Below are 72,089 nucleotides of genomic sequence, written 5' to 3' on the forward strand. Positions count from 1 at the left end.
TTCATTTAAGCCCGATTCGGGAAATGCCAATATTAGTTATGTGGAACAGACACTTCAACTCCTCCAATCACGGACAAAGATGCACAGCTTTCTTAGCTAATTCCACTAGTCAACCACAAGTTTAGTGACAGATTACGACGTTATCATTACTACATTAATGGTTTACGAATGACCAATCTCGATATCATTCATTACTTAATTGTTTTAGTACCATTACAATGATTTGTTGATTTTGCACTTTTCACTTAGATTCTTAGGTGTATGTCAGCACCATTTAATTTTGCAAATGACATTTCTTTGGTTCATTTTAACGTAATTTTTATTAAAAGATGAATGATTTTAAATGGTCATCACTTGTTTGCCTAGGATGTTAATTTAGACATTTTCTATGTTATTCACTTATTATGTTGTATGCTGAGTGGCCTCACTTTTTGCTCCGCTTGCATTAGTGAGTTTAGCATCATTGCACTTGTTAGTTTATATCAATTAAGTTTTAGACATGTGTGTCACTCTCACATTACTTATTAATTAGTTGTTGATTTTGCACTTTTCACTTAGATTTTTAGGTGTATGTCAGCACCATTTGATTTTGCAAATCACATTTCTTTGGTTCATGTTAACATAAATTCTTTCGTTAATTATTTTAGCATAATTGGATTTGTTTGTTGATCTTGCAGTTTTACAAATGACATTTCTGTGGTTCATTTTCACTTAAATTTTCATCACGAGTTGGATGATTTTTAATGGTCATCATTTGTTTGCCTAGGACGTAAATTTAGACATTTGGTACGTTATTCACTTGCTATGTCCTTTAAATGCCATCGCCTTATGCCAAGTGGGTGCATATTTGATCCGCTCGTAGCGGGAATATTCGTTCATGCCAAAGATCAGAACGTTGCAATTTATTTTATCTTTTCTATAGCACAAACTATTGTTTGCAATTGTTTCTACTTTGCTTTTTACGTAAGCATAGAACATAGCATTGGTAAAAGAAATGAACCAGAATTGTCTTCCCATGAGAAGAACATTCCGGATCATTTCTTTCCATCCACGAATGGGGTGGTGAAACGGTACAATAGTTTCCGCTCTGTAAGCAGCAGGTTTCGCTGCTCGCTCGCACGGAAAAATACAAACAGAGGAGGCTCCACCGCCAATTTTATTGCAAGACGCGGCCGGCCGCAGGTGCAACTGAACCCATGTGGGCTGGTGGAAAGAAATGTGTCAGGCTTCATAATACGTATTTATATCTGTCGTGTTAGCGTGTCCAGGCTAAGCGCCTGCAACTCTCGCTTCCCGCGAAGCAGACCGGTACAGGGGGCCCCGGACCGAGTAGGGGTGAGACTGGCCCGTCGTCCCGGAAACACAGACGCTTCCCAGAGACCACCAGTAGGCGTCCACGGCGCCGCAAGAGGTCGCTACAGTCGCGGACCTCTTTCCTTCCGCTCGACACGTGACTGCAAATAGAGCCAGCCATATCCATGCACCAATCGGAATTTAGGTTGGCGCAGGAGCCTGGTGAGCCCCGCCCGCCCCCCACCAAATTCTATAAGTCTGTCCAGATCCTTGAGCGTCATGCACTCCGCCTCGCCTTCCGTATACGCCTCCCATCCCCCACGCGGATCCTCTATGACTTCATTCCCTTCCCCCATCTGCTCCTATTACTCGAACATATCCGCATTCTCTACACCTCCCGCCACCTTGATCCCCCTCAGCCGGCCGGAGTGTCCGTGCGGTTCTAGGCGCTACAGACTGGAGCCGAGCAACCGCTACGGTCGCAGGTTCGAATCTTGCCTAGGGCATGGATGTGTGTGATGTCCTTAGGTTAGTTAGGTTTAATTAGTTCTAAGTTCTAGGCGACTGATGACCTCAGAAGTTATGTCGAATAGTGCTCAGAGCCATTTGAACCATTTGATCCCCCTCACCCCCTGTTTGCTCCTCTCCTCTCCCATCCGCGCCCCCTGCTACGTCTTCACTGTTGTGTCCCCCCTACACCTCATCTCTACACCCTTCATCTCCTTTCCCAAGGTGTCTTCCATCAACCCCCCCCCCCCCTCCCGGATGATGCCCACTCTCCCTCCATTTATCCCTCCTATCAATTCTGATCCTCACTCACCCTCCTTCCCTCTGTCCTTTTGCCGGGCTCCCTCTCTCCCCCCTTCCAACCTCTTTTTTCCCTACCTCCCCTCTCCCTGCCCCCCTTCTATACCCCGAGTCCATTTGCATTTCCCTCCTCTGCCTTTTCCCATTCCCTCTCGTGTCTGCCCGGCCCCTCTCCCCCCTTATGAGTCCCTTCCCTCCTTTGGTCACCCCCCTTTTCGTTTTTTCCTCTCCTCCCTCCTTGTTTTCCCCCTCCTCCAGGTCCCCTCCCCCCATCTGCCCTTGGCTAGGGAGTGTCATTTTTGTGCCGACATTTTCGTGCAGTGTTTTACAGTGAGTGTTCCGTGTTGTGTGTGTGTCTTTTTGAGAAGTGTTGCGAACGGCCATCATAATGTCACTGGATGTGATTTTTTATCTCTTGCGAACAGATACCAGACTGTCGCCATGTTTTTTTAAATTGTGTGTCTACTGTATTACTTCTCTGATTCCTGTGTATTTTATTAACATTGCCAATCCCTTTGCTTTCTGTTTTAACTTTCCACAATTTTCCGCCATTTTACACTTTAAGTCACCGTTTTATCGCCTGTTTTTCTTGTTTCTTTTATTATTCCATTTTTAAAAAAGTCTGTAGGCTGTAGAGCAGCGTACTATCCTGCTGCCATCCCGCCCCCTCCAGGGGGGAGTTGAAATTTCATAGAGGAAAGAAAAACCTGGAGAGGCAGTTCACGCCGAGCGAGCCCACTGGTGTCATCGTAGCCGCCGCGTCATCGTCCACCGCCGCCAGCGTACCGGAGCCATCCTCGCAAGGCCTCTACTCGTCCTCGGACTCAGGTGACGGCAACATGGACTCCGCGCCGCCCTTCACGAGACGCCCGGGGCTTGGTTTGGTGAAGTTGTATGGTTACTACAGACAGTTTATGTTTGGAAAAATCTCTGATCTAGTTATTGGTAGGCTTGAAGGATCAGTCCTACCTCACGAACATTGCTTTGTAAATTTTGAAGAAAGACTTTAGTTTAAATAAAAACGCTTCATCTCACACTCAGAGATTTTCTTATCCGCGGACGGCGGATATATTACGTGTATTATTCATTTCTTGTACGTGAATGTGAATCTGCATATGAACTTTCCTAATCCTCCTCACACCTTTCCGTAAAGCGTGGCCAAATCATAGTTGGGAAGTAGTTCTGTAGTGTAGTAGTGCCAACCTCACTCCTGGGTAGGGGATCAGAGAGACAGCACAGGCCAGTACAAGTCGAAGATGTTCCAGTGTCAGAAGACTTGGTTTTGAGAGGTTGGTCACGGCAATGTGGTTCGACCATCCCCTCCAGTGGGGCCCAGGAAGACCTCTCGGTGCCCGCCATGTTCGGGGAGTGTTACAGGAGACGGGTAAGTGAGCAGACGTGCCCACAGTGCGTCTGTCTCAATGTTCACGCATCGAAGAGAGGTATTTGAATATTTGTACTCATTCTTTCATTTCCTGCTTCGGATTGTGTAAGGAAATGAATGTTCTCGTTTAATTTCGGAAATTTGACCCCCTGTGTCAATGTATCTGGTCCCCAGTTTGCCCGTTATCTTCCTCACATAGTGGATGTCCCATGTAAAATATTGGGAGACTTTGGTGGTATACATTTCACAGTTCGGTCTTGCCCGTAGAAACGTGCGTGCAGATTAGTATATAATATACCCGAGCTATAAGTTGTAAAGTTGTAATATCTGTAAACTAAAACAATTGCTGCAATCGCTGTAAAGTCGAGTGATAATGTTTAAAATAAATAGGTAGTCAATTGTCATCAATCTTCAACATTCCTTAAAAATGACAAAGAAGTCAAGTTAAAGGAATTCATTTAAAATAAAATATATATATAATGCAGGGATCCACACATCAGCGTGTGAGCCCTACAGCCTCTTGCCTAGTATCGTACAAAATGGTAGGTAGGATCTCTCAAGCTCCCCTCCCCAGTTATCCGTTGCGCAATTTTCATTCTGGGCTTGACGACATCAACTTTCATCTGGTGCCCCTAGGCAAGGAGGTTAGACGGGAATCTTTCAAGCCCTCTGTACGAAGCTGACTTCCACTTGCAGTATTCTCGGCAGTGACGAAGGTGGCCGCAGACGCTTATACGTGCGCCCACTTCTGGGACGGTGGCTGCGCTGGTATAGGTCGAATGCCACTCCCTCAGCAGCCTTATTACTGAAAAGCGCTTACGTTTAACTACTAACTTAATCGCACTAATCATTCGACGCTCTACAATACCTTTTACAACAATAAATGAACAATTTGGCAGTTGCAGTAACTGAAAAACTTTATGCTGTCAATACTGTGGTCAATACAAATGAGAGCAGTTCTCATTAATAATTAATTATACAAATGAAATAAATTTCCTATGTCACACATTAAATTTAACACATTGGGGTACCAGTATTACAATGGAATGCAACGACATAGAGAGCATAATTTAACTATACAAAAGAAATCAGGCATATTTATACCTTAATTGGAGTCATCTGACCAGGACCATTGGAGGACCGAAGAGAACACAATCCTAAGCTTTAATTTAATCAGTTACAGTTAATTATTAAGGGGAAACTATGAATACCAATTTGCTTGATTGTGACAAAGAGGACTGCTTACCTTAAGCTCCAACTAAAATATTAATTACCTCGAAAGTGTATCTCAGAATGTTTCTTACAAATATAATTTGACACGGAATGTACGTTCCTGTACGCAAAAGTACAATAAATGACTGCCTCAGTGAAGCACAATTGGAACTAAATGTACTGTTAATAGCCGGGAGGTACCCCAAACGATATGCAAGACAGCAACTGAATCGCGATTGGCTTTAGAATTATGTGAATCTAGGAAACGTAAGTTAAAGAACGAATCGATAATCGAAATAAGTAGAATGACTCCAGAAGCAACTCAACTATGAGAACATAATTGTCAAATTGTTAGCTGCTCAGAGCAAAGGCAGTGGTAATTGTAAAAGAGATTTATTTATTTATTTATTTATTTATCGTGTCAGAAGCAAACTAAAAACAATATTGGATACAACACTAGATACATACATGCATTATGGTTTATAAATTAAACTAGTCAAGAATGAAATAAATGATTAGATACAGATTGTGTTGTCAAATATAAGATAATTTTAATCTATACAGTGGATGCCCAAAAATTTGCAATGTCCAGTGCACTTTGTGTAGCGTTTACGAGGTCCTCCATGGTGCACACAGTTGGAGGTAATGTGCATTGTAGTAGATGTGTTGATGTCTGCACGGCAGCTCCGCAGTCACACTGGAGAGAGTCCGCCTGAAAGCCCCACCTCTCCAGATTACTCTTGGATCTTGTGACAGAAGAACGCAGGCGGTAGAGTGATTTCCATGTGGACCATTTCTCTGTGTGACCTGGGGGAAGAACTTCTTGCGGGATCAGCCACTCCTCCAGATGCTGGCATCTGACCTGCTATCTCTTCTCCCGGTGTTGATGTGGAGTGTCAGCGAGTGGTTCTGTACTGTGAAGGAAGCTCTTTCTAGACACAAGTCTTTGCTGTGCCAGTTGGTGGCCATGTAGTGGGTGGGCTTCGGATGTTAATGCCTTCTTCATTTCACTCCGTGCTGCTGTATCTCTTCGGATGTCCGGGGGGACTATGCCGGATAAGCAGTACAGCAGCAGAGATACTGAACCATCAGCGAAGTACCCCAGGTGTGACTGGGCACCTCTCTCTAGATATGACCCCGTGAACACGTGACATCCACTTGCCTTATCTATTCTCCTCCCCATCCACAAAAACCGAATACTTGGAGGGGGGATTCACGACTTTCATCACAGTGATGAGCAAGAATTTGGCTGAATACCCCAAAAGGTAGGTAAGCCTGCTAAAGCTTCTGAAACGTCGCTTGCTGAATGTCAGTTGACTAACCAGAGGCTAATAAACTGAATATTCTGTATCGTCACCAAATGGCTCAGACGTTAATGTGAAAGTGACAGAGCCATTTATCCATCTGAGTGGCTGACAGTATGTTTAATGTAAACTTCATAAATCTTGCCACAGCGGAGACGGCAAAATGGCAGTTCGGTGTATTTGCATTAGGGTCACGCCAGCAATACTCAGAGGACCTGCTGTCACTGTGCTCAAATTTGAGAGGATCATGTCCACAAAGGGACACTAGAACGACAGCTTTTGTGCTAGTAACTCTGTGTACCTACAGTTCAACAGGTTGTTGTAAAAAAACCTGTATTCAAAGTGCCAAGTCCACCTAGGCTTCTCGCAACACTGCTACTCTGTCCAGCCCCTGGGAGGAGAAATTTAACGATCGTAGGCCAGAACCCACTGTCTATTTTCCTACAGCAATGTTACATGTAAGCAGTTGCAAAATTTAACTAGAATCACAAATAATATATGACCTTTCTGTCATGTTGAAACTGGTCAACTGAGCGCTATGAGCACCAAGAGGTCCTACAGTAAATTGTCGGTTATTCAGAGAACCATATATTGACATTGTTAGTAGTTTGTTGTAATTAAGATGGCAATTCGTAACTGGGATCACAACGCAACAAATAACTCCACCATGCCACTTCTGAGGTAATCTGTGACGTTTCGTTGCCATTCGCATTCATTAATGTCTCTATTTGTCGCCCTCAACCAGGTTCTTTATTTCTTCATTTTGTATCCATTGATTACTTGTAGGACTAGTGTTCTTTGAGGGTTGTGTAGCGGTCCAGAGATACTCCTCTTATAGGCAGCCGGCCGATGTGGCGGAGCGGTTCTAGGTGCTTCAGTCTGAAACTGCGCGACCGCTACGGTCGCAGGTTCGAATCCTGCGTCGGGTATGGATGTGCGTGATGTCCTTAGGTTAGTTAGGTTTAAGTAGTTCTAAGTTCTAGGGGACTGACGATCTCAGATGTTAAGTCCCATAGTGCTCAGAGCCATTTGAACCATTTTTTCTTATAGGCAGGCAGTTTGCCACCCATCTCTATGCATTTTTACCCGGTTCTATTTGTGAGCTTCTTTTTAATAATTTTTGACCTTTATAAAGATACACATATAATCTAATATGGGGTCGACTATTATTCAGGTAGGGTAGGACTATCCACTTGCGTCCTTAATTTATCAGCTGTGATTGCGAAGACAGAATTGAATAAAGCACTTAATAGGAAATGAAATCGATGCTTTAGGTACGGCTAGGGTAGGAAATTGGCAAATGGGTACTCGATTCCAGTCATCACAGCTGTGAACGCGGTTTCGTATTATCAGAAGCTTAATTCGGAAATAAATACTACAAAGTGTGCTTGTATACCTAAGACCTTTCCTAGACGTTTCTCACACTCGAGGAGATGCCTCGGTGACCCTTTCGTCCAGTCCCTACAAATAGAGAGTACCAAATTATTCAGTTAATGTAAAATCCAACCGCAGGCAGGGGCTATATATTCAGTAGAGGAAATTACGAACCCTCTGATCACAATCACGGGTCTATTGCGAGCACGTGTAAGGAGTTCGAAGCCTCAATACGTTAATTTCCATCCATTGTGTGTGTGTTTATAGTTCAGTGTACAGTAAAACTAGCTAACTCTCTGTTAACTGTTGTCGGCGTTCACTTATCCTTTATTCTGCCACATTTTATGGTTGAAAAATCTGCTGTGGGTTTCGATCTCCGATACAGCCACAGTCAAGGAGACATGATGATATCTGAGGTAAGCTGCTATTTATGAGGAGATAGTGAAAAGAAGTCACAGTTAGGGCATCAGATCTGATAGTCACCATCAACAGAATTCCATCACTGTAGCCTCCTTGACGTGATTCGATGGAAGCTAATGCACCTATGCTACCTGTGCTTCATTAGTCAACAGCTGCATACTGAATTCGTATATAAGGAAAATCGTTAGCAGAGTTTTGATTCCGGATATTCGTTGTATGCTTCGAATATGTTAGCAATCAAGAACATTAGGGGCACACAGAGTGAGGGGTTTTCTAGTTATCGGGAGCTCCCACGTCAGGTGCGTTATGGATTCTCATAGACACCTAGCGTTCATGGCCGGAAAGAAAGCCAATGTGCACTCGGTATGTCTGCTGTGGGGATGGTGAGGGGGGGGGGGGGGGGGAGGGTGCCATCTACGATGAGAAGGAGGCGTTGCCTTTCGCCATTGAGCGTGCAGGCTGCAGTCATCCGCAATTTGTGGCCCGCGTTGACCCAATGATGCCAGTCCCCGAGACCATTTCATACAGGCAGCTGACGGAGGTGTTGAAGGTTGCAGGCCTCGCGCACGGCGTGCAAACGAAGCTTGCAAATTGAGCATTATTTTCAGAGTTGATCAGGGTACTTTGTTTTGGGGCCATGTAGAGGGTTTTAACCAAAGCCTTCATCCACTCCATGATGGACTTGGCAAAAAATTTATGGATCTGTGTCATCGGGTGGGGAATTATAAGACTCCCCTTGAAAAGTCAGGGTTGTAGTTCACATAGGAAGTAACTACTCGAATAACAGAGCACTTGTGGAGTAGCAAGGGTATTTTCTTTTTTGGGTAGGCGGTATGTTGACGTTCTCTGGTGAACACCTGCCAGGTGACTCGCAGGTAGGGAAACAAGATCGCGTTCAGAGTAAAGACACTTCGATTGTCAAATTTTATCAGAGATTTCTCGAAAGTTCCCGAAACTACTGCCCTCAAGGAAATATCTCACTGTCAGCAGTGAGAGCTGGCTGAAACCCGAAGTAAGAAGGTCAGAGATATTTAGCAATTCATGGAGCGTATATCGAAAGTATAGATTAAACGCCATAGGAAGGCAAAAATATTGTCTCTACTGACGTCGAATCTGAGGGTGACAGTAAAGTTTCACGGTCACGCACAACATTTCTAGATGAAATCAAGTTAATTGTAATATGTTTTTACCACATACAGGATTCCACCGTGACGGTTTTTGAATCATTCCGAGAAAGTTTACGATCAGTAGTGCGAAATACCCAGATCATGTAGTACTAGTTGGAGGGTATACAGCCTACCGCAGGGATGTCCATGGAATCACTGCACCGCGTACAGACAGACAGTCTTGTGAAGTTCTTATGAATACCTTTCCCGATAACTGTCTTTATCAGCTATTTTAGACCTCGTGGCTACAAACAGGCCCGACCTACTCCACAGTGTCATTACAGTGAAAGGGACGAATGACCATCATGTCATTATTGCGATTTCGGTTAGTAAATTTATTAAATCAGTCAAGGATGTTTGGAGAGTATTTCAACTAGAAAGGGAACATAGACAGCTATTAGCATTTCAGGAAGACAATTAATTGACATAATTTAGTTTTAGTACAATGGACGAAGGGGAATTACGGGGAAAGTTTAAACTGATTGCAAATCGCACTCTGGAGTATAATTTGCCGTGTAAGTGGATTAAAGATGGAAAGAACCTATCGTGGCATAACAACAAAATTCGAAACATTCTGAGAATACAAAAGCCGTTGCACTTCCGATTCAAGAGAGAACACTCATTTGACAACAGGCAAAAGTTAACAGAAATTTACGTGTATGTTAAAAGTTGGATACGTGAAGCTTGACCAGTCTGGAGTGGCAGTAGAAGACTGCAAAAGTAAAACCGATGTTTTATATTTCGCATTTAAGATACCGTTCACGCAGGAGAATCGCACAAACCTAATGTTATTTGACCATAGCACATACTCCATTATGGAGGACATAGTAATAAACATCTCTGGTGTAGAGAAACAACTAAAAGAACTGGAAGCAATTAAGTCACCAGGTCCTGATGGAATCCCTATTTGATTTCACAAAGGGTACCTGCTGCTTTGTCCTTTTACTTAGCCAACATTTATGGCGTATCTCTCGCTCGGTAAGAAGTTCAAAGCGACTGGAAAAAATCGCAGGTCACTCCTGCGTATAAGAAGGGAAAACGAATAGGCCCCCAAAATGACAAACCAATATCTTTAACATCGACTTGCTGCAGAAACCATGAACATATTTTACTTTCGAACCTAACTAATGTACCTGAGAGGGAAAGCTTCTATCCACAGATTAGCAGGCTTTTAGAAAGCAATGGTCTTGTGAAACTCAGCTTGCCCTTCTCCCACACGAGGCTCTGTGAACCATGGGTTATAAGCAACAGGCAAATTCCATATTCGTCGATTTCCGAAAAGCATTTTTACGTGGTGACACTGCTAGCTGTTAGAAAGGTACAAGCACGCGGAATACGTTCCCAGGAATCAGAGTAGCTCGAAGACTTCTTAAGTAACAGAACTCAATATAATGTCTACGATGGCGAGTGTTCGTTGGAGACAAAGGTGTCTTGAGTGGTGCCCTCGGGAAGTGTGATAGGACCGCTATTATTTTCTGTGTATTTAAATGTTCTGGCGAACAGGCTAATCAACAGTGTGTGGCTGTTTGCTGATGATACTGCGGTGTATGGGAAGGCGTCGTCGTTGCGTGACTGTAGGGGAACACAGTGCGACTCAAACGAAAATTCCAGTTGGCGTAAAGGATGGCAACAAGTTCTAAATTAGGAAAATATAAGTTAATGCAGATGAGTGGGAGAAACAAATCCATAATGATCGAGTACAGTATTAGTAGTGTGCTGAATGATACAGTCACAACTATGAAATATGCAGGTGTAATGTCGCAAAGCAGTATGATATGTAATGAACATGAAAGGACTGCAGTAAGGAAGACGAATGATCGACTTCAGTTAACTGGGAGAATTTTAGAGAAGTGTGTTTCGTTTATAAAGGAGACCGCATAGAGGACCTGTTGTTGAATATTGTTCGAGTGTTTGGGATCCGCTCAATGTCGTATTCAAGGAATACACCGAAGCAGTTCAGAGGAGTGCTGCTAAATTTGCTATCGGCAGGTTCGAACAACATGCAGGTATTATGGAGATGCTTCAGCATCTCAATTGGGGATCACTGGTGAGCAGGAGACGTTCGTTTCAAAGAGCACTATTGAGAAAATTTTGAGAAACGGCATTGGAGGCTGTCTGCAGAACGATTCTTCTGCTGCCAACGTACACTTCGCGAAAGGAGCATAAAGATAAGATTAGAAAGACTAAGGCTAGTACGGAAGCACATAGACGGTCATTTTTCCTAGATGTATTTCCGAATGGAAGAGAAAAGGAAATGACTAGTAATGGGACGTAGTTGACACATATTTGACTTATTTGGAAAAACGTAGTGTTGGTGTAAAATGCCTGTAGCAGCGTTTGGTGTTGGGTTTTGTTCTGAAGAGTGTGAGCTGTGAACATAATTGAAAACTAACTATATTATGGTCGAACAGATAGTTTTCGGTGTTCCTAGGCAAATAATTGCTTTTCCCAATGATATTTAAGCGCTGAGAGTGTGAACACAAGAGGAAATGGAATGACATGTAAATTAACCAGTTTGTTTGTTCCACTATAGACAGATTCAATTGCTACCCTCCACAAATGGTTGGAGTATAGCACAAAGATTGAATAAAGCCATTTAGTGATTGCAGTCAGTTAGCGCTTTCAATCCTTGAGAACATTTCAGTGTTTCCTATAACTCAAAGTAACTATCAAGGCAAAATAAATCACATCAGAAATCACGTAACTCTCGAAACACTGACATCTCTAGTAGCATCTCCTGGCGGGTATGCAAGACGGATGACACTTAGCATCGCCAAGCGCCTCGGATCCAGCTAGGTGTTAGGAAAGCATGACACCTGAGAAGGTCCACAACTGTAAACTCCGCCCAGACCACGCCCTGTCCCGCCCACTACATATAGTGGGGTATATGGACGTCTCATTGGTTGAGACACTCGTCTCCTTCCGTCTTCCCGCTCGATGTCAGGGCAGCAGGGGGCAGTAGGAGGTATACGATTAAAGGGGCTACCTTATCGACACTGTCACGCGGACTTCACCTATATTTAGTGATGTAAACAGACTGAGCATCTTATTCTTTGATAGGATTCTCCAGTCAGTCTTAAATATCTCTAGTTTGTCACTGATTGATCTGAATAAAGTTGAGCAATAATTGCAACCAGTAAAGGATAAAATCTTCTAGTGGAAATTTAAGAATAGATTATTACTAATTCACTAGTTTTTGGAGACGCATTATATCCACAAGGAATGTTTGATGTGTAAAATTAACAATAACATATAGCATGATACAAGTGATGCAACTACTAGACGTGAGACCTCATGTGGCAACAACGCATATAAAAGTCTTCTCTATATGTTGTCAAAATATTGAGAGTGGAGTTGAAACCATTAACTCTGTCTGATATGGAAAACATATCGTACAGTAATGCACAACTTGCATTGCGATGTTGTGTTACTTCATTTGTTTCTCATTGGTCATGTAACTGAAAGGGCTGACAGATCACGTTCTTAACTACAAAAGATTGGTTTTATTACTCATTATACTTAAGCTAAAAGCATAATATGGAAATTCATGACGTTTCTATAATTCTCACTAACGCATTGTGAAATTACATCAGACATAAGTGCTATGTTATAACGCTTACTGCACTACAGAAGGATTGCGATTAACAATAAAATAAGTGAAAGATGACTGATCGTTTTATCTGGCACAATGAAAAGGTGTTATTAGCATGTAGTTGCTAAGCTGTACCCGACTTTTAAATTTACGATCTCGATGCCCTATGAACGCGATGATTATACAGGTTGCTTCATCAGAATGAAAACTAAATATGACAATCTTGTAAGTGAGCGAACGATCAAGAGGTGTCAGAAGTAGTCATCAGAAGTGCCAATTCTCAAATCCACTAGCAATAAGAAAAACTTCATGGACGGCTTTCAATGTCCTCAGTGCTATTCGCAGTCTGCTCCAACCAGCCCTCTGTGGAGTTGCGCCACTAGACGCCAATCGAAGTGACGACCTTTAACCTAGAGCAGATTACACCACTGAAAATTACAAATGTATATCACAATCAACCTGTTCGGCTTGCGGCGACATCCTATTTTAACAAAATGGTTCAAATGGCTCTGAGCACTATGGGACTTAACAGCTATGGTCATCAGTCCCCTAGAACATAGAACTATTTAAACCTAACTAACCTAAGGACATCACACAACACCCAGTCATCACGAGGCAGAGAAAATCCCTGACCCCGCCGAGAATCGAACCCCGAAACCCGGGCGCGGGAAGCGAGAACGCTACCGCACGACCACGAGCTGTGGACTTAACAAAGCTAAGAGTGTTCTAAACGACTTTGTTCAAAATGTCAAGAACTAGTAAAATACTACACACTCTTCACCTTAAACGGACTGTATTACATCCGTTCTTGTGTCATTCGCATCCAGATTATCAGGAATGCCGCCAAAATGTGGAGATATTATGGAGGGTGGGCTAATACGTCGATGTCACAGAGTAATAAATCAAATTGCAGACTCAGAACGAAAAATTTAACATATGGCAACTGAAGCAGAAAGAAAACAGAAGAAGTACCAAAATCTGCAGTTATTCACTTTCATTCGGTTTTCAACTCCAGATCTATCAAATTGTTCTGAGCACTATGAGACTTAACATCTATGGTCATCAGTCCCCCAGAACTTCGAACTACTTAAACCTAACTAATCTAAGGACATCACACAACACCCAGTCATCACGAGGCAGAGAAAATCCCTGACCCCGCCGGGAATCGAACCCGGGAACCTGGGCGCGGGAAGAGAGAACGCTACCACACGACCACGAGCTGCGGACCCAGATCTATCATATACAGTGCATGTGAAAGAGGTTGTTCATTGCTTCCATAATTTTCCCTGTCTGGTTTGATACTGAGATGACGAACAAAATTCAAATTCGTGTGACTGACAGATGCTGCCAATTTGCTCAGATTCTTTCCCTTCTCTTGCTTGCTAAACTTATTATTCTTGAGCAGTCGACTACGCCAACACCTTCGATGGTGCCAGGAGATATATGACACGGAAGGTTAAGATTCGTTATTTGCTTGTCACTGTTAATGGCTCAGCGAAAAAGGCAATGGAAGAAATTGATAAGATACAATGTTTGTAGCCAAACTAGAACTTATTTCGAGTTTTGGGAAGTGAGCACTTTCCAACAATTTGGTCAAGGCACTGCTGCAGAAAACACATTCTCATTGCCAAACAAAGCCTACCACGTTGCAGAGTCTTCCCTACGCTAGTGCCAAGAAGAAAGTGAATTCTTAGCCGGAATGCTACACACAATCTATCACGAGAAGGTGTGCACCCCACATTGCAGATACACTGTGTGCTACGTGGCTAGAACAGTAGAAAACGTGTAGTGTGTTACTCCCATTCCTATGAGATGAATCCTGGGTAAAATATAGCTTTGTCTAACTTTTATGTGTACTGACAGCAACCTACACCACTAAATAATGGCTGTAAGGCTGACAAATACTTTCAGCAAAGACTTTGTAACACTGAAATTCATATTTGAATTTAGCATGTTTCCCTTTTTCAGAAAACCTCTTGTTGCTATTGCCATTTTACATTTTAAATCCTTCTTCATTCGTCGCCATCATCTTGTTTCCCGCTCACGTAGTGAAATACTTCTACTACGATCAGCGTCATTGTTCCTTACATAACTCCCCCAGTGTCAACTGACTTAACGGGTTTAGTGTTTATTAAACATTTACTTTTATCTATACATCAACAGAATGAAGAGAAACGTCTACACAAAATGTTTACTGCGCAGAAATTCTGGATTATTTGCTCATAAAAGTACAGAGCGTTGGATGAACGATCGTTTCAATCTGCAGTACACTCTAGACTGAGAAAAAACATAATACTAGGACCAGCAGGGTTACTACCGTGAGCGGTTGCATGGTTTGAAGCACGACGCTGTTTTTCGTTTAGTTCAAAACGGTTCAAATGGCTTGAGCACTATGGGACTTAACTTCCGAGTTCATCAGTTCCATAGAACTTAGAACTACTTAAACGTAACTAACCTAAGGGCATCACACACATCCATGCCCGTGGCAGGATTCGAACCTGCGACCGTAGCTGTCGTGCGGTTCCAGACTATTGCGCCTAGAACCGCTCGGCCACTCAAGCCGGCTTTGGTTTAGTCTCCTCCAAATTAACTTCCTCGTACCTCAAAAGGTACAGTTAGTACAAATATATCCATGTATTCATGTGGGAATTACTATCGAGGTATCGCTGTTAGAGCACTTTGCTACGTTAGGTGGCGTTAAATTTGTGGCCAGCACTGTTTCAGTCCCACTGCTGATGACGTACTGAATGGATTCCTAAATTATCTCATTGTTGCATGCCTTGTTGCTTTCATAAATACGTCGTCTGAAAGTCAGAACACAATGCAGGCATGCACAAACTTTTTCATTGTTGTAGAGTATCGAATCGATTTAGCTGATAGTTGTTCCGTACAGCGATTCGAAAATAACAGGGGACACTTCTGATCTAGGGCTTGATGGCAGCAGGTCCTAGAATGAAATACTAGGGGTACTAACAACGAATGCGTAGAAATAGACTATTTTGTGGAAACATGCATAGATCCCAGCTTGTCATAATGATTAAGATGTTTCCTGGCATCGAGTTTGTGTAGATTCTCCACGAGGGCAACACATGTTTTATGACGTAAGAGGAAGAAGTAATTGATATCGTTTTGGAAAATCTCAGTTAGCTATGGAGACCTCCGAGTGTCAAGCGTCTCAGAAGGTTTCCTTTTTCTGACGAAATATATTTGAGTAACGCAGGTTTCAGTTATTCCTCTGGATATGTGAACTGGGGGCCAGTCTTTGTGCAGTCTAATAATGTTATCAGAGCTAAGAAGCGACTGCTATCTTTCAGATCACATTGGCTGGTCGAGCGTTCCTTTCTCCTCCATCACAAACACACCACCTGTGGAAGTCTGCCAGTAATTCAACAGCCTCTTCGTACACATAGTTTGTTGCTAACAGTTAATTTAATGCTCATCGGTCTTTCGCGGAACAATTCAATATACTCTTAATCTATAGCCTCTCTTGTAAGGTAAGAATAGTTCAAACGACTCTGAGCACTATGGGATTTAATATATAAGGTCATCAGTCCCGTAGAATTCAGAACTGCTTAAACCTAACTAACCTAAGGATATCACACACATCCATGCCCGAGGCAGGATTCGAACCAGTGACCGCAACAGTATCGGGGTTCCAGACTGAAGAGCCTAGAGCCGCTCGGTCACATTGGCCGACTGTAAGGTAAGACCCTACTCCAACGCAGGCAACTGGCATATCTTAGAATATTTCCGGCCGTTGTGTCCGAGCGGTTCTAGGCGCATCAGTCTGGAACCGCGCGACCCCTACGGTCGCAGGTTCGAATCCTGCCTCGGGCATGGATGTGTGTGATGTCCTCAGGTTAGTTAGGTTCAATTAGTTCTAAGTTCTAGGGGACGGATGACCTCAGATGTTAAGTCCCATAGTGCTCAGAGCCATTTGAACCATTTTTTTTTTCTTAGAATGTAACTGCTCTGTATTATTGAGGTGTCTAACTGAAATGTGTCCCACGTTTCATAAATGCATTTACCATTCTTCTGGTACGGCTGAATGCATGAATGATAGTGCTTTTGCCAGTCAGGGGTGGCAAGATCCGTCCCAGCGGATTCCATGTCGTCCGTCCTCACATTTGCAAGCCAACCTGACAAGGCACGTGCACAAGGGACGTGTGTGAGGTCGGGGTTAGCGATCGGAGAGCGGACGGAATGGTTACGAAGTCTGAGGCGTTAGCAATCTCACCCTAAATCCATTCTCAATGGTGAGCCTTCGATTAGGTATATCGTCCTCCGTAAGTAGGCAAGACGATTTTATCATCCATTAAAATCGAGAGATAATCGTATCTGTAAGGTCCCAGGTTAGTCGTTATGTTGTTTGAGTTCCATTCGGATCAGATTCGAACACTGATCACCGTTTTTCTGTTTCTTTGTCCCTTTCTAATTTCACGTGTTGCTAACAACTGACAACTGCCTCCATTACGTTGATTACAAAACGCATTACAAAGAGACAAAATACAAATTGTTTGGTATTAATTAAGCCGTTGACACATGTAAATGTATTCGTTATGATACTTTTGCACGTAACAAGGTGTTGGTCGTCATAGCAATATTAGAAACATAAATTACTCTTGCATTGTGAGATATGCATGGAAATATGTCCTCACAGTGGCGTTTAGTTGTTACTAAATTGAAGAAGAAACTTATATCATTAACGTTCTGATATCAGTTATGTATATCAATGTAGGCGTTTTTCCCCAGGCAACGTGCCGTGACTGACCACAGTGACACGTAATTTGCAAGGGCGACGCTGGCGGTCACGGTCGCCTTCGGCAAACGCAGCCCATTGAGCGAGCGAGTGTGTGTGAAGTCCTTACAGAACATCTCGCTGCAATTACATATCTGTATCTTTCCTGAACCTATGCGATTGGTGCGAGAGAAAGCCAAAATAGTAAAGGGTAAGTGACATTTTTTATAGACTATATTCAGTTAGTACAGTAACGCATTTCGATGCTAATAATGATGAAAAAAATATAAATATTCCGCGACTTGTTCGAATCCAAGACCGCAAACAGGTCAACCTACATTTAGTCATACTGGGCTATCTCACCGTTACGAAAACTGATGTCACTTTAATGGAGGAAGGTATACCACAAACGAAGGCCAACCGGAGTTATATACTTGACACTTTAAACTATATCGCCATTGATTTTGTACTTTGATTTCCATCCCCGCGCTCTTCCCTTGTGAGTGTGGTGTGGTTTTCGGTCCACTGCACTCAACGAAGTATCATGGAATCTGAAAGCATTTCACCTAATATGACGGTTAAACCTGTAGCTTACGCATTGCTGGGGTCGAATTTGTTCACAGTATGGAAGATTAAAATCTATAGAATTAATCAGGATATTTTATTTCCAACGTAACTGATGACAATTTCCTTACAGGTTCGCAGCCGCATTCGTAACAGCATAGGCGTTCTGAATTGACTCCAACGGCAGCAAAGAATTGGTTGGTTCAAATGGCTCGGAGCACTATGGGACTTAACTTCTGTGGTCATCAGTCCCCTAGAACTTAGAACTACTTAAACCTAACTAACCTAAGGACATCACACACATCCATGCCCGAGGCAGGATTCGAACCTGCGACCGTAGCAGTCGCGCGGTTCCGGACTGAGCGCCTTAACCGCGAGACCACCGCGGCCGGCGGCAAAGAATTAAACTTCTTCCTATTGCGCGGAGGTCACCAGACTTCAACCACATAGAAAATGTGTGGCGGAGGTTACGAGGCCGCTACCACCTGCAGCAAGGGATTCCGATACTCTGTGGTCAGAGATAGATAATACATGGTGGAAGGTATATGATTAGGAAAATCTCTCTAGGCATTGAGCATTGCCAGTGCCGCTATATCTTCGTGCAGTCATAAAACGGATAATGTGTAGGGTACTGATCTGATGCAGGTGATCCACGGTCGAACTTCTAGTCAGTCAAAGACTGCCCTGTAGCAGCTCTCTGACTATAAAGTCTGACATCCTTCAGTCATCCTTGCAACATTTTTTTTAAGTTTTCAAGATACCGAAAGAACTCTGTCAGTGAGCGATAGCTGATGATTGCAATGACGGATATGTTGTCCAAGAGTCGTACAACATTTGTTTCACTGGAAATACCGGGATGGCCACCTCCGCCTATTCGTGTGATATAGCATGTTTCCTGAGAGTCTTTCCAGTAGCCTCCAGGTATTTATTTGGTATTCCACACATTTCTCCGTCTTTGTTGTATATTAATTCCTGTAAGCCATCAGCGTTTTCGTAGATCAAAGAAAGAGTCAAATTATTTGCACAGTCTGCTGTTAATAAATAAAATATTTAAAAAAAATTATTTTTTCTTTTCAATTTGTGTTATGTGCCAATAATGATGTTAGAAAAATGTTTAATTTATTGTCGGTAGGAACGCCAGCGTGAGGGCGCTTTCCGCTGCTGCTGCAGATAAGGCAAGTACCCGCACTTTTATTGTCGCTTGTTTCGACCCTCATATCATACAAGTTTTTTATTTTTATTTTTTTCCCCAACTCTTATGATGCAGTTGCTGAACAGTTAAAAGAAAACTTGACTCTAATTTCAGATAGATGCCACATTCATACATTTACAGCTGTTGATGACTTCAATCTATCTTCGATAACCCGTCGAAAATACATGTTTTGAGTCATAGGTAGGCATAAAACGTCACCCGAAATCGTTCTAAACACGTTCTTAGAAAATTAGTTTCAACCGTTAGTACAGTAGCCCACTCGAAATGTAAATGTTTGCGAGAACATTGACCTCTTAGCAACAAATAGTCCAGAGTAAATAGGCGGCATCATGACGAATACAGTGATTAATGACCACAAGATTTTAATGCGAGACTGAATACCGTAACATCCATATACACCAAAAATTAACGCAAATATATCCATTTAAAAAGTAGCTAAAAATCGTTGAGGCCTTCCTACGAGACCGTTTCCACTCCTTCCAATGGGAATATGTAATCGCAGACCAGATGTGATTTAAACTTAATGAAATTCTATCGATGGCTCTTGAGAAACGTATACCAAATAAATTAAAAAGAGATACTTCTGATCACCCATGATACACTAAACAGATCAGAACAATATTGCAGAAGTAACAAAAAAAGAATACCATACTTGAAACAACATAAAGCCCTCCAGATTGACGACATTTTACGCAGGCTCGAAATGTGGTGCGAACTTCAATCGGCGATGCTCTTAATACTTCTCATACCGAAAATCTGCCTCGAAATCTTGCAGAAAATACATATTCATTCTGGTTGTACGTAAGGTACACCAGTGGAAACACACAATCAATACACTCATTGTGCGATAACAATGGTGATGCTACAGACGACCGTGTATCTAAAGTAGGGTTACTAAATAACATTTTCCGAAATTCCTCCACCAAACAAGACGATGTAGACATTCCAGAATTCGAACCAAGAACATCTGCTAACATGAATAACTTAGAAGTAGATGTTCTCGCTTTGTCACAGCAGCTTAAAACAATTAAAAAAGGCAAGGCCTCCGGTCATGACTGTGTACCATTCAGGTTCTACATCTGCATCTACATATATACTCCGCTAGCCACCAAGCGGTGTGTGGCGGAGACCACTATTCACGCTAAAGTCATATTTCTCCTCTCTGTTCCACTCGAGGATCGCACTAGGGAAAAACGACTGTCTGAACGCCTCATTACGAGCTGTTATTTCCCTTATTTCCCTTATTTTTGAGTGATGATCATTACGCGACTTGAAATTTGGTGGTAATAATACAGGGTGATTCAAAAAGAATACCACAACTTTAGGAATTTAAAACTCTGCAACGACAAAAGGCAGAGCTAAGCAGTATCAGTCGGCGAATTAAGGGAGCTATAAAGTTTCATTTAGTTGTACATTTGTTCGCTTGAGGCGCTGTTGACTAGGCGTCAGCGTCAGTTGATGCTAAGATGGCGACCGCTCAACAGAAAGCTTTTTGTGTTATTGAGTACGGCAGAAGTGAATCGACGACAGTTGTTCAGCGTGCATTTCGAACGAAGTATGGTGTTAAACCTCCTGATAGGTGGTGTATTAAACGTTGGTATAAACAGTTTACAGAGGATAGGTGTTTGTGCAAAGGGAAAAGATCTGGACGGCCGAGAACGAGTGATGAAAATGTAGCACTCATCCAGCAAGCATATGTTCGCAGCCCAGGAAAATCGACTCGCAGAGCTAGCAGAGAGCTGCAAATTCCACAATCAACTGTATGGAGAGTCCTACGAAAAAGGTTAGTTATGAAACCTTATCGTCTGAAATTGGTTCAAGCACTGTCTGCAGCTGATAAGATTAAAAGAATCGATTTCTGTGATTTTATCCTTGCTCAAATGGAAACAGATGAATCTTTAGTTTCAAAGATTGTGTTTAGTGATGAAGCAACTTTCCACACCAACGGGAAAGTCAACCGTTACAATGTCTGATATGCTACAGAGAGTGTGGAACGAGTTGGAGTATCGGGTTGATATTGCTCGAGTGTCTGGAGGGGGCCATATTGAACATCTCTGAACTTGTTTTTGAGTGAAAAAAAAACCTTTTTAAGTACTCTTTGTAATGATGTATAACAGAAGGTTATATTATGTTTCTTTCATTAAATACACATTTTTAAAGTTGTGGTATTCTTTTTGAATCACCCTGTATATGCTCTATATCCGCGGTGAAGATTGGATTTCGGAATTTAGTGAGCAGCCCCTTCTGTTTAGCGCGTCGTCTATCTGCAAGTGTGTCCCACTTCAAACGTTCTATGAGATTTGTAACGTTCTCGCGGTGGCTGAACGTACCAGTCACGAATCTTGCGGCTATTCTTTGGACCTTCTCAATTTCTTGAATCAGACCCAACTGGTAAGGGTCGTATACAGACGAACACTACTCTAAGACTGAACGAACAGACGTATTGTAAGCTATTTCCTTTGTTGAAGGATTGCATCGCTTCAGGATTCTACCAATAAACCGCAATCTGGAGTTCGCCTTACCCGTTACTTGGGTAATTTGATCATTCCATTTGAGACTATTTCGAATAGTCACACCCAGATACTTGACTGATGTTACCGCTTCCAAAGACTGATCATTTATTTTGTTCTCATACATTAATGGGGATTTTCGCTTTGTTATACGCAGTAGGTTACACTTACTAATATTGAGAGGTAACTGCCAGTCATTACACCATGCATTTATTTTCTGCAAATCCTCATTGATTTGTTCACAACTTTCGTGTGATACTACTTTCCTGTAGCCTATAGCATCATAGGCGAACAGTCCAAGGCTGCTGTTAATACCACCAACCAGATCGTTTATGTAAATCGTAAAAAGCAGAGGACGTATTACACTGCCCTGGGGCACACCTGTTGACGCCACCCCGTTCAGGACGACTTACTGCTCGCTGTCTGTTAGAAAACTTTCAATCCAACCGCATATGTCATCGGATAGACCGTAAGCGCGCACTTTTTGTAGCAAGCGACAGTGCGGAACTGAGTCGAACGTCTTTCGAAAGTCGAGAAATAGCTTCAGGGATGAGAAAATTAAGAATCATACTCCAGAATGTGCTAGCTGTGTGTTTCTATATAGCAGTGTTAGACTTATAGAGCTTCGAAATTTAATCAGAATAGCAAAACATAATAGGTCAGTGTACTGTCACAATTTGTTGATGAGAGTGATTTTTAATATGAACATTGTGAAAGGATTTAGGGCTTTCCACCGGCTATGAATGATCGCTCCAGGAAAATAACCATCCTTTTCCTTAATATTTCTTATAAGGTGCCAGCTAAACCCACTATAGCACTGAACGAGCTCAGGAGGTATTCATATAGAGAACTATCAATACAGTTCCTCTTGCTATCACCCTAACAAATTATTTCATGAACACAGTGAATATATTTCGTCATCTTTGCCGAAGCAACCACGCAGAAATTCCGACTCATGATAATCCATCGCGAGGACTGAAATGAGACTGGGAGCACGAATCACATGTTTAGATGTAAGTTTCTTTTGAGTGTGGGGAAGGGGGTCTATTATTTATTCATCTTGCCTTTTTGAACAAGGTTATTGCTCATCCTTTTTGCACTTGGACTATACAGTAGAATGCATGTTTATGTTTGAATGGAATGCCCTTTAAAAATTTGTGACTCAATCACCTTTTGCCAAGGTTCCACTTTGAGGAAAGATTAAAAAGTTAGAATTGAGTTGGGAGTTTGTAAACAGGGGGAAAGAAGAAATATTGTGCTTCTAGGAGCCTCCGAATGTTTCAGATTAGGTGGTAGCTGACTGAGGCGAATGACCTCACAGGAGAGCAGAGACCAGCGGAGCGTGACATTTTATGTGAGGTTAATCTTCAAAGGGAAGGGACGTCGCGTTCCCCATACCTCGCCACGCCCAAACGAGCTGTGAACGCTATGATGACAACAACCTGTCGGCCATACGTGTACATTAACTGGCAGTTTCTCCTGCGGCGATCGATTTAGCCAGTGTCAGCTAGCTTCTTATGCATATTATTGTCACACACAGAGACTTACGCATACATACACTTCTTTCTTGTTTTGTTATTCACCGGACATACACTACACTACATGCTGGGAGACTTGAATAAATGCATGACGGCAGATGCAATTAATTTTGAAGATGTACGTGTTCAGCTTATACAGCAAGTAAACATTACTATTTATTTTGTGCATGTGACTGGCCCAATGAGGAATCACTACTAACATATTTTTATACTTATTTATGTAAACAAACTTGTTTCATTTTTACAGCATTCACATGTTCAAGTAATTTGAAACACTGTCTTCGTAGATTTTGTTGCATGATGTTATCTACTTTTTAGCTTTCATTGTAAGCTGGCCATGTAATATACGGGCTAAAGGTGGTATCGTATTAATTTTTAACTGAGTGTGGGACGAAGAGTCAAAAATTTTACACTTTTTTCATTTTTTCTTATCAGTGAACGGGAGGCAGAGTGGCGCGGTGGATGGAAACTAACATTAGGTTCACTAAGAACGAACTGAGACTGCTGAAGCTGATTGTGATGAAAGTTGTTGTTACCAAAATGACACTTAAATTGTAGATAATTCCCTTCATGCTTGTGAAAATGTCTTTGCTGTTGATAGTTTCGATGTGACTGCGACCATTCGTTTTTGTGGGAGAAGTTATTCCCTTGCGGTTGCGTAAAATTACTCGACTGGGCTGTACTGGCAAAGCTTGACGGTGGCACATCGAGCTTCGGTTGTGGTTGTCGACCGTATTTTTGTTCGATACTTCCGGGCTGCTGCGGCTGCGGCAAGAATTTCGCTTGGAAACTGCGCTTGTTGTCGTCAAAATTCTGGTATAGTTGATGCTGTTGAATAGACTGGTTGTCAAAATGTTGACTCTTATTAAAATGTTCATGAAAATCGCTATCGGAACCAAATAGTTTAGTTCTCTTGCTGTGGAATGGGCGGGATTGCTCGTTGTAACCGAGTTACCTTGATTGCTGTTATTAAAGTTTTTATTGACAAACGGGTATTAGTATGGCTGAGTTTCTAATATTTGTAATAAGTCCCTGAAAGCTGAAATAGTTTCCTTTTTCTGTCCGGTGAGAACGGAAAGTCGTAATGGGCGCGGAAGTTTTGAGATGTATAATTGTATGAGCGCAGATTGACTATACGGTTCGGTCTGGTACCGGTTTCGTTGAACCATATATTCAAATAACTGGGTGACAGTTGGAAAACTGGAGTGTTCAGAATTGGGTAAACTAATTGGCTGGTCTTTAATGCCTCGCTGAGTCTCTTCCGAACAATATGTAGATAGAAAAGTATTTTGAAACTCTTCGACGGAGTGACATTGTCTCGCTATGGGTCTCATACGCATCGAATTTTCTCCCTCTAAAAAGCTACAGATAAATTCGAGCTTGTGTGTCACTGGCCAGTTTAGTGCCAGTGAAAATGAAAATTGCTGCACCCAATCAAGGGGATGCACATCCGTGCGGTTACTTCTGATTACCTTTAATTTCTTTACACATAGGAAATGTTTATTGACGAATCCTTCGCGTTGTAGGTTTCGAAATGGTTCAGCGGCGTAAAAGAACTGATTGTGAGATGACTGGCTTGCATGAAAGTCATGCACTCTTTGCAGTATGCTCATATTAATGTGAGGCTGAAAAGTAGGTGACTGTTGCTGCTGCAAGTTAGATTGAAAGTGATTACGTGGAGAAAATTTTCTGATAGTGTCTACTTCCTGATGTAAACTGTTAACTTTCCTATGTAGCGAACTGTTATGTCAAGCAACCTGGTTTAATGTTTGCTGCATGTGCTAACATTCTTGGGATTCGTTGAACGGAATGGGAGCTGTGTCGTCTGTTTTAATTTCGGTTTGATTTTCAAGTTATAACACTACTGTGCGCTATTGCTATACCATAACCTTAAAGTTGGAGTCGGGTCGTGAAATAAAACTACACTCCTGGAAATTGAAATAAGAACACCGTGAATTCATTGTCCCAGGAAGGGGAAACTTTATTGACACATTCCTGGGGTCAGATACATCACATGATCACACTGACAGAACCACAGGCACATAGACACAGGCAACAGAGCATGCACAATGTCGGCACTAGTACAGTGTATATCCACCTTTCGCAGCAATGCAGGTTGCTATTCTCCCATGGAGACGATCGTAGAGATGCTGGATGTAGTCCTGTGGAACGGCTTGCCATGCCATTTCCATCTGGCGCCTCAGTTGGACCAGCGTTCGTGTTGGACGTGCAGACCGCGTGAGTCGACGGTTCACCCAGTCCCAAACATGCTCAATGGGGGACAGATCCGGAGATCTTGCTGGCCAGGGTAGTTGACGTACACCTTCTAGAGCACGTTGGGTGGCACGGGATACATGCGGACGTGCATTATCCTGTTGGAACAGCAAGTTCCCTCGCCGGTCTAGGAATGGTAGAACGATGGGTTCGATGACGGTTTGGATGTACCGTGCACTATTCAGTGTCCCCTCGACGATCACCAGTGGTGTACGGCCAGTGTAGGAGATCGCTCCCCACACCATGATGCCAGGTGTTGGCCCTGTGTGCCTCGGTCGTACGCAGTCCTGATTGTGGCGCTCACCTGCACGGCGCCAAACACGCATACGACCATCATTGGCACCAAGGCAGAAGCGACTCTCATCGCTGAAGACGACACGTCTCCATTCGTCCCTCCATTCACGCCTGTCGCGACACCACTGGAGGCGGGCTGCACGATGTTGGGGCGTGAGCGGAAGACGGCCTAACGGTGTGTGGGACCGTAGCCCAGCTTCATGGAGACGGTTGCGAATGGTCCTCGCCGATACCCCAGGAACAACAGTGTCCCTAATTTGCTGGGAAGTGGCGGTGCGGTCCCCTACGGCACTGCGTAGGATCCTACGGTCTTGGCGTGCATCCGTGCGTCGCTGCGTTCCGGTCCCAGGTCGACGGGCACGTGCACCTTCCGCCGACCACTGGCGACAACATCGATGTGCTGTGGAGACCTCACGCCCCACGTGTTGAGCAATTCGGCGGTACGTCCACCTGGCCTCCCGCATGCCCACTATACGCCCTCTCTCAAAGTCCGTCAACTGCACATACGGTTCACGTCCACGCTGTCGCGGCATGCTACCAGTGTTAAAGACTGCGATGGAGCTCCGTATGCCACGGCTAACTGGCTGACACTGACGGCAGCGGTGCACAAATGCTGCGCAGCTAGCGCCATTCGACGGCCAACACCGCGGTTCCTGGTGTGTCCGCTGTGCCGTGCGTGTGATCATTGCTTGTACAGCCCTCTCGCAGTGTCCGGAGCAAGTATGGTGGGTCTGACACACCGGTGTCAATGTGTTCTTTTTTCCATTTCCAGGAGTGTATATAATTAAAGCAGTTATGGTACAAAGCAGTGTTACCCTCTGAGAGGAATAATGTTATGTAGATCGTGTTGTACCTAACGGAAACTGCAGGACACATGAACATCGACGTTTCTAACGCACATTGCGGTCTATGGATTCCGTTCCCGGGCCACGTCTGGCTGAGGGTCGGCTACGTATATTGAAGCGCGCGGCGTTTGCCCCGCTTCGGAGACCTGGGAGTGTCGTGGCCGCCTGTGGGGCTGGCCGCATCTCCTTAAACGTGCGATGCGCGCCCGTCTCGTGGCGGTAAAAGAACGGAAGTGGCTTATCGGAAGTGAAAGTCATAATTACGTAAATATTTAAACAGTAATAAACAATATTTTACCTAGCTGCGCTGTTCAAAGAATAAAGAAAACGGTCGCCAGTCTAATTAGGCAAGAGAATGAGTGACATTCTTGTTCAAGAAAACAGGTAGCAGTAACCTTAACCGACAAACACAGCCTGTACTTTCCCACACGCGAGTGCAATGAACTCTTGCACCTGAATACAGTATGTTCACGTTAAGGTTTGAGTTAACACATCAGAACAAGCTATTTGCATAAATATAACAGATAACAAAACACCTTATTAACTTGAGGACTTAGTCAAACTGAATGGTCTCAATAACGCTATTATTAATATTCACTGTAGAATCGTATATTGGACATAGTTTTAGTATTACTTTTCAAACAAATTCCTGTCCGACATGAAACATGGATATGGTTCACAGCAAATTTAGTTACTGTTCATAGATTAAATCTTTCACTACTAAACAACTTTCTACTTAGAATGAAAATTAAATGGAATTAACTAACATATTACTTCTCACTGTCTTTTGAATAAAGGAGTTACTGTTTTCTTAGATAGTTGTCTTTCTATTAATCGTTATGTAGCATGAGCACAATAGACAAACTGTGGATCCTGTTACGACATTAATATGCACTTTTAATACACACGAGGAACCCAATAATGTACAGAATTTGACTTGAATAGCAAGAGTAATTGAAACTTTCTATAAGTAAGTATTTTTGTGCATTTGAACTACTTTCAGTGGAGGGGGGCCTTAATCTTGACCACTGTACCAGAGCAAAATTAAACACACTTCCATTACATCAGTGAAACAAGCACTTAGCAAGCATGAACATATAACTCTCAACACTTGCAGTTACGGTCTTTTACTGCATTGAAACATAAAATAGAGATATTTGTAAGATCCTTTCAAGAAACAATATTATGTTAGCACCCTGTATTGCCATATTAATTTTAATACGCTTTTAATAAAGGACACTCGTTAATCACTTTAGTTCAAACGGAGAGGAACCTGAGAGGTGTTATGATAAGGAAAAAATGAAGGTAGGTACATAAATTCATTTATATATTACCTTATATTTATGTACACTGTAACATCCTATGAGCTGATCCTTCACTGCACATTAGTTAAGTGTTCCATTACAGTGATTGAGCAATGTGGTGGCAATTGCATGTTGGTAGGTGGATCTGCAGGTAGAATTGTTGGTCTCTGTCATTTCTTGGTGATGATGATAGATACCAATTCCAGAATAGTTCCAGCTATTTATCCATCCATCCGAGGCACTGGAAAGCGTCGGGAAAAGCCTATCTCGGAACCAGCACAAGACACAACTTTTACTTGAGCAGTTGATAGTTCAGTAGGTCGTCCCCGACTGACTCTTGGTTCCGCCTTTTCTACCTAGGCCGACCACAATTTGCGCGCGCTACACACTTCCGTTCCCGAAGGGAACCAAAATACCTTTTACATACAAAATAACTAAGAACCCTAAGTTAAGGTCAGCAATTTACATAACATCCAACAAACATTTTAAATAAAACAGACCATTTGCATATATTGGTAGTTCTAGACAAAATTATTTAATTTTAAAGATAACCAAAGAGATTACATGAGGAAGACAAAACATATAAATTGCTCATATTGTACTTATTACAATGATTACACTTCCTACACTCAAAAGACATCAAAGTTTTTAAGAGAAAAGAGTGAACACTCTCATGGTATCGAATCAATCCAATCACATTTACAGAAACTCAACGATATAACACTAAACAAAACAAAAAAGCAAAATAAATCAGTACAGCATTACAGCTATGGTGTTACAAAGTGTTTCTAAACTTGCTGATCACATCTTTCCGTAGCATAAGAATGTGTGTGGAACTGTTTGCATCTAAAGCGCCGACTTCCTTCTGCAGTTTCCGTGTAGTATTGTTCATCTTTTTTAATTCTACTTTAACTGTCTCAGGGTCCTACACAAGCTCTATTTGTTGAGGAAGGGATCTTGCCGTTACAGTGTCATCCCTACGCATTTCTTTAACTTTTTGGATTCGTGTGTCAACAGTGGTTTTGAAATCAGTTACATCTCTCTGTGTTTCGTTCTGTGAGTGTTTTACTCTGTTAACCTCGTCTGTAACGGAATTTATACCAGGGTCAACATGGGTTCTAAGACTGTTGTGCTAATGACTGTAAAAACTGACTGTTTTCGTCAGTGTGTTTATGCTGGAGTCTTGGTATCGCTTTTCGAGGTATCAGTGTGAACTTTAAAAAATGGTTCAAATGGCTCTAAGCACTACGGGACTTAACACCTGAAGTCATCAGTCCCCTAAACTCAGAACTACTTAAACCTAGCTAACCTAAGGACATCACACACATCCATGCCCAAGGCAGGATTCGAACCTGCGACCGCAGCAGGAGAGCGGTTCCGGACTGAAGCGCCTAGATCAGCTCGGTCACAGCAGCCGGCTAGTGTGAACTTTAAGACGTGCTTCTAATCGAGTGTCTTGTTCATCTATTCTGTCATTTACTGATTGGATTTCATCTGTAAGCTTTTCATAGGTGTCACTACACTGACATCATGAAGCATTAATGTCATCTCTCAAAGGTTTGGTACTGTCTGCGCATTGCCTGGCTATAGCTTCAATTTTATCGTCAAGACGTTTCTCACTTGCCCCAATGTCTGTATCTATCTGTTTGAAACGGTTACCAGTCGTGGCGAACCCTTCCATTTCTCATAAACTGGAAAGCTGTTCATTGAAATGAGTCGTTATGTCAACAACATGAATTCTCGTATGATGGATGATTTTTCATCATTTTTATTAAATCGTTCATTGAAATGATCAGTTTTTTAATTCAGTTTAACCATCCTTTGCATGAGAATTCGAAGCATCGCTTCTGTATTCTTTTCAGCAGATGCGTCGGATGTCACCTTTGTTGTGTATTGTGGTTTGGAGACATGTTCTACAATCATGGACGTCTCGTATGTTGCATTATCTGCACAACTGCAGTTAATAAAGGCAGACGGTTTTCCAAAAACACACTGAGCACTTTACACTATTTTTTCCTTTGACATACTATTGGCGGTCAGATCAACTACGTGAAAAGTATGCAAATCGCCGACCTAAATCAGTAAACAATCAAGTTTTGAGTTGTGCACATCAGCCATGTGCAGATCAGCGGCGTCCACAATACCGGAATCCACCGTCTAATTACTAGTCAAATTAGAGGGTGAAATTATAGTGTCAGGAATTTGTTCATTACTTTTGGAAACTGAACTAATGTTTTCTGTGGTGCTTTGCAACTGTTGCACCGCAAAATGGTCACTGTTATAGTCAAAATTGTCGTCAAAAATCGGAAAGTTGTCTATTTCAGTGTCTCTAATTGTAAAACGACGCGCCGTAACCTCGACACTTTTGCGCGGCATCGTAAATCAAATACAGAGCACAAATCCAAAGACAAATCTTTAGCACTCAACTCAATGAAAAAAAAAAAAAAAAAAAAAGAAACAAGGCGGAGCATAAGATTGTCAATGAACTGTAGAATAATTTTATACAAGTTCGTAAACTGCGTTGCGCGAAAAAATCTAACTACTATTATCGCTACAGAGTGCTTGAGAGAACAGAATATGTTTATCTGACTATTTTAATATCAAAGATTTCACAAAGCGAGCGAGTGGGAGAGCTGTTGCCAAGCGTAACGTTCTTTTATAATAATGAAATAATATACTTTACAATGACGCTGAATGAAGTCAGATCGGTGGAATGGATACAGAACTCGAAGTGTTGTGTTGCGGGTTGTTACTGCAAGTGATGTGATTACTCGGTGTTATTGTTAGCAAAACCTTACACCAATTGATTGAGCAATGCAACTCCCAGTACCAATAATGAAATACAGTCACTCCAAAATACATTCAGCCATAGGCAATGAATCATGTGGCCTGTTCAAAACTGATAACTTTGGCACCTCTGCACATAACAAGTAAATTAAATTGCCTTACCTCTAAAGTAGCAACGGTGGAGCGCTATATATTCTTGTCTCTCACAAAAATATGAATGCCACCTACAGGCTCAGCAGTGTGCAGTGCTGGCCATAATACTTGAAATGCACACGAAACTCTTTTGGCTGACAAACGAGAACACTTAAGAGAATTCAACTTCTTTGAAAAATCAATACTCTGGACTGGGAGGCGGTACTGGTTATGGTGAATCACTAACACACAGTTTTTTAGAAAAATTATATTGCAAGTTAAGTTTGGCTTTTCAAAAACATCTGGCAATTGAAGTAAATTACTCACAATTGATTGACAAACAATGAGATTTAAACACCAAGTATTATCTAACTTCAGTAATCCAACATAAATGCAAATCATCAAATCACGCATAACTTTGCTAAAAAATCTTAAAAGCATTACAAAAATTAAATATCTAACTAGTCTTTTTTTCAAAAGAGTTTACGTAGATTCTGGGGTTACTTAACAATTACAAATTATCAGCCAACACATCTACACTCACGCGCTGGCAAAAACAGAAATCATAACTATTGAACATTGTTACCTTATTTGCCTGAAGACTTCTGCTTCCATATTGAACAGTACTGACATCCTACATTAATCTAACTCTAAGTAGCTTCCCACAGCACACCACAGAATCTGCATACTCCATCGTCGTTCCCTCACAGACAGCTACCTACGACCGTGCGTCCAGAGGTCTCTTACTCAAACAAAGCAGTATCTTTCGCTCTGCGGTCGCGCACTGTCGGCGATTCGCATTATCGAATCTATCAGAGACATTCATCGTTAATACTACCCTAGTTTCATTTTATTTTATTAAGATTCTTATCGTATTCTGATGCCACATACAAATGCGCTCCAGTAGATGCCTTTGAGAGTAAACATCACTGCTCTTACATTTGTTCGTCAGTTACTACATGAGATTAAGGTCTTCTCATTATCTCTTCGGAATTATAACTGTTTATTCCCAATTCTTTCTCTATGTTATTGTCTTTTTATAATCGTTTTAGGTAACTGGGGCTGTTCTGATGGAGACAGCGTTAGTCGATGTCGATTTCTGGTAAAAGTAAAATTTAGTTGCAACCGATTGCCTGTTGTATATCTATCATACTGTTGTATGGTTGCCGTCTCACAACCGTGTTTAATATGCGAAGTGATATGGAAGACTTAGCCAGAAGTGTTACCGGAATGTACAATGTATTTGTAATCGAAATAGCACATAAAACGAAATTGTGACCAACTCTACAGTAACAGTATCCCCGAATACTTACAGAATCGATCTCCTACCTCCTCCTTCCCCCCTCCCCCCGCCCAAAAAAGTTTCAGGTCCCTCATTACTTTACAAATCAGTTAATCTCCTCTGTATATAACTTTAGGCATGTTATCAGGAAGGAGACAGAAAGGTTTGAAAGTCTGTTAAAAGTTTTTTGGAAGTCGCTACCTGCTATCATTAAGAAACACTAGACGAATGTGGCTTGGGTTATGTGCACCCCACTTTAAGCGGAAGCTAGTTTTTCACGAGTCTCGATGTTTATGGCGTCACATCTCCTGAAATATGTGTTGCACAATGATATCAATTAACGGATACCTGTAGTGATATCTGTAGGTATTCCGTCTATAAAATATAATGCGAATATTTTAGTAAGATACAAATAACAAATTCAAACGCAATGTCGTGAAACTCTGTGTCTGAGTGGAGAGAATCTCTGACCGGGCGGTGAATCAAACCTGGGACCACCACATGTCAGTCAGATGCGCTAACAACTCAGTTAGTAGGCCAGACATTTTCCGTGTATACGTTCAATTGTTTAAGCGCAGCTAGCTTCGTAATAGGTCGTCATAGCCCATTCGAAAGTGTAACAGAAATTCTCGGGAAATGGAAATCAGACCCGTTGAAAGAAAGACGTCGTAGTTCTCGAAAAACCGTATTGGGTAAAATTAGAGAACCAGAATTCGAAACCACCTGTGAGACCACTTTGCTGCCATCGACGTATATCTCGTGTAGGGATCATGTGGGTAATGTACGAGACATTATGGAACGTACAGAGACATTTTCCTCGTTTAATATGCGATTTAAATGTTAAAGAAAATCCGTAATACTGGTACGATGTACTCTCCAGCACGCACTGTGTAGTAGTTTGCAGAATATGCTTGGAGTTTCAGGTGGAATAATAAATATTTCATGAGTTGGTTGTCTCGATTAATTCGAAATGCAGTATTCCACGTTAACTTTGTCCATCGTTATTGGTTACAGAGATAAACTTTCATATCCTGTCTTGGCACTCCAGCTGTAGTGGGTTTATTCACCGACTGTCATTTTTGTCTTGAAGCTCTACTTACGAAACTGAACTGGTCTTTATGTTATTAAAAGCATATAGCGTTTAAGCATTATCCCACTATTTTGATTTCCTTGATGCGGAGGTCCCATGTTATTGGATGAAGTTCCTTTGGTTGCTAGAATGGGTACGTTCTTCCAGCACGACTGGACCCCTACACAATGTAGCTGGCAGGTGGCACAGACCCTAAACCTAACGATCGACGGAAGATGGCTAGGCAGAAATGTTCACATTTCTTGGTTACTTAAGTCCCCAGACCTTCCGCCTTTATCGTGTTATCAAGATGACTCAAAAATTAAGTAGATTTGTCTTTCCTTAACACCTTATGGGAGTATTTGTTTGGGTTATATTCTGACACCTATATCACTGTAACAAAAAAATAAATACATAAATAAATAAATAAATAAAATAAAATAAAATAAAATAAAATAAAAAATAAAAAAATAAGAACTGGATACATGTTATATGGAAATTATTTTGGAAACAGTCTACACTACGTTCTTCTAAAATATTGACTCTACGCTGAGTACCTGGCATTGTCTGGGTATTTAACTATTCCAATTTTATTAATCTATCTTCTCCTTCTAACTCTCTCTGTCCAACTCCTGCCCCCGTCTCCATTCATCTTCTCCGTACCTCTATCTCTGTCCACCTCTTCCACCCACACTTTCTTTTTATATCACACTGCCCTCTCTCTGCCCATCGCCGGCCGCGGTGGTCGAGCGGTTCTAGGAGCTCAGTCCGGAACCGCGTGACAGCTACGGTCGCAGGTTCGAATCCTGCCAGGGGCATGGATGTATGTGATGTCCTTAGCTTAGTTAAGTTTAAGTGGTTCTAAGTTATAGGGGACAGACGACCACAGATGTTAAGTCCCATAGTGCTCAGAGCCATTTGAACCCATTTCTCTGTCCATCGCTACTCACCCCTTTTCTTTGTCCACGTGTTACGCCTCCCACTTTAAGTCCATCTCTCTGTCCACCCCTTTCTGAAAATCTAGTCCTCTATCTCTTATGTCCATCTCCTCCTCCCCATCTCTCTGTCCATTTCCTCTTCCCTCCTCATTCAGTCAACCTCTCCTCCTCCGCCCCCATTCTTTCTCTCACCTCACCTTCCAGTTCTCTGTCAATTTTCCCGTCTCCCTCCCTCTGTCCTTCTCTCCTTCTCCCTATCTTTGCCCCCCCTCTTCTCCCCCATCCTCTGTCAATCCATTTCTTCCTCCCCTTTCTCTCTTCACGTTATCAGCCCCATCCCAATAGGAGGTTCCTGGTCCATACCCAAAATCATTTATTTCATGATATTGAGTAAGGTATTTGATTGAGATAGATCCAGGTGTTCTGAAGGAGCTTTTTACCCATGGTTTTGCCAACATGCTCATATCTAATATATATTTAACATATTCCACACGTATTTATACAAATATTTTACTATTATCTCAATCAAATTTCGCCTTGCACTTTCAGTTTCACGGGCTCAATTTTTATGATGTAATATCTCCTGAAATATGTGTTGACCAATGATAGAATTTTTCAGGTATATCTAGTGGTATATGTGATTACTGCCTGCAAATGTGTTCCAGACAGAGTAATTAGCCCAGAAATAATAAATGAAAAAGTCAAGCCTCACGTGACAATTTTACTGCGTGAACAGTTAGAATGTAGTAAGACATAAAGTCATTTTCTTTCAACATTTTATGGTGGAGCGAGTGACCAAATTGCTCGTAAACATTAGAAATTTTGTGTAAAATTTGTTGCAAGTCACTAAGTGCTCTCATTCTCAAATACTGAATAAATAAGTTCTGGCTGTTCGGGAGTCGGGAGCTACGCTACTTTTTCAGCCTCACCGCATTCCTTTGGGAGGTAGGAGGTTCTTACTCCCACAGGGGCTCCTTATGGACAGTAAGTATTATGTGTATCAATTTTGGCTGAAGACGGTAGAGTAGTTTACGTGGAGATATGAACATACATACGCAAATACACACACTCATATATATATATATATATATATATATATTCTTCCAGGAACCGTCTGTATACGTAGATGGACTTCCTAATTCTAGGTCTCCCAAGTGTTATCCACAGTTCATGATGCGGTTGTTCAAGTAATCTCCAAGGAGCCACATTCCATGGTGTCACACATGTGCTGCATAACGTTTTAGGCATAGTGTATATGCTCTTAATGGTGAATTTGGGAAGGGGGTTCAGCGAATTTCCTTGCTGAGGCTAGATGTTATCCGTTGAATACCCCTGGTTTTCGAAGACTGGCCCTCGATCGAATGGTAGGTTACTTCATCGTTTTCTTGTGACAGATGGTTACCATTCAAAACCCTCACAAACAAACCTGCCACCCACGATTAGTACATCTAGTACCTATCCAGCTTGGACATGTCTCGGAGGCAGAAATGGGCAGAAACAGTCAAAACTATGGACTTTACCCACTCGAACAGGAAAGCATGGAGTCTTCTGAGAAAACTGGGAGGAAGTGCATCAGCATGCAGAAAAAATTCCGAAGTAACACCAGACCAAATTGCTTCCCACATCATTACCACCTCAAGAGTACCTCCTGACAAGAAACATACAAGACATATCAGACGACAGCTTCGTGACCTTAAAAAGAAGGCATCTCCCTCATCTGAGTATACCCATCCCTTCACAGTTTCAGACATTGACTCTGGACTGAAGGACCTCAAACCTCTTAAGGCACCTGGATTCGATGGTATCCACCCAGAATTCCTGATCCATATGGGAGGAAAAGCTAAGAAATGGCTGGCAGAATTCTTCACTGACATCCTGCTGACTGGTCAACTTCCATCTGAGTTTAAAAAGGTGAAGATAATATCTGTTCTGAAACCTGGCAAACCCAGCACCAGGGTAGAAAACTATCGCCCCATTTCCCTACTCAGCTGCTGCTACAAGCTTTTTGAAAGGCTAATATATAACAGAATAAGTAGCGCTATCTTAGAGAACGTTCCAGTTGATCAGGCAGGCTTCAGACCAGGGCGTAGCTGCTGCGACCAAGTATTGTCTCTCTCATCCTTCATAGAGTCAGGATACCAAATGATGCAGAAAACATCTGTGGCATTTGTTGATCTAACTGCTGCCTTCGACACTGTGTGGAGGGAAGGCCTTATCTACAAATTTCTCCGCATCATACCCTGCAGAACAATGGCTCGACTGATTAACAGCATGCTAAGTGATCGGAAGTTCCAGGTAATCACTGGAAGCAACATAAGTAAGGAGAGGAAGCTGAACAACGGATTGCCTCAAGGATCAGTTCTCTCACCCTTACTGTTCAACCTATATCTATCTGATCTACCTTACACTTCGTCCAGAAAATACTGCTATGCCGATGATCTGGCTCTAGCCGTCAAACACCAGGAAATGAAGACAACAGAAGAGATTTTAGCCAATGACCTGTCTGCATTAGACAATTACTTCAAAATCTGGAGGCTCCAACCCAGTGTGAGTAAAACAGAAGTGTGTTGCTTCCATCTAAATAACCAGTTGGCGAACGTAAAACTGGAGGTAAGTTTCAGAGGCAGAATTCTTCATCACAACTGGAACCCAAAATATCTTGGTGTCACCCTGGATCGTACACTATGCTTCAAACAACACCTTCTTAACTTAGCTCAAAAGCTGAGGACTCGAAACAACATCCTCCATAAGCTATGCGGAACTACCTGGGGATCTTCAGCAACCACCCTGCGAACTTCAGCTCTGGGCTTGGTATACTCAAGTGCTGAGTATTGTGCACCTGTTTGGATGAATAGTCATCATACAAGGCTTGTTGATACCCAGCTGAATACGACAATGCGCATAATATCTGGCACAATCAGATCTACTCCAGTTTATTGGCTTCCACTGTTAACTGGTATAATGCCTCCTGATCTACGCAGATGTACTGCCCTTATGAGAGAATTCCACAAGATCTCCAGGAATTCTAACCTACCCGTGCATAGCGACCTGCCACTTTTAAATCGCAAGAGACTGAAATCACGTCATCCAACTCTGTGCGATGCTGCTGACATGGTGGCTAAGAATTTCAAACCTCTTGAAGAATGGAAAGGTCGGTGGGAAGCAGTGACAGATGTGCACCTGCATAACATCTTCTCAGGTGCTAAACTTCCAAGTGGATTCGACTTACCACGCAAGACGTGGTCTACTCTCAACAGAATCCGTACCAGCCATGGGCGATGCAGGGATGCTCTCTTTAAGTGGAACAAGCTGCCTGATCCAGCTTGTGACTGCGGGGCTCCATACCAGACTGTTCACCACATCGTCAGTGAATGCAGGATTCGAGCCTATCACGGCGCCAAAGAGGACTTCCTGCTAGCAACTCCAGATGCAGTGCGCTGGATTGAAGGACTGGATATTCAGTTGTAAAAACAAACTTAAGTTTCTTGTGTGCCAATATGTACATATATATATGTAATGTCATGATATGTCTGTATTAGCCATACGCTAAATAAATAAAGTACCTATCTGAACTATCCCCTGTTGACAAACAGAATTGTGGATTCCGTTGTACTAGTACACTACTATTGGCGCTTAAATCACGTACCATGATTTATCTGTCTGGACGGATTTTGCTGTTGTGTTGCTCATGAGTTCATTCTGATGCCTGCGTCCTGTGAATTACCGGAAGTAAACGTTTACATGTGCTACAGTGGCGTTTGAATAACGTAAAGATACAACTGTTCTGTATGGTAATCTGCTCTGTGGTTATTGTTTCTTGGCGTACATTGAGGCGTGAATTTTTTCGTTGTAACCTATCGCCTACAACACGCCGCGAAAGACGACAGCGACCCTGTTAATAACATGTTACTGCATTTAATTGTGGTACTGGCTTTTTTTCCGTACTGTAGTACTAGTAATTCACGCTCAATACAATGGACATCAAAATCTTAGTGCCTACAAGGGATCACATGTGAGTGTCCCATGCACAAATTACCCAGGATTAGGGAGCGATAAAACGTAATTATATCGAGCTCAGTTCCAATGCCGATGGTCAGTATAAGGCCTAATCACATCTCAATCACACGGTACGCCCAATTATTCGGCTATCCTCTCACCAGTCCCACTACCCCTCACTGCCTCCAACACTGTGGCTATGTCTGATTCAAATTCCCATTGCTTTAGTTTGAACTATAGAAACGTGATGAAATCCAAAATTGTACGTTCAGTTTAAGTACAACGAGTAATAAATGCAATCTTTTATAACTTAGGACGTTATCTTCCAGCTCTTTCACTTATATGAAAGATGAGAAGCAAATGAAATAACTCAACATCACTACAATGTACATTTTGAATATAAATCATAGTTAATTGTTTCTCAATATTCAGGAAACATACTGAGAGGACATTTCGTGCATTACGACATATAGTCTCAATTGCCGTAGTTGCTTCAGACACATCAGACTGTGTATTATTGTTAGTCTTACACCTTGTTAATCTGATTTTGTGGGAATGCTGCTTCACTGAAAACTAGTAAATTAATAATGTTCCATTACTATATTAGTGTTAGGAAGGACTGAAGAGATGACTAAATATTATAGACATTTATTTCATCCACTATTGGTTGCTGTTACCGCTGATCAAGTTTTATACAACTTGTTTATAATCGATCAGTGACCCACTGTTGAAGTTTATGACTATGTGGAGAAACGTACTTACAAATAACAAACACAGTTGCTACACAACGCAAGACAGAGGTGAAGTAAACGTAACACAGCTCCGATAAGGCAGCCGCTGGAATTGTCTACCTCCTGTTGTCTTCTGCTCCTCTGGTACCGACCGGGTGGACGGACGAAGACGAGTGTCTCAACCAATGATGTGTCCTTATTCCCCCACTTTACACAGTGGGCGGAAGAGGGCGTGGTGTGGGTGGAGCTTACATCCGTTGACCTTCTGAGATGTCATATTCTCCTAACATCTAGCATGGTCTCGGCCATTAGGCATAACTGAGCACTTCCCATAATAGTAAGTTAATGAAGTTAGCTTTTCGAGTAACGGATTAACATTTAAGTTAATCTTAAAGAACGTTATCCGACTTTTTAACTTCGGTTAAGGTTCTCTGAGTCCGTTAATTGATAATTATTATCTACTGTTTATAACAAAAATAACGACGTGCAACCCGGTCGGTACAAGAGGAGCAGAAGACAACAGGAGGTAGACAATTCCATCGGCTGCCTTGTCGGAGCTGTGTTACGTTTACTTCACCTCTGTCTTGCATTGTGTAGCAACTGTGTTTGTTATTTGTAAGTACGTTTTTTAGGTTAGATGGCCTTGGGAAAGTACAGAAAGGGCAACAGCCTCAACGGGTGCAGGGCAAAGTCAGGACATGCGGGGATCAAGCAGCAATCGGTATTGTAATTGTAAACTGTCGAAGCTGCGTTGGTAAAGTACCGGAACTTCAAGCGCTGATAGAAAGCACCGAAGCCGAAATCGTTATAGGTACAGAAAGCTGGTTGAAGCCAGAGATAAATTCTGCCGAAATTTTTATAAAGGTACAAACGGTGTTTAGAAAGGATAGATTGCATGCAACCGGTGGTGGAGTGTTCCTCGCTGTTAGTAGTAGTTTATCCTGTAGTGAAATAGAAGTGGATAGTTCCTGTGAAATATTATGGGTGGAGGTTACACTCAACAACCGAGCTAGGTTAATAATTGGCTCCTTTTACCGACCTCCCGACTCAGCAGCATTAGTGTCAGAACAACTGAGAGAAAATTTGGAATACATTTCACATAAATTTTCTCAGCATGTTATAGTCTTAGGAGGAGATTTCAATTTACCAGATATAGACTGGGACACTCAGATGTTTAGGACGGGTGGTAGGGACAGAGCATCGAGTGACGTTATACTGAGTGCACTATCCGAAAATTACCTCGAGCAATTAAACAGAGAACCGACTCGTGGAGATAACATCTTGGACCTACTGATAACAAACAGACCCGAACTTTTCGACTCTGTATGTACAGAACAGGGAATCAGTGATCATAAGGCCGTTGCAGCATCCCTGAATATGGAAGTTAGTAGGAATATAAAAAAAGGGAGGAAGGTTTATCTGTTTAGCAAGAGTAATAGGAGGCAGATTTCAGACTACCTAAACCATCAAAAGGAAAATTTCTGTTCCGACACTGACAATGTTGAGTGTTTATGGAAAAAGTTCAAGGCTATCGTAAAAGTCGTTTTAGACAGGTACGTGCCGAGTAAATCTGTGAGGGACGAGAAAAACACACCGTGGTAGAACAACAAAGTTAGGAAACTACTGCGAAAGCAAAGAGAGCTTCACTCTAAGTTTAAACGCAGCCAAAACCTCTCTCACAAACAGAAGCTAAACGATGTCAAAGTTAGCGTAAGGAGGGCTATGCATGAAGCGTTCAGTGAATTCGAAAGTAAAATTCTATGTACCGACTTGACAGAAAATCCTAGGAAGTTCTGGTCTTACGTTAAATTAGTAATTGGCTCGAAACAGCATATCCTGACACTCCGGGATGATGATGGCGTTGAAACAGAGGATGACACGCGTAAAGCTGAAATACTAAACACCTTTTTCCAAAGCTGTTTCACAGAGGAAGACCGCACTGCAGTTCCTTCTCTACATCCTCGCACAAACGAAAAAATGGCTGACATCGAAATAAATGTCCAAGGAATAGAAGAGCAACTGGAATCACTCAACAGAGGAAAGTCCACTGGACCTGACGGGATACCAATTCGATTCTACGCAGAGTACGCGAAAGAACTTGCCCCCCTTCTAACAGCCGTGTACCGCAAGTCTCTAGAGGAACGGAAGGTTCCAAATGATTGGAAAAGAGCACAGGTAGTCCCAGTCTTCAAGAAGGGTCGTCGAGCAGATGCGCAAAACTATAGACCTATATCTCTGACGTCGACCTGTTGTAGAATTTTAGAACATGTTTTTTGCTCGAGTATCATGTCGTATTTAGAAACCCAGAATCTACTCTGTAGGAATCAACATGGATTCCGGAAACAGCGATCGTGTGAGACGCAACTCGCTTTATTTGTTCATGAGACCCAGAAAATATTAGATACAGGCTCCCAGGTAGATGCTATTTTTCTTGACTTCCGGAAGGCGTTCGATACAGTTCCGCACTGTCGCCTGATAAACAAAGTAAGAGCCTACGGAATATCAGACAAGCTGTGTGGCTGGATTGAAGAGTTTTTAGCAAACAGAACACAGCATGTTGTTATCAATGGAGAGACATCTACAGACGTTAAAGTAACCTCTGGCGTGCCACAGGGGAGTGTTATGGGTCCATTGCTTTTCACAATATATATGAATGACCTAGTAGATAGTGTCGGAAGTCCCATGCGGCTTTTCGCGGATGATGCTGTAGTATACAGAGAAGTTGCTGCATTAGAAAATTGTAGCGAAGTGCAGGAAGATCTGCAGCGGATAGACACTTGGTGCAGGGAGTGGCAACTAACCATTAACATAGACAAATGTAATGTATTGCGAATACATAGAAAGAAGGATCCTTTATTGTATGATTATATGATAGCGGAACAAACACTGGTAGCAGTTACTTCTGTAAAATATCTGGGAGTATGCGTGCGGAACGATTTGAAGTGGAACAATCATATAAAATTAATTGTTGGTAAGACGGGTACCAGGTTGAGATTCATTGGGAGAGTCCTTAGAAAATGTAGTCCATCAACAAAGGAGGTGGCTTACAAAACACTCGTTCGACCTATACTTGAGTATTGCTCATCAGTGTGGGATCCGTACCAGATCAGGTTGACAGAGGAGATAGACAAGATCCAAAGAAGAGCGGCGCGTTTCGTCACAGGGTTATTTGGTAACCGTGATAGCGTTACGGAGATGTTTGACAAACTCAAGTGGCAGACTCTGCAAGAGAGGCGCTCTGCATCGCGGTGTAGCTTGCTCGCCAGGTTTCGAGAGGGTGCGTTTCTGGATGAGGTATCGAATATATTGCTTCCCCCTACTTATACCTCCCAAGGAGATCACGAATGTAAAATTAGAGAGATTAGAGCGCGCACGGAGGCTTTCAGACAGTCGTTCTTCCCGCAAACCATACGCGACTGGAACAGGAAAGGGAGGTAATGACAGTGGCACGTAAAATGCCCTCCGCCACACACCGTTGGCTGGCGTGCGGAGTATAAATGTAGGTGTAGATGTAGATGGATATAGTTTTCTCACAAGTTTGATTTATGTAGGTTTGTGGCTATGCAGAGGTGTGGATGTTTGATGTAAAGAATCGAGTATGAGTGAGAGTAATTACGTGTTGGCTGTTTGTTTCTCGTTCAGTGAGTTCGCGTTAAGTACTATTTTTTGTTGGTGGACTGAGTGTTGAAACAAAATCGTAGCATCGATTTCCAGCTCTAAAACTGATGAAAGTCCATGCCCGAGTGTAAATCATTACGTCAGTTTTGCAACCAGGTAGGGTCAACAAATATTTTTCGCTTGTAGACTGTGCTTGCCTAACATTCAAGAATTAGGGCTCACACTTCGAGCCTTAGCAATTGGAAACAAGGCGAAAGGAGAGCCGATGAAACGTGGTAACTACAGTTTGAAGAAACACTGAAGGTATTATCCAGTCGAAGAACGCGAAAAAAGTAAATCAATCGTGGGCTTTTAGATATCGGCAGGGGAGCCATTAGCAGTAATCCGGTTTAGATAATACGGCAGCGAAGCATTAGAGTTTTTTCGCATCCCAGCAACCGGTAACGGTGTGTTCAAGATAGTGAAGGCGAATTCACAATAAACGTTTTTTGTTACAAACATAACTCCTTTATATATCGTTGAATCGAAGTTGTTTAAAAAGCTGCTACGAACTTTAAATCCCACTAAAAAATCACTTTCCCGGAGAACATTAGGAAGATGCAACGTTGATGAGTATATTTGATTAAAGCAACATCTTCTTAAGTAACTAGGAACTTTTAACGGAAATTCAAACTAACCTACATATGAGTATATGAAGAGTATGAGTCACTGCCTTATAAAGGTTACCTTCACTTTAATTTTTAAGATCAGTGATGTAGAGTGTCTCGCACAGGGTCTTTTAAACCTAATACACATACATCACTTCAACAGTATAGATGTTACGATTATTATGTAAATATATTGAAGATGTTAAAGTAAATAAATTTATATTTTCCTAGTATAGTTGCATGAATTGTAGGTGTAATATCTGATTTATCCCTTCGTATTGAGTCCTTTACGGCTCTCATGATCCCATGGTGGTTTGATGAATATTAAATTATTTCACTTTACTTGGTAAGCTTGGCTACTGCTGACTGCTGATCAGCTCACAAAAATGTTATTTGGACATTACTACTCACTGGTTACGTCCTAAAACAAAAGCCAGATTGCATACAGTGTTGTCATGCATACGATTAAAAGGTTGTCATTCACATGATGTACTAATGCAGGCAATGTTTGATATCCATTATGAGTTAAAAAAATAACCAGGCTAGTTAAGAAGATAAGTACTTTCATATACTTCATTAAAAAAGAATGAAAATTAATGTAGTAATACATATGAAAATTGAGTTATTCGTGTTTTCTATTTTAGAAGACTAATTTGTCTCGACTTTTCCAATGAAGTGAATAAACATGAATTATGTTTTTGGAAATAATATAGTTTCCTATTAGCTTACTAAAATATGTTATATAACATGGTCACTTTCTTACTGTATAGTGCAAAGCAAGTGTTGATAGTGAGTCGTATATGCACTTTATTTTTGGATATGTTTATGTCATTGGAAAATTTAAGAGAGAGCGACTTTATTGATTTTCTTTCTATTTTTATTAAACATAAAATTAACTGAATCTTTTTCACATAAAACTACAACCGACGTTGGCAGTAACTTGGTGAAGGCATTTGTCCAATTTGCTATTGAGACAGACACACTACCATACTTACAGTCACATGATATGGACTCAGAATCTGATGCTGCTGTTTCATCCTTTTAAATCAGTCCTCTCAAGATAATGAGTTAGAATTTATTTCATTAGAAAACCCTCACTGTTTACGTGCCATTGTAACTCAGTGATGGCCATGAGAATATCACTAGAAATTCAGAATATTTTTAGCATGGTGCAGCAGAGTCAGCAACTGTAAAATAGAGGCTGAAAATTATAATAATTACTAGAAAACTTCAATACCTTACCAATTCAGATTGGGTGTGCTAGCTCTACAGTTAACTTTATCATAAGCATAAATGAAGATGCTGCCCTATTAATAATTGGTTTAAAATTAGCTTTAGTAATGCTGTGGTCAAAGCATTTGCTCTATTAAATCAACAATCGCGTAGCATGGTGGCAGCATATGCCATTCACACTAAATTAGACTGCAGAGGGGTACATCCAAGTACAACGAGATGGCGCTCTACTTGCCACATTGTTATTGTTTTCAATTCAATATTGGAAACAAAGTTCCGCTTCTAATAGTGTTATGACTCATCTGAAGGTTCAGTTTTTCAATGATGAGAATGTGACCGTAATGAAGAAGTATGTGAAGGTAAATTTGACAAAATAAATATAGATATACTTTTGATTTGTGACTTATATAAAATAATATTACTAGTAAACATGTTTGTACCTTATGGCCAGGTCGCTGGCGCCTTTGATTAAATTTAAGAAGACGTTTAAGCACATTTTGTGTCGTTCCTGCAGACAAATGATGCATCTGAATTTGAATTGAGGAATATGAAGGATAGAAGTCTGGAGAAGTACACCTCTTTAGCCAGTGTCTTATTAAGTGACAAACATAAAGGCTGTGGACCTATTACAGACGATGAGAAGCTCCAACTTACTGCGGGTTTTAATCCAAAGTTCCATCTGATGCGGCCGGAAGTGATTAACAGTAATCCAGTGGAAATATTAAAAAAATGAATGGGAAAAAGTTGTAGAACGGGCTTTGAGACACAAAGCCGTCAAAATTCAAACAACAGAGATACTTTGAGAGGCAGCTGCGGCAGTAGCAACAACGAAGACGAAGAAAGAGGTTTCTTTTTATCTCTCTAACTCAATCTAATAAGAGGCTAAGTAGTAGCACATCTGTAAAAAGCAAAGCCTAGAGCCTAGTTCAACTGTAGCTGGACATAAAATCAACAGACTCAATAAACGGTGCAGTATTTATTGGCAACCAGGTTTTAGTACATTTATTAGTTAAATATAATACCCCTATACACTCAAATACTACAGTCAAACAATTTTTCAATTTTTTCTGTAATCAAAGACGTTTTGTCTCCAAAGTGCGCATCGTTAATTGTTGAAATGTTTTACATTTTGATGTTTCTAAAGAGAAAATGCAACTTACGTCAGATACTATCTGATTTTCCTGTATTTTGATTCCCCGCGATTTAACATTGGTAGCTAAATAATTATAAACCAAAACGATTAAATGATTTAACTTTTTTATTTATATTCGATGTCGTACCTAAACCTCTTCAACCCAAACATTTTTATTTAACCAGCAGTCATGCGTGTGATTTACTTGCTATTTCACTATATCCCCAACGTAAAGTTTACTATTGAGCAGTAACGATTGATGATTAACTTCCGTTAAATCTGCTGTGAAGTAACGCTTTAACGGTTAACGAAGGTAACTTTTTTGGTAACGGATTAACGATTAGGGAAGTAAACTTTTTGATTAACGTTGATCAGCCACGACTAGACCAAATGTTCAGTGGAAAATGACTCAGGAAAAATGGTGCCACTCCTTGACCACCAAGGCTCTTGGACGTTACCCCTTTCGATTTGTGGCTTTGAGACTGGTTGAAAGCAGAAGTCTACATAAGTAAATAAAATATAAGGGACGAACTGATGGCTTGGATTATTAATAATGCTGTCCCCAGAAAACTCGTGTTGTAAAGGAGTTAAAAGCAACACTGAATTGGGATGTGAAGTTTAAGAAAATTAAATTCAGAATTATCAATTGCCTTTCCTTAACACCTTCGAGAGTGTTTGTCGTGGTTACATTTTTCATCTGCATCACTGAAACCAATAAAACTGGGCACAAATTATAGAGAACACTTTATTGGAAACAGTCTATAGTACCACATTCTAAAATATTTGTAGTAGATGACTACCTGTCGTTGCCTAGGTATGCATTTATTCCAATTCTGTAAGTCAATTGCTATTCCCGTCTCTCTCTATCTATCTGCTCTTCCCCAGTGTATCTGCCCATGTGTTCCTCCCCTCTCTGTACATCTGATCTTTCCTCCTCTGTCCATCTCCTCCTTCGCTCTCTTATTCCATCCCCTCTATCTCCAGACACCCTCACCCAAAACAAGGCAACTATCCAAACCAACGAGATGAAACCTGCCCTCAATTTTCTTATTCACGAAGGTTACACCGAAAGAAAGAGAATGTCAAAATTTTAGTTACTTAGACACGCTGTAGCCAACGGCCTTGCTGCAGTGATAACGCCTGTTCCCCTCACATTACCGAAGTTAGGCGCTCCCGGGTTGGGCTAGCACTTGGGTGGGTGACCAACCGGTCTGTGCCGAGCGATGTTGACAAGCGGGGTGCACGCAGCCTTTGAGAGGCAAATTGAGGAGCTTCTTCATGGAAAAGTTGCGGCTCCTGTCTCGTAAACTGACAAACGCCCGAGAGAGCAGTGTGCTGACCACATACCCCTTCATATCCGCATTCAGTGACGCCTGTGGGCCGAGACTGGCGCGTCGGCCTGTCGGCATCGTTGACCTTCATGGCCTGTTCGGGCGGTATGTAGTTTAATTTTAAGACGCACTATAAATATTTAAGAAATGGTGAAGTTTGTCAAATTTGTAGCTTTGGAGATGGCAGGAGAACTGTATACCTCTGGCGTTACTTTATCAGACAGCACATGCGCAACACGGTGGGCACACATTCTTGGTTGACGGCACATCGGTATACAGGTCACTTGGCAAAACGCGGTCATAATTTGTAAAGCTAATTTCTGTTTTCATTGGTAGTTTCTCTGACACAATTTTTCACAGTTACTATTCGCTCTAATTTAATATCCATAGTAATTAACAGTTGGCCTTTGCTGTATCGCTAAGTGTTGAAAATGGAGGTGAAACTGAATTGATATTCTATGGGATTTCTTCGTATATACTCGGTGATAGCCTCTGGCTTTGTGGATGTTGCAGAGTTTCACAATGATGTGCAGTCCAGTTTACGATTTCGATCTTGCAGAGATAAAATATGAAGATCGTGATATGCAGTCAAAATCACTCATTTCTGCTGAAGATCTATAATTAATTAACTCTTTCTATATTATTAGTTAAGTCCTTCTACATTTATCTGAATGATGTCGACGTTTTGTTAGAAATCGCGTGAACGTTGGAAGAAACAGAAAATTCCCTGAATTGTGATTCGAACGATGATATTTTGCGAATTAAAAGTCGGGGAACAGGCACAAAGAACCATGTACAGTATACGCTTTCACTGAAAAATTACAGGCTCCATACTTTTAGTTAAACGACAAAAGCCGGCCGCGGTGGCCGAGCGGTTCTAGGCGTTTCAGTCCTGAGCAGCACGACTGCTACGGTCCCAGTTTCGAATCCTACCTCGGGCATGGATGTGTGTGATGTGCTTAGGTTAGTTAGGTTTAAGTAGTTCTAAGTTCTAGGGGACTGATGAACTCAGATGTTAAGTCCCGTAGTGCTGAGAGCCATTTAAACGACAGAAGGAGGAATAGCTAGCGCATAATCGGTGCATAAGACGGTTTAGTTTCGTAAAACATGAATAAGAAATGTCAAAACGTATAAAATAATGCACCGAAATAAAACACGCCAAAGCGTGAAGCTAAAACCAACCAAACAAATAGGAACACCTCCTGACAGTTAGTGCAGTATTGTTGCGGGGGATATAGGGGACTGGGCCCTCTGAATTGCAAGTGCGATGAAAATTATTGATTACTAGTCTTACGAAAATTGTCTCAGGTGAATGTGTAGAGCAGATGTCATTAATAAGTAGTGCTCTAGAGAAATTCGTAACTGATGTGAAGATGAAGCTTCTTGTTGTCCCGTAAGATGCTGTTTATAAAGCCAATCAGTCAGATTCAATGCAAAAGCCCACCTTACTATTTCAACCAAAATAAGGGCCACGGTGTTTGCACAGCCGATGGAAGATATGACACATTAGTACCCAACAATGCCGGTGATGAATGTCAGTTGTTCCACTGTTTTGTATCTCTTTCCAGGAGCACCAAGGCAAATAAGAACCAAGAATTTTAAAAAGGACTGGTAACTTCAGTCGTTTCTGTAGAGTCGCATCATTTTACGCATTTGATCAAGTATGCATGGTGCACAGCACAATATCCACAACAATGACCACGGCAATTTTTTACTCCATTACGGGTCTCTCCAAATAACACCAGTAAATGGTCTGCATTAATGCTTTAATTTTTTATTTATTAAGTGTGCCTGGTGTATAGAAAATGTTTGGTTTCGTCATCCAATAGACACTTCGCAATTTTGTGCAACGACAGGGAATAAACTAGGAGCTGTTTCATTGTTGACAAAAAACACTGTTCAAGACTTATCGTAAGAATTGTGCTACAGAAATTGTTATAAAGTGTTCGATGTAAACAAATTAAAGTCCTGGTTGAGGAAGTCATCTATAATGTGACATCATACACTGCATAATTTTTTTCCCTCTGCTAGCCACTTACGTAACAGTGACATTTAGAACAGTTTAGTTGTCGATATAAACTGCTAGTTATTCGAAATTTAGTGATTTAAGACGTTTCTGATATGGCTTAAGAGCTTAAAATTCAGATCTGTACACATTCGACTTCATGGTAAGTGGTGCTACGACCTCTTGTCACAGCTGCGGTTACTTATTCACCGAATCGCGCAAGCGAAGAAGGGCTGAACAAACCACTGGTACAAGCGGTTCTTCGTGCAGCAGAAATCAGTAATTTTAAGGTAGGTATCGACGTATCGGAGGTGATCATTCCTGTTAAGTCCCTCCTCGTTCCCCCTCTCTCTATTCATCTCCTCCTTCTTCTCTCTCTGTCCATCCCTCCTGCTCCAGACCCATGTTCATCTCCTCCTCTTCCCCCTATGCCTCTCCATATTTTTCTCCCCCTTCTCTATCGACACTATCACACCCACCCCAATATGCGGTTTCTGGTTCTTACGCCTACAATATTTCTTTCCACACAGTAAGTATTATGTTTACCAAGATAACTGGAATTGATCTGTGAGTTCTGAAAGAGCTTTTTATCCACGGATTTGCCCAAATAAGCACTTGGCACCCGTTTTTCACACGTATTTGTACACCTGTATCACCTGTATCTCTAGCGAATTTCGTCCTGAAGTTTCGTTTCGCGCGACTTAAAGTTTATGACGTCATACCATACACTCTAATTTGGTTTTTACTTACAAGTTTATTTTTGAAAATGTCTCTTTACAGTCCTTTAGTACAGCCTCCCTGGTTCACTATGACTGAATCCCAACGTCTCGGAAACCCTATTATTGCATCCAGGACACCAGTGGTGTGCATCTCTCGAATGGCTTGGGTAACAATGGTAGAAATCTAGAAATCTCTGCCATAGAAGGATATACTCTGAGCACTATGGGACTCAACTGCTGAGGTCATTAGTCCCCTAGAACTTAGAACTAGTTAAACCTAACTAACCTAAGGACATCACAAACATCCATGCCCGAGGCAGGATTCGAACCTACGACCGTAGCGGTCTTGCGGTTCCAGACTGCAGCGCCTTTAACCGCACGGCCACTTCGGCCGGCCATAGAGGGATAATGACGTCCAAGCGTATAGCTTTTCAACTTCGGGAACAAGTCGAATGTATGTCCAGACTGTAGGGAGGATGCGGAATCATTTCTCATCCTTATTCTCGTAGTTTTTGGGCTACAACATTCTCGATACGTGACCCAGGACAGTCTTCGACTAATGAGTGGCCCAGCGTCAAGCAGGATTTGCATGAAGTCACGATAACACACTGTTGTGACAGTTTTTCCACATGGGACTACCTGTCATGATGATTACTTGGTGATCATCAGCAAAAATTGTCATTTGTTTCAGCTACGATTGGACATGGAGAATGTGAAGCTCTCCACTCACCTGACTGTGATTTCAACTCCGGTTCAAAGGTACTAATCCTTGTTTCATCAAAAGCGACAATTTTAAACAAGATCCCTTGATCATCAAGGTCCAATCGTCGTTTGAGCAAGGTTGAAATGTCCAGGCGCTTATGCTACTCTTCAGGAGTCAAACAGTCTGGGACCAATCTCGCAGAAATTTTGCTCTTCTTCAAGTCATATGTTATAATACGGGATAGTGTTACTGGAGGAATTCCCGTTTATTCATAGAGTTTCTCGCAAGTCGCACTGAGATCGTCTTCAAGTCTTCGTTCATTTGTTGACGTTTTTGGCCTTCCGGTTCTTGGCTTACCGTCTATGGTCATACGACCACTGCGAAGCTGATCAACCCACCATGAAACGTCATACCTGATGTGTCAGTTCTAATGCAGTAACACCGAGAATTTAATTTCCAGTAAACATTTTTTTCTTTCGTTATTTGGTCGGGGAGTGTGAATGAGAAAAAGTGTCGTAAGCATATGAAATTACGTGCAAGAAAATTACTTCTAGTATCTGTCTAAACTATGCCCTGTTGACAAACCAAATTTATTAACTGTTGTGATTTTCATCGTACTCGTGCGATACCATTGGCCTTTTTCGTAATGCTATTCCGGATGGCAATCTACTCAGTGGTTGTTGTTCTTTAGTTTACATTGAGGCCTGAGTTTCTGCGTAGTGAGCTGCTTATCCGTTATAACAAGCTGCGATGTTTTCAACGACCCTATTATGAGCACATTGTTGCATTTTATTATGGCAGTGACTGTTTTCCCCAACCGAAGTACTAACGGTTCCCCCTTAACACAGTGGACATCAAAACCCTAGTGCCTACAAGGCGTCAGACATGAGTGCCACAGGCACCAAGTACCCAGGATAAGGCCGTGATAGAACGGAGTTAGATCACTCTCGAACGATTGACTCCGATGCCGATGGTCAGATATGGGTTAGCCGCATCCTGATCAGATGACACGCCTAAATATTCCGCTCTCTCCTTACCACCCCACCATCGCCACCCTGCGTCCAGCTCAGTGGTTATGAGTATTTCAATTTCTCATGCTTTTAGATCGAACTGTAAAAAACATGAAATGTTCAACTGTACGTTCAATTTAAGTACAATAAGTCATAAAATCAGTCTTTTGTAGCTTAGGACGTGATCTAGCAGCACTTTCAGTTTCACGAACAGTGTCGGGCAAATGAAAGACATCGGAATGGAGTCTGAACATCACTGTAGTGTATGATTTCGATATAAAGAAGAGGTAACAGTGTCAGCTATCCTCGCAATATTTTGAAGATATGGAAAGGCTTTTTCATGCATTCCCACAAGAGGGCACTCTTGTAGTAGTTCTTCAGTCATATCAGACTACATGTTATTGTTAATCTTACTTGTTAAACTTTTATTGTGAAGATTAATTCACTGGAAACTAGAGAATTGGTATTAATGTGTTATTAAATTGCCAATAGGAAAGACTGAGGAGACGATTACAAATTTGAGCCGTTTATTTTACACAGTGTTGGTTGTAATTACGGCTGATCACGTTTGATAAAACTTATTTAAAATCATTCATTGACATACTGCACAAGTTTAAGACTGTGTAGAGAAACGAACTTAGATATAACAAGCGCTGTCACTGTGCAACACAAGACAGTGGTGAACTGTGCCTAACAGAGCTCCGATAATGCAGCTGCCGGAATTGTTCACCTCCTCCGGTCTCCTGCTCCTCTGGCACCGACCTGGCAGACGGAAGAAGACGAGTGTCCCAACCAATGAAATGCCCGTGTCCTCCACTCCATACAGTGGGCGGAACAGGGCGTGGTCTGGGCGGAACTTACAGCTGTTGACATTCTGAGACTTCATGTTCTCCTATCAGGTAAAACGGTCCCGACGAAGGCAGATAGAAACACAATCATGTAGGCCATTCCGAGGGGCCGTCGTGCTTTTGGCTAATGCGTATGATGTCAGCTGAAATACTGTTTGGGGCTCCTCCTCTTGGGCCTGGGAATACTGTCTCCGCAGTTCACGAGACTTCTAACACCAGCCTCATGAACTGTATGTTGCAAAGTGCTGATGCACATCATTAAGCATCTCTTGAATCTAAAAGTATTAAATAAACTGTGGTGTCACCGCCAGACACCACACTTGCTAGGTGGTAGCCTTTAAATCGGCCGCGGTCCGCTAGTATACGTCGGACCCGCGTGTCGCCACTGTCAGTGATTGCAGACCGAGCGCCGCCACACGGCAGGTCTAGAGAGACGTCCTAGCACTCGCCCCAGTTGTACAGCCGACGTTGCGAGCAATGGTTCACTGACAAATTACGCTCTCATTTGCCGAGACGATAGTTAGCATAGCCTTCAGCTACGTCATTTGCTACGACCTAGCAAGACGCCATTAACATTTGTTATTTATCTTGTGATGCCTGTACCGTTAGACCGATGTTCACCAATTATAGATTAAAGTTAAGTATTCTACCAGTGGCCTCCTGTTTTGCTAGTCTTATTTCTCTGACCTGTTCCAGACCTCACGCCAGCCTGCGTGAGCTTAAACGCGTGCCTTTCGGCTACCGGTCATAGTGGATTGGCTGTCTGGCCAGTCCACGACATAAACACTTGTAAGTCATAATAGTACTCACCTTGAAGGACTTAATGTTAATTTCTAGGATATCGTATTGTGTTGATAAATACAGTAACTCAGAAAGATCGTGAAGCATCCCCTTGAATAATTTTCCTCACTGCGTGTTTTTTTCCAGTTTCCTGTTTTGTCTCCTTCTCCAAATGCCTTGATTAAATGGAGGTTCTAGGACCTACCGTAGAGAGAAACCACTTTGTGACGCAATTTGGGGAACTTTGACGTTACTGTAGAAATTACCTTTTGCATTGTTTTGTCAAACATAGCACCATGTCACCCAAGAAAAGTGCTAAATGTCATTTCAAACGCGTTTAGTTTATTGATCCAGTCAAATGAGGCAGAAGCGAGCCAACCTCTGGAGATTACGGAGCTGCAGTCATTACCTGTGATGTAATCCGAAGCCAGAAGAAGTGTCTCTGAGACTGAACCCTATGAACTGTCAATGTATGACAGAATCTGACACCGCTTGAAACATAGTTTAATTTGTTGTTTCATTACGGAAGAAAACTGATAACTGACTTTGAAAATGAAAATGTGAAGTCATCCACACGAATACTAAAAGGATTCCGCAAAATTTCGCTTACACGATAAATCACAAATCTAAAGGGCTGTAAATTGAAATTCATATTTGGGACTACTATTACGAATAACTTCAGTTTGCAACAATCAAACAGCAATAACGTCGGCAAAATAAACCATACACTGCGATATATTGACAGAATACTTAGCAAATGTAACAGGTCTCCTGAGAGACTGCCTACACTAGCCAGTACGTCCTCTTCTGGAATATTGCTACGTGGTGCGGAATCCCCAGCAGACAGAATTGACGGAGGACACAGAAAATGTTCAAAGAAGGGCAGATCGTTTTGTATTATCGCAAAACAGGGGAGAGAGTGCCACGAATATGACACGTGAGTTAGGATGGAAGTCATTCAAAAAAAGACATTTTTCGTAGAGGTAGGATCTTCTAAATGGTTCAAAAGGCTCTGAGAACTATGGGAAGTAACATCTGAAGTCATCAGTGCCATACAACTTTGAACAATTTAAACCTAAATAACCTAAGGACATCACACACATCCATGCCCGAGGGAGGATTCGAACCTGCGACCATAGGGGTCGCGCGGTTCCAGACTGAAGCGCCTAGAACCACTCGGCCACCCCAGACGGCTAGGATCTTCTCATGAAATTTCAGCCACCCTATTTCTGCCCCGAAAACGAAATGATTTTCTTTTGGTGCCCACCTACGTAGGGATATGATTATGGCAATAAAATAAAAGAAAACAGAGGTCACACGGAGCGATTTAAATTTTCGTCATTTTCACGCTCTATTTGAGACTAGAATGGTAGAGAAATAGCTTGAAGGTGTTTAGATGAATCCTATGGTACACACTGCGAAACGTAGAGTAGTCGTGTGGATGTAGAAGAGGCACATCTGTTTATTTCGACAACATATTTCGAATGCTTGACTTGCTGGACTCTGTTATTTCTTTTCAATATGTAGTTTTCTCTCCTCAGCAGTTGTGTCTTAATTTTTAATCTGACTACTTCGTGTTTAGCAGTAGCGTCTTTGTGAAAACTACATCTGTGCTGGTCAACGGATCTAAATTAATTCTCTTTGGTGATAAATCTTTTAAAGCCGACAGCGTATTCTTCTCTTTCCATTTCGGCAATCTCTATCAAAAACAATGCGACATTAATTGCAAAGACGCTAGTACGTAGAAACATGTTTCCAAAGAAGCTGAATACCTGTCAATTATACGTACGTTTCCCTTGCTGGTGTTTGCGACAGCCTTGGATGCATATCCGTGCCAACTGGTAATTTTTTCTGATGCAAAAAGTCACCTTTCAATTATCATTTCAAAGGAATCTGCAAAAGCTTCTTTTCCCAAGTCCTGTTCATAACCTTCGGAAAGGAAATTATCTCAAGAAATACTTGAACTATTCGCATTAACTGGGTCAGTTCTTTTACAGCGTGACACTCATTTGAGCTGTAGTTCTCATGTCTTTAGGAAATCGATGATAAGAGACATCCGCAGTTTTATATTAAACATTTTTGCATTCAGTAAGAGCACAATAATTTCTAATTTTGTTCATATTATGAGAATTCGAGCAACAAGAAGAATAGCTAATATGAACTTCATTCTATAAATTTTAATGGGGGAATTTGAGAATTTGCGTGCATTAACATCGCAAGTGTAGCGTTCTCGCCACTCGCTTCTCGTTTCCCGTATTCCGGACGACTTCACGCCGTTTCGTCCAGGGCCAATGATATTTACGAGACCGGCACCGAACTTGTGACGTCACACTAGTCAGCTAATCCGCCACACTTCGTGAACGCGAGGCTCCGTGCAGGGCCGATGGGAAATCAATATTAAATTGAACATTTGTCCAACAAAGGTCTCAATTTTTTCGTATGGTATCGAGAACCTCCAAGCACATAACGACGCATTCAGGAATTACTAAATTCGTCTGAAATATTTACTCGCTTCCCGCTGGAGATGGCTGCTGGCACTCATAAGACCTGTAGTGTCACGTGGTGTGACACACGCCGCATGGCCTGTCTTTGTTGTGGGCCTCAATTTCGCCAGCAGACTGCGCGAGTAGCCACTATGGCATGCACTGGGTCCCGGAAGCTTATCGGTGTGACGTGTGACGCTAGTTGCATAGCCGCTAGGAGATGCTACTGGAGACCTCAGTGTGTTAATTGAACCATTCATTTCGTAGTGTTTGTGAGTGTGTGTCATTCAGTACAAAGTGGAACGCGCATGTAAAGTGTTGAAATAAACGCGGTCGAAAAAAAAAACTGAAAATCAGACGTTCAGAGCATGGAGACCGAGTAAATGCACCTCAAGGATGAAACACATGGATTAAAAACACTGGAAGTCACCAATGAAGATGATTTATAAACAATGAAAGCGAAACTAGTACTGCAAAAATCTAACTGACTCCATTTATTTGTAAAAACAGAACATCTTTCCATGATGTTTGAAGCAACTGAGGAACGACGGAAAACGAAATAAATGACAGTTTCTGTACCTTTATATAGCTGTAAGTTAATGTTTGCTGTCTCATTGCTAGAAGGCGATATAATACACACTTAAAATGCCTGAAATGTACCTGTATCTATGTACTAAAAACACCAGAACTGTGTATTAAATTCCGGATATATGTGTTACCGGCCAAACCCGATTTTAGGATGAACTCGTTCATACTAATACCAAGAGGATAAAACAGTTTAGCCTAGGTCGAATCGGTTTATCCTGTTTAGGATTTATATGCTTTAGGATAATCTGGTACGTCCTACTCTGAACTAATTTTGCCTAGTCGGAACGCATGTCGCTACCTGTACGAACGGAGAATCCCCCAGTTATTTTCGGCTCGCCCTCGCTCTTCTCAACTGCTCTTCGCTCGCACTGTCCTTTGTTTTAAACGGTCTGTTACATCGATGAGTGCGGGTGCTAAGTTACTGTTTGCGTTTAAAAGATTTTATTACAATCCTAGTATAATTGTTTTGGGGCGTTTCATCATGGATGAGCCTTCGTGTAGTAGACAAGCCAATCAAAAGGTGTGGAGAGGAAAGGTTATGGAGGAAATTTTGCAGAGCGAAAACAAAAAGGCTTCTCATTATAATGTGTTATCAGTGGACGGATATGCGGATTTGTTTAAACAAGTAGAAGACGCGGAAAATTTGGAAAAAGAACATCATTACATAAAAGAAGACTGAAACTATTTTCTGTTTTGAAAATTGGTGATGTGAAAAAAAATAATTGCCCGGTGTGAAGGGATTATATAACATTTTTGTTCTAGCTGATGAACTTCATGATGTGATTGACGCAGGTCATATAGCTGTAGGTCATGGTGGTCGCGATAGAATGTTAGTCGAGACATCAAAAAAATATGCCAATATCACAAAGGAAATGATATGCCTCTATTTATCAAAGTGTGATGTTTGTCAACAAAAGAAGACAAAAAAGAAAAGAGGACTAGTTTCAAAGCGAATTTTCCATTCAGAAATGAACAGCAGATGCCAAGTCGATTTGACTGATTTTCAAAGACGACCAGACGGGAATTTTAAATTCATTCGAGTTTACTAAGACCATCTCTCAAAATTTCTTGTCCTTCGTGCGTTAACATCAAAGAGGGCTGAATAAGTGGCTTATCCTTTGAATGGCATACTCCTAACCGTAGGGGCATCGTGCATTCTTCAGTCTGATAATGGCAGAGAATTTGTCAATAATGTAACAACTGAACTCGCAAATCTTTGGTCAGAACTGAAAATTGTGCATGGAAAACCAAGGCACCGCCAAAGTCCAGGCTATGTTGAACGTGCCAACCAAGACATTGAAAATACGATAGGTTTGTAGTTAATGGACATCAATTCGACGAAGTGGTAGGAAGGTTTAAGGTATGTCCAATTCATGAAAAATCGAGCTTACAGCACTGGCATAAAACAATCACCTTACAAAGCATTATTCGGAATGAAACGTAGAGTAGGACTTTCCACTCAATCCCTCTTTGCCTCAAGATATCATATATGATATTGAGGATGAAGATGACCTAAAGAAGACAATCGAAGATGTCAGCGATGCTGAACAGTACGAAGAAAGTGATGATAATAACATTGTGAAAATTGACACAAATGACATTCAAAATGATAGAAAAACTGCGACAGGAAATTAAAAAAAACAAGCTAAAAGAATGAAAGCTTTCTCTGACAAATCCCATCCACCAGCTGACATTGGATACAACGTAACCATACCTATTCCAGATGTAGATAAGGGCAGAGCTGACCTTGGAAACATAATTGGAGTAATACTTCAAAAGCCTGACGAGGGCCGCTACAAAGTTGGCACCAAACATGGCGTACTTCAAAAACGTTGCAGGTGTTATTTTATTAAAATTTTCCATTTTTTTCTAATAGAAGATTAAAATATATTTGTTTTAACTTCTTATTTATTTTTGTAGAAGTGATTTCGACGTCTGCATTCTGAAGTCTTTCGATATGGGAGATATTAACCAGGATATTGAAATATCTTACGAACTACAGCCACAAAACATTCTGTTGGATCAGGACAAGACTTCGTGAAATGGAGCTGCATGAAAATCTCTACAACAAACAAATGCAGCTGTAAGAAAACCAAAGTACTCTGCAGTTCCAAGTGCCACCAAAAAAAACCTTTCAAAAATAAGTAAATAAGCAAACTGCATATAAGGTGATTTCGGTGGATGGATATATATAATTTGAACTAGTGATAGATGTGAAATTACTGATTAGTTAATTAATAACTTTAATGAATCATATTGACTGTTTTATTTCTATTCCTTTATTTAGTTTACTTTGAAAAGCTTATAGAAGATAAAAACAAGGTGAAACTAGTTCATACAGGGATGTGCCAGTTTATCCTAAAGCATGTAAATTCCAGCTAGGATAAACCGATTCGACCTAGGCTAAACTATTTTATCCTATCGGTAACAGGCTGAACGAGTCTGAGCTAGCCGAAACTAGTTCATCCTAAAATCGGGTTTGGTCAGTAAAATATGCACTTAAATATCGTAAATTAAAAATACATCAACCATACGCTTTAAAGGAACTTATTCGTATTATTCTTATTTTAGATTGGGAAAAGCAATGCAATATGGCTATAGTTTAAGAGAAAACTTAGTTAATATACATGTCATTCCGTTTTGGCTTCTGCTCTCTCACTCAGCGGTTAAATGTCATTCGGATCCTGACTAATCAGCCTAAATAAGAGTGAATTTATAGATTCTACATTAACCCTTGGGTGGGCGCGCTTGCGGCAGATGACCGCAGGATTTAGTTTTCTGTTAGTATCACAGATAGCGCTACAATTACGTCCACGTCCCGACACGGATTTGTTGTTCTCAACGGATGTCACCACTTGTGACATTTGCGCGATTCATGCTTTCAGTAGTTTACTCGCTAATATTGTTTGAAACGTGAGGGTTGCGTTTGCAGTGTGTTTACAGTTACGCGTCTTGTGATGTAAGTATTTTCTATACTCGTGTTTTTCTTTCGCCTCAACGCAACCTTCCTTTTATATTAGTATATAATAAATATTCGAATCGAATCAAAGTTTCAATGTTTATTACTTTTTACAGTCTTGGAAATAGATTTTCTACGATATATTACTTTTAGAAAAACATGTGTTTCCTTAGATCTCATAAAAGCGTGGAAATGAAGAAAAAGGTGGCATTTGACAGCCACCGTCTACTTGTGCGTCCTGAAGACTATGACAAAGTACTACGAGAATTGTCAGAAGAAGAATTACAAGAATTGTCAGGTTCATGTGAATCTGAGTCTGAAGGTGATGTTATGAAGAAGAAAACCACAACAGTGACTCCGAACCATCAACAGAGGAAACAGATAACCACCTGGTTGAAGAGGGGAGACAACAAACAGAGGATTACCGATTTTAAGTAGGAAAAGATGAAACACTTTGTGCAAGTGAACCGCATCCTTCATCTTCTGAAACCAAGGCCAAGAACATCCTAAAAGTTTTGTCAGGTCCAAAAGCATGTGCTGAAATTACGGAAAAAGAAATTGTCGCATTTTACCTATCTATTACTGTTGGGATGATTATTTTTCCTTAGGTTAAAAATGTTAAACTAAATGCGGTGCAAAAGCCGAAACGCACCCATTCATGGAAGTATGAAAGGCGTGCCCACCGAAGGGTTAATATAGGTCGTTTTCAATTACGTTTACAATTAAAATTATTCAGAATACCACCCAACCTCAAAAGTTGGTAAGGATGTCTACATTTTTCGAGACAAGTCAAATATGTATCAGGCTGCTAGAGGCGTTAAAGAGCTATCCTTACATGTCATCATGTTCTCACCACCAGCGCCACAAATGAGAATGGTAACGGTGTTTTATTCTCATGAGAAGTATCTCCTGGTACTAACACATATAGGTACCAAGTTTGATTGGCATTGCTAGACGTGTTCCAGAATTATGCGCTACAAGACACACACTAATTTAAAATTAAAACTGTGGATGTATACTTTATTAGCTGTTTTACTGCAAATGGAAACCAAAGAAGTATTAGTATGGTTTACTGATGACTGATTTCGTTCTTTACATTGCGAAGTCTTGGTCACACTTCAGGTTGACGAGTTTTGTGGAATTTTTTTAGAAATTTGCATGGCTTTAGGTTTGTACAACCCGCCATGGTCGCTTCAGTATGTCTTTGACCAGGGTGACATTTATTGGAGGGTATGAAATGAAATCGTCATAAATTCTAAACGGTTCACGTTACGACGTTCAAACTGCACAGATGACTGCGGGGCATGATGAGAATTAGTATGTGCATGCCTAAGGTTTGGTTTAGCAACGAAGCCCACTTCCATTTAGATGGCTTCGTCAATAAGCAAACCTGGCGCTTTTGGGGGACTGAGAATCCGCATTTCGAAATCGAGAAGTCTCTTCGCAATCAGTGTCCAGTCACGGAATAATCGGTGCGTTATTACTTGATGGCACGGTGATTACCAAACGCTACATGAAGGTTTTGGAAGATGATTTCATCCCCATTATGCAAAGTGACCCTAATTTCGACAAGATGTGGTTCATGAAAGACCTCATCCAAGCAGGAGAGTGTTGATGTCCTGGAGGAGCACTCTGGGGACCACATACTGTCTCTGGGGTACACAGAGGCCTCGATTTCCCGCCATGTTCTCCGGATCTGAACACATGCGAATCCTTTTTATTTGGCTATATTAAAGACAAAGTATTCAGCAATAACTCCAAAACCATTGCTGAGCTGAAAAGAGTCGTACACGAGCTCATTGACAGCATCGATGTTCCGACACTTCAGCGGATCTTGCAGAATATCGCTATTCGTCTGCACCACATCATTCCCAATGATGGCAGGCATATAGAACATGTCATAACCTAAATCTGATTATATTTAGTAACGTTTACATGTTGATTAAAGTGTGTGCACACCGTACTTACTATCTAATGTACGTTTCTATTCATTTAGTTTAATAATTGTCAGCCTATACTGCTAGAAATGTATCCCTGTCACGTTTTCCAAGTTTCCACGTAACAGCATCTGCTTGATCAGTTTTACTCTTGAAGGGGCTTAAACGCATTGCAGAGCTGGCTTCAGGATTCAGGAACTTGAAGTCTTTCACTACTGTGCCAAACAAATTAGGTGCTCTAATTTGAATTAGAAATACCATCAACACTGACAAATACAGCCGGTCCGGTATCTACCAACATACTTGCAACTGCTGTCAATATGTATTTGCAGGTCAAACATACAGGAATTTCAGAACCAGGTATTAGAACATCTCAGAGCACTGAAAAGCCATAGCCCACACTCAACATTCGCAGACCACCTGATAGCACACTATCACCACCCAACAAACATTGAACCTGTCTTACACATCCTAAAACTACTTGCAGCTTATACCATAAATTAACTATAGAAGAAAACTGTCACATCCAGGAATCAGTAGACCAAGGAAAGAAAGTGCTAAATGAATACGCATTACTGTGCAATGAAACCTTCAGTGTTGTAATTGAAGAACTATACAAATAATACCCACACCAAAACAACTCATGAGAAAAAAGAAGTCTCTCTCTCTCTCTCTCTCTCTCTCTCTGCCCCAGTCCTGATCACACACACGCACAAGCACACGCACGCACGCACACACACACACACACACACACACACACACACACACACACGCACACACACACACACACACACACTCACACACACACACACATCCATGTTGCATAACATTTCACGCCAGAATTCCCTCTCTCTCTCTCTCTCTCTCTCTCTCTCCCTCTGCCTCTCTCTCACTTCCGGTTTGTACTTCACTAAACTAATGTTTATGTCAAATCCTGTTCTACTTTTTCAGTAAATTTCATCTCACAAGGGAACACACACCAGCATAAATCACGCAAAGGTGTTAAGTACAAAAATATGTATGTCACAAACCATACTGCCTTTTTTGTAAATTTCATCCCTGTCCTGTCAGCTACAGTATTACAGCTAATCACAGTAGCAAAGATGCAGTCTGAATTACTTTTCTACAATGGCCAACTACTGGAAGAAAGCAGGTATTGCTTAACTAACAACTGACGCCTAAACATGATTGTGAGCCCTTAAATTAAATGTCACAATACCTAATGTTATTGGCAATTTGACCTTTTTACACGTGGTACACTGATCAAACTATAATCACCCGACATTTCCAGTAATGCAGCACCTCACCAACAGAATTTGGGGGAAGGAGGGGTGAGGAGAAGATAGTACATCATGTTCTACAGTAGAAAAACATAACTGACGTTATTGCCTTACTAAGATAATTTTTTGAATTGGTTTTATATACCTGCAGTTACGTACCACTGGTGTTCTATACACCAGCATTACAGTTTCTGACCCTTTAGCAAATCAATGCATAACAAATGTGATACATTTAGAAAAGATCGTTCAGTCATCATACACTTGAACGTTAGATATTCACAATATCCAAGAGGAACTTCATAATGCGTGAAATAGGAAATACATACCGGATGATTGTAATTAAACTTTTCTTATTTAACACATTTAACAAGGAAAATATGGGTACCAAACTTGGTAGCATTTATGTCCAGAGTATGGGGTGCATGATTCCCATGCGTCACAGCTGTGTCGTTAGTTCCAACTATGGTCACCAGCTGCCGCTATCAGTCAACGTGACTCATAGTTGCACACACGTAACCAGTCGCAATGCATTTGTCGACGTGTCAAAATGAGGTTGAACAAAAAGAGCAGGGCCTTACTGGTGAAGCCATATTATCAAAACAACAGCAGTACAGCAGCTGTACTTCGTGAATATCGCCGGCTGTAAGGATTACGGAATTGTCCTCTTTCACCACCTGATGTGCGGAGAGTCATGAAGTTCGAATCAACTGTAGAACTGGGCGTCGCTCCGGGAAGAGACCGACGACCGATAGCGTCGCAGGTTGTTGATGCAATAGCTGTTGCAATGGCAGGCAACGGTGCGGACAATTCCCAATCGTTAGGCAGTGCGCGTGCTGTGTCACGACAGTTGAACATCACGTGGTCCAATGTACATGAGGTGCTTCGAACCATTCTCAAATTGTATCCGTACAAGATCCATATCGTACAGCAACTTGCACCACACCACGCACAACGACGTGTTGACTTCGCTCTCCTGTTTCTCGCAAGGATTGAAATTAACGAGGGCTGGCCCTGGATAATCCTTTGGACACACGAAGCTCATTTTTCTGTGACGGGAGACGTGAACACACAGAATTGCGTATTTCGGGGAACTTGGCGCGACTGCTACGGTCGCAGGTTTGAATCCTGCCTCGGGCATGGATGTGTGTGATGTCCTTAGGTTGGTTAGGTTTAAGTGGTTCTAAGTTCTATGGGACTGATGACCTCAGATGTTAAGTTCCATAGTGCTCAGAGCCATTTGAACCATTTTGGGGATCTTCACCTCCAGTCAAAGTTCCTCTGTATGATGAACTTGCCACCGTATGGTGTGGCTTCACGGCTACGCTCATTATTCGCCCATCATATTTTTGTACAGGTTGGCACTCAAGACCAAAGACGTGCAATATTACTGGCCAGCGTTACTGCTATATACTTCGCCAGCATGTCATACCCACCCTAAAGGAGAAAGAAGCATAGAACTCAACAGTTTTCATGCAAGATGGGGCCCAACAGCACATCAGTCGTGGAGTTCACCTGCTTCTCCGAAACATATTTGGAAACGATCGATTTACCAGCCGATCGTTTCCAAATGCTTGACATGAACAATCACCTGATCTCACTTCCTGTGGTTTCTGGTTGTGGGGCTACCAGGAGGACAGGGTGTACCATGGGATGATTGGTTGGTTTAAAAGAGAGGGGCGGTGGGGGGGGGGGGGGGAGGCACCAAACTGCTAGGTCGTCGGTTCCATGTTTTGAATAAAACAATGCTACAAGGGTGAGAATAAAACAAGAGAGATTGACAACACAAAACGGAGAGAAAGGAAAAACCACAAGAACAACAGAAGGGCATCAAACACTTAAATGGACTAAAGGGGAGAAGAAAACCACAGAAACGCAAGAATCGGGTAAAAGAGATGAAAACGACAAAACAGAGTACCATAGCTGACTGACCATGAGAAGAAAAAGGAGAAGCCAGACACTCTGCAACCCATTAAACCTCCACCCTAAAAGCTCTAGGCTGGAGAATACAGGGGGACCAAGGACATGCGCTAAAACTTAGATCAAATGATAAAACCCTCCCTCAAGAATGAAACGTAAAACTCGATCACCTGATGAGGCTTTGTGAGGTAAAATTAGCGGCAACGAGACCGGTAACCGAAGATTTCGTCGCAGGGCACTCAAAGTGGGACAGTGCACCAGAATACGGGCCACTGTGAACCGAGCGCCGCATCGACACTGAGGCTGATCTTCACAGCGCAGGAGGTAGCCGTGGGTCGCCAAAGCGTGGCCAATGTGGAGCCGGCAGAGAACCACAGAGTCCCTGCAAGAGGCCTGCATGGCGGACTGCTACACATTCGTAGTCTCCTTAATGGCACGCAGTTTGTTGTGCGTACGGTAAGGTAATGGGCGAGTTGTGGCGCCCGAAAAATATTCTAAGTTCAGAGTTAACGAGTCCGCGCGGCAGCCTCTCGGCGGCCACGGCTCGTCGGTGCCGTATGGTGCTGAACGTTAGCGGGGGCAAGAGGGGTAGCCCCAGCGCGTGGTCCAGGCCAACACATGGCTGCGAAATCCATGTTGACGCTGTGATGAGGATTGTGCTTTGTGTTGATGAAGGAGATGTGTATGTTGGGATTGCCAAAGCTTTCTGAAACCACAATGGCAGGCGTTACGCAGCTCATGTAGAAATTAATAATGGCCAGAGGGATCATGTAACCTTAAAAAGTAACATGTACATTACCATTATTTGCGTGACGATATAAACATCCCTTGGGCAAATACCGGATTTGTGAAATGTTACACCGATGATGGAAGATATCACCCAGTAAGATTCTTGGCAGCGTGTAGGGACACATTTGTTCACGGCATGTCAGACGAAGCGAAAATAAAATACGTTAAATGGTATTTGGAGGGAGACCCACGGTATTGGGCAAATGTTAAATGCAGTTCGTGCGAATCGTAAGAAGAGTTCGAAATGTGTTTTCTGAATAAATTTTGGAGTAAGGCAAAACAGACGAGGAACCAAAATTAATTTTTAAGTGGTCCGAGTATCAGGTACGGTAATGGGACAATGAGAGATTTTTGCAAGCGCAAACTTGGCAAGCTTATGCATGTGAAACTTCCGTCGGGGGTTTTAGCGGACATCACCACGTTAAAAAGGCGATTACCCGAAACTTTGCAGTCGGATCTTGTCCATAGTCCATGTGATTCCATTGACGAATTTCTAGAATTCGTAGAAAAATTAGAGAGGGCTTTGAAGTTCAAACCTCAGATCAAAGCGGGTCGTAGTTATCACCAAAATAATAATAGTGAGAGAAATCAAAGGAATTCACATGGAGATAGTAGCTGGAATGAGCAGAATTGGTCGGAGAACTAACGGGAGTGATAACTTCCGTGAACGGGACCCAAGTAAAGAACTCAGTTTTGACGGGGGAAAGTCGCGCGAATTGCAGTCGCTTAGCAACCGGTCGGGAAACTGATGTTCGCCACATCTTAGGTCCGGGGATGGTGAACTGAACAGGTGATGAAAAGAGCTGGAGATAATAGTAATGGTAGAAATGTTGATAGTTATGGAGAAAGGCAACAAATATGTAATATGGAGTATGTTAAAGAGGAAGGGTATATAGGCGGCTCTTTCAATAAATGCAGGCGCTAACGGCGGAAGCATAGATTTTTGAGAGATTTAAGTAAAAGTAATGAGAATAGATTTGCGGGGAATGATGTAAGTTATGGATGTGTAATGAATGTGTGTGTGAATGGCAATGAATGGAAAGATGCAGTGGTTCAAAAAGAAGTAAAAAAGGAGATCAATTATGTGAAAGCAAATTGTGTGGAGAGTTCTGAAGAGGTTTCAGCAAATAGTAGCAATTGCAGTAAGGAAGGTGTCATAGTAGCAAGTATTTGAGAATCGGTGAAAAGCGTCGATGTTAGTGAAGGCGGCGTAGCTTTGGTCTCGCCAACTGCAAGAGAGGGTGATTGTGTTCCGGCGGAAAGAATTAATATTAATATTACAGCCCGCATCTCGTGGTCGTGCGGTAGCGTTCTCGCTTCCCACGCCCGGGTTCCCGGGTTCGATTCCCGGCGTGGTCAGGGATTTTCTCTGCCTCGTGATGGCTGGGTGTTGTGTGATGTCCTTAGGTTAGTTAGGTTTACGTAGTTCTAAGTTCTAGGGGACTGATGACCATAGCTGTTAAGTCCCATAGTGCTCAGAGCCAATTAATATTACTAAGGGAGGCTTACCATTGGTCTCACCAGCAGTTGAAGTTAAAAATGTACTGGCGGAGGTAGATGATTTCAGTTTAAAGGAACAGAGTATTGGTAATTTATGTAACGATGTAAAAGGTACTAGTATTGATACTTCGGAGGAAGGAATTTACTCGTTTCTAGTCACGAATAAAGGCGAAACGAAACTTACTGATGAATGTGTGGATCTAAGATATTTGTCAGAGTGTGAATGTGGGAATGTATGTAAAGTAGGATCTGGGGTTAATCTGGATGAAATGTGTGTAAAAATGGCAGTGTGTGCTGATTTTTGTCCGATCACAGCGGAATGTAACAAGTGTGGAAGTCCCAAAATTGTACGACAAGGTAGCAGCACTTTGTGTAATATAGCGGCAGAGGATAAAGTCGTGTACGATTCAAGTAAAGTTAATTTGTCGATGGAGGAAAGTAAGGTTTCTGATGTGAATTTTTGTTGTGATTTAAATGGTGTTTCAGCAGATAAGGTTGCTGAGATGAATATTTACGGTGATGATGGCTTAGGCATCGATGTGTTATTTCAGGAACATAAAGTGTTTAACAGTGAATTGATGTGTAATTTCGTTGAAGCTGCTAGTGTCAATATTTTGGAGCGGAGAAACAGTAAAGTTGTGCATGCTGTGGGCAGTGAATCGGCGAAAGGTGTGGAAGAACTAACAGAAAATTTAGAGAGGGCTGAAGTAAATAGTGTGCAGGAGGGTATGACACTTTCTGGCAGATTAAAACTGTGCTTTAATCTGTCAGAAAGTTTCATATCAGGGCACACTCCGCTGTAGAGTGAAAATCTCATCTGGAAACATCCCCCTGGCTGTGGCTAAGCCATGTCTCCTCATATCCTTACTTTCAGGAGTGCTAATTCTGCAAGGTTCGCAGGAGAGCTTCTGTAATGTTTCGAAGGTAGGAGACAAGGTACTGGCAGAAGTAAGGCTGTGAGGACAGACCGTGAGTCGTACTTGGGTAGCTCAGTTGCTATAGCACTTGCCCGCGACAGGCAGTTTCGAGTCTCGGTCCGGCACACGGTTTTCATCTGCAGAAAGTTTCATATCAGCGCACACTCCGCTGCAGAGTGAGAAGCTCATTCTGGATGAGGGTAGTTTGTGTAATGAAGTACTTACGAATTGGTTTATGAAGGAGGAGTGTGATTTTACTGTGGCTGATTTACATTGGTACGGTAGAAAATTACGGTCGTTACCGCCGTATATGTGGAAACGAGAGAAGTTTAAAATTGCTAGAGTTTTAGAAAAGGGAAGGAATGTGTTTGGGGTGAAGGAAATATTTAGTAAATTATTTTGGGATGAACATGTGACTGAGGGATGAATAGAACGGGGTGTGTGTACGATAGAATGGGAAGACAAGGGACGAGATGTAGAAAATGATTTATTGAGGGAGAAATATTTTGAACGAAAGGGAATGGTAAATGTACACAAAATTACTGAAATTAACGTTGGCAACGAAATGGTAGATGCACTTCTAGATACAAGTAGTAATTTGTCAGCAGTGTGGTAAAGGAAAGGACTCCAGTTAGGAAAGAAGGGGTGGGACACGAACTGCATCTGGAAGCCCTAACCTGGGCCGCCAGTGTAAGAGATGAACGGCCATAGGTGGGAAATGGATATGGTAATTTCAATGCGCAGGAGAATTACGATAGTGTGCAATGTAAACTGGCCAGCAGTTGTGCAAGCCTATCCTGCAATGGAAAGACTCTGGCTTCCAGCAAGACGCTGGTCGCTGGACTCTTCCTAAAGGCTCCTGTCTCTAGGCGAACACAACAATGGTGCACTGATTCGAGTAAACGCTGAAACATAAACCAGACTCTGTAGAGTTGCAGCAGCGTGGAGCGAGCTGCACCCCAGCTGGTGGTCCTCAGGCAGCGCCTATGAGACGGTGGGAGTCCGACAGCCGATCAGTTCCAGTCATTTCAGCAGGAAGGAGGTACACAGCTCGTGTTGCCTCTAGTTCAACCATTACTAGACGGTCAATACCGCGGTTCGACCGCGTCCGCATTGTTACTTTGTGCCACGAAGGGCTCTCAACAAGGGAAGTGTCCAGGAGTCTCGGAGTGAACCAAAGCGATCTTGTTGGGACATGGAGGAGATACAGAGAGGCAGAAACTGTCGATTACATTCCTCGCTCAGGCCGCGCAAGGGCTACTACTGCGGTAAATGGACGCTGCCTACGGATTATGGCCCTGAGGTACCGTGACAGCAACGCCACCACGCTGAATAAGGCTTTTCTTACAGCTACAGGATATCTTGTTATGACTGAGACTGTGCGCAACAGGCTGCATGATGCGCAACTTTACTCCCAACGTCCACGGCGAGGTTCACCTTTGCAACCACAACACCATGAAAAGCGGTACAGATGGGTCCAACAACATGCCGAATGGATTGAATTGGCATCACGTTCTCTTCACCGATAGGTGTGACGTCGCATATGCCTTCAAGCAAACAATCGTTGGAGACGTTTTTTAGGTAACCCATCAGGCTGAACGACTTAGACACACTGTCCAGCGAGTGCATCAATGTGGAGGTTACCTGCTGTTTGGGGGTGCATTATGTGGGGCAGACGCACACCGCTGGTGGTATGGAAGGCACCGTAACGGCTTTACGATACGTGAATGCCATCCCCCGACAGTGCAACCATATCAGCAGCATATTGGCAAGGCATTTGTCTTCATGGACGCAATTCGCGCCCCCATCGAGCGCATCATGTGAATGACTTCCTTCAGGGTAGCGACATCGCTCGACTAGTTTGATCAGCATGTTCTCCAGACATGAACCCTATTCAACGTGCCTGGGATAGACTGAAAACGGCTGTTTATGGCTGACGTGACCCACCAAACACACTGAGGGATCTACGCCGAATCGCCATTGAGGAGTGGGACAATCTGGACCAACAGTGCCTTGATGAACTTGTGGATAGCATGCCACGGCGAATGCAGGCATGCATAAATGCGAGAGGACGTGTTACTGGGTATTAGAAGCACCCGTGTGTACAGCATTCTAGACCACCACCACTCAAGGTCTCGCTGTACGGTGGTACAACATGCAATTTGTGGTTTTCATGAGCTGTAAAAAGGGCCGATATGATGTTTATGTTGATCTCTATTCCAATTTTCTGTACAGGCTCCGGAACTCTCGGAACCGATGTGATGCAAAACGTTTTTGGTATGTGTATGTCAGCACCGATTAACAAGCATACCCAGAATGTTTGCGCCTGCGAAGTATACAGGAAGCACTACAGCACTCTGAATGCTCTCAGTTCTATTATACCTACCCAATATCTTTGAAAATAAACAATTATATTGTATACGTTCAGTAAATATAATACGATTGTGAGAGTGCATGTGTCTGTACAGTTCACGCCAAACTGTCAAACACATAAATGTGTGTGATCGTTATGGACGAGTGTTCTTGTGTCCTATGAAACAAGTAAATACAATGTAAATACATTTGTTGGCACTGTGTATTTTGAGTAATTACTCTCCGTGGACACAATATTTAAAACATCTGTTTACTTAAATTAGGAAATGTAAGAACGTAATACTAAGAATTTCATGTAGAAGTGCTTGATTTTAAGTTTTACAGTTTGAACAGTTAATGACTCTCCTCTAAGCGATGCTAGCAAATGCTGACATAAACAAGTCTACTACATAAATGGATAAACTGCGATTCCTCGCTCAATTCATTTAAGTCTGTAGCCAATTGTTTTCACATCCGTGATGAAGTCACACCTTAAGTTCACACGAGTTATCCCTTTCGCGGGCTGTGGGAGATATACTTTCCACTAATGGTATTCCTTTGCTGCATTCATGGAAATACGTGTTCCCACTTCCTTGCGCTCCTGGCCCCTAGTGGTAGTCCGCTGCACTAACTCTGGTTTCTGTTTGTTGCTAAACATAGCTTTTAGGGCTGTGGGAAGTATATATCCCACCAAATAATGGAGTTCGCAGGGTTCTTGGGAAGTATGCTTACCACCAAAAGTCGTTTCTGAAAGGTGCTCGGGAAATATATATACCACAATGTCTTTTGTGGTCCTTGGGATGTATACTTACCACAAACGTCGAGGTACCACAATTCTTCTTCGAATACGTCTCACCACTGCGGTATTTGCCTGACATCTTGTGGTATTACACTGTATCAGGTGTCTGAAAACAGCTACAACAATCAGTTTGTGTGTATCGTAGGGTCACTACTGTTGTCGGAAGAGTTTGCTTCTCTTCTGAAGTATATGTCTGTGTTACTATCATCAGTTCATAGCTTTACTGTTTTCACATTGTGGTAAGTAAGTTTTAATATTGGTGGGAAACATAACTGGAATGTCATATTATCACTTATTGTTCGCCTCACAATCTTTCTGTGCTGTTCGTATCAAAAATGTCAAAGAAGCACGCCTATACTAAGAAATACACACCAGAAGAAGAATTGGAGTTGCTATTTTCACTACCTAGCGATCTTTAGGATTCTGAAATAGGAAGTGATGAAGCACCAAAAGATGAATTTGTTCCTGACGTTGTAACGTTGTTGCTTTAATTTTCTATGAAAGCGGTGCTGATAGACAATAAAAGCGGGTTAAAAGCTGTGAGCTGTCTGAGGACGTTAACCTTGCATACTGCGCTATTGTTTCACCAGGTATCCAGTCTAGCTAACCAAATTCCCAACCAGACTAACATTAATTATAATCTTTTAATAGTCATACGACAAATATATATATATATATATATATATATATATATATATATATATATATAAGGGAATTTAAATAACAAGAAATAAATCAGTTTATACTTCGAAATTTATTTTAACATTGATCATTGAGATTTCAGCATATTAAACGTGAGTCATAACTAAGCTGGTGCCTTATTTAGGACTGTGAAAATGTGAGTTTGTAATCTTATGGAACACATCAAATAAGGAGCCAAAATTGGGAGACTGCATACAACACTTCATTCATAAAATAACACACGAAGAACGTTGAAACATATGCAAGAGGAAATTAACCACAACCAACCGATTCAATTTTCACCCAAAGAAGTTACGTTCGTAGCGCAATCCTGTCCATCGTGAAATTACCACACGCTGGTATACTAAATTCATACTAACTCTCTGCGAAATCTTCCCGAAAAGAATAGCTGAGGGCTATTTGATGCTTACACCACATGATTCACGTGGTCAACTTGGTTTACACAAAGAGTGTAACTCCACAATAACTTTGATGATTAAAATAAATTATATCGAAACGCAATTTACTAAAGAAAAACCTCGAACTGGTTACTATCGTCTTACTATTAACCTGATGGGTCAAACACTGTATAAGCACATGGTACTGGTCTCACAAAGTACACCCGACGTGGGTTGAACATGAAGAAAAGTTGCTATATTGAAAAATATTACACTGCGTTGCAATTTAAGATAACATTAGATATTTTAGAGCTAAACCTGAAGTAAAGGTGATTAAATTTTAAGTTAGGCTGAACATAAGAAATCCATTGTCCTACGGACTTAGCAGACACGTGCTTAGCCGGAGATCTTACCACTTCAGACGCTCGCCACGGACAGACTGACCTGGTCCCTTCCTGAGGGTGGCTCACAAATACAAACGGAAGTGGCCAGAGGGGCAGCTTCCTATACCAACATGACAAGGGACAGACAGAAGCGTCTCGCGGGCGCCGAGGAATCATGACGTCACATCATGACATGACGTCGTCTCTCACGCTAGCCAATATCGCTGGTAGTTTTCGAAACGCGGATATTCTTTGAACATGACATGCTAATGCATTATGGGTGTGTGTGTATAATGGCGGGTATTGTGATTTG

The sequence above is a fragment of the Schistocerca serialis genome, chromosome 3 (assembly GCF_023864345.2).
Source record: "Schistocerca serialis cubense isolate TAMUIC-IGC-003099 chromosome 3, iqSchSeri2.2, whole genome shotgun sequence".
NCBI classification, from domain to species: domain Eukaryota; kingdom Metazoa; phylum Arthropoda; class Insecta; order Orthoptera; family Acrididae; genus Schistocerca; species Schistocerca serialis.